The following is a 57555-nucleotide window of genomic DNA, read 5'->3' on the forward strand; positions in this document are numbered from 1 at the left end:
TAGTCAATAAAAAAGAAATCTACTTAGTTTAAAAGATATATATCGCAATGGTTATCATATTGAGATTAATAGAAAGAATAATATAGGGTGTCTTTATATCTTATCTACTGTCTCATATGAAAAACATATGTTGGAAGAGTTGTCTGCTTTATCTTCTGCATTATATTATATTCATATACGAGGAATTGAAACATATGCAACAATGAACCTAAAGTTCATGAATCCAGACATATTTACAATTTAGCTTGACTGACTGGGTCATTTAGGATCTATAATGATGAGAATAATTATTGAGAATTCAAATGGACATCCATTGAAGAGCCAGAGATTCTTCAATCTAATGCATTGTCATGTGATCCTTGCTCTCAAGAAAAATTGATAATTAGACCATCACCAACAAAAGTGGGGATTGAATCACCTACATTTTAAAAATGAATTCATGGTGATATATGGTGGACCTATTAACCCAACAAGTGAACCATTTAGATATTTTATGGTATTAATAGACGCATCCAACAAATGGCCTCACATGTGCTTATTATCAAGTCGAAATCTTGCATTTGCAAGATTACTTGCTCAAATAATTAAGTTAAGAGCACAATTTCCTGATTATATATTTAAGACCGTTCGTCTTGATAATGCTGGTGAGTTTACATTCCAAGCTTTGGATATTTATTGTATGTCCATTAGGATACGTGTTGAACATTCTGTAGCTCATATTCATACACAAAATGGTTTAGCAGAATCATTCATAAAACATTTGCAGTTAATTATTAGATCATTGCTTATAAGAGCCAAGCTTTCCACATCTGTATGGGGACATGTTGTTTTGCATGCGACATCATTTGTATGCATTAGACCAGTAGCTTATATCATAAGTACTCACCATTACAATTAGCTTATGACCAGATATTTCCCATATGAGATTTTTTTGATGTGCAGTATATGTTCCAATTGCTCCACCACTACGTATTAAAATGGGTCCTCAAAGGAGGTTAGGAATATATTTTGGATATGATTCTCCATTACTTATTAAATATCTTGAACCCCTAATAGGTGATGTATTTACTGCACGATTTGTTGATTGTCATTTTAATGAGACAAATTTTCCAACATTAGGGGGAGGAATTAAGATATTTAATTAGTCTAACTGTGTATGAAAATCTGGACAGATATCTTATGGATGTAGTCACAACATACTTATATGAATCTTTTAATAATGATATTTATATGAGAATCTCAAAAGGATTTAAGGTACCTAAAACATATAAATCAAATTCCTGAGAGGTTCAATAAAGTTACAGAGATTGCTATATGGATTGAAACAATCAGGACGAATGTGGTACAATCGTCTGAGTTGATATTTGTTGAAAGAAGGATATCGAAACAATCCAATATGTTCATGTGTTTTTATAAAGAAATCACAATCAGGATTTGCTATTATAACTGTATATGTTGATGACTTAAATATAATTGGGACTCCTGAAAAGCTTTCAAAGGCAATAGAATATCTTAAGAAAGAATTTAAGATGAAAGATCTTGAAAGAACAAAATTTTGCCTTTGCTTGCAAATTGAGTATTTAGCAGATGAGATATTTGTTCATCAGCCATCTTATACATGAAAAGTTTTGAAAATGTTATATATGGACAAAGCACATCCATTGAACATTCCAATGGAAGTTCGTTCACTAGATGTGAAGAAAGATATATTTCGACCTCGAGATGATAATGAAGAACTTCTTGATCCTGAAGCACCATATCTTAGTGCAATTGGTGCACTTATGTATATTGCTAATAATACAAGACTAAATATTGCATTTTCAGTAAATTTATTAGCAAGATATAATTATTCTCTAACAAAAATACATTTGAACAAAATTAAACATATACTTCGTTATCTCCAAGGAACGATTGATTTGAGTTTGTTTTATTCAAATAAATTGAATTTTGATCTAATTGGTTATATAGATTTTGGATATTTATCTGACCTACACAAAGCTAGATCTTAAACAGGTTATCTATTCACATGCGGAGGAACTGTTTTATGATGACGATTAGTGAAATAGACCATAATGGCTACTTCCTCAAATCATGCTAAAATTCTTGCAATTCACGAGGCTAGTAGAGAATGTGTAACATCCCACATTTTTTTATTTTATTTAATAATAAGGTAATTTTCAGTAACTTTATTAGTTGGAAATTATTTCCTTAGTTGGAGGGCATGTTTGGAATTTTGGATTTGAAGTATAAGTGCGAGGATTTAAGTGTTGGCGTGAAAATTATTCAAATTCTTTTCAATTGTCAAACTCAATTTGGAAATTTATGGCAAGAATTTATTTTTCTTGGAAAAGGAAAGAAATTTAAATGGTATAAGGTGGAATAAGGAAAGGATTTAATTATAATTGTACTATTTTCCTTTTATTATTATTATTATTATTTTAAAAATAAAAAGAATAACCCTCTCCCTCACGCCTCACTCTCATGTAAACCCCCCCTTCGTTTTTCTTCCTCCTTCAGCCGTCGCCGCCCAGATCGAACGCTGAACATCCGCCACCAGCCACGAATCCCAGTCGCTCGCCGATCACCTCCACTGCTCGCATCTCTCTCTCTCTCGGAAACCCTTGCCTAACGGTGCCATCGTGAGCATCGGCGACCCAAACCGCGTGATCTCTCCCTTCTCAGTCGCATGTCCATGCCTCTCCTCGCTGCTGACTCTTCGCACTGGGGTTTCGCACGCCTCTGCTCACGCCGTGTCGGTCGTCGTCGACTCTCAACCGTCCGCGGGTGCCAGATCTAAGATTGTGGGTTCGACGTCGTTGCTGATCCGTCTTGTCGTCTAGAGCCACTTTTTCGTCCGACGTCGCTTCTTCGTCCGATGCCGCCCAGCTCCTACCGTCGTCGCGGTTACTGTCACATCTCTTTTGGGTAAGATTCTTAGTTTTAGGTGTTTTCCTGAAAGTTTGGGTGTGGTTTTTTTTGGAATAATTTTGGTTAAAATCCGTTAAGTTTGGACTTTTATAAGCGATATTCAGAGGATTTTAAGGATGTTGCTCATCGAGAAGGAGACTGGTTTTTCGTCAGGAATTGTTAAGTTTGGGTGAGGAATTAGGCTGATTGTCTTTTGGGTTAAGGGTACCTATAAGAAAATTAAGTTACTAATTTGGGACTAAAATCATGTTCAGATTGGCGTTTTGGTATGAGTTCTAAAATCTGCTAAGAGGAAATTTTGGAGTCGAAATCTTGCGAGTTTCGTTTGGGTAAGTTTTGGTGACCGTCTGATTAAATTTTTATGTTGGGTCCTGATTCCAAAGATTGAAATTTAATATTATATCTGTATTAGGGGCTTAATTCAAGGTTTATTTTGTTGAAGAGCATTAGCTTGGATTAATATCTGAACTTGACTTCGAGGTAAGTAATCTTACCACTGGAACTGCCCACGGGCTAGGCTTTAGTTGTATGCTAACATGATAAGTGTATGTTATGGTAAATGGTAGCATGTTGATTGACAGTATGACCTGAATCAAAGTATGTTCTGGCACGAATTCTGATTTGTTTACATACACACCTAAGTGCTTGATCTTTAGTTTGTGATAGTATGTGTTTTCATATGTCGATGTCTGATCTGCTGGTGTTGAGGCATATCTGCATGTTGTGGATTTATGATGTAAGTTATACATGGATGATGTATAATATGTTATTAAGAATTATGTGTATATGATGAAGCCATGGTATCAAGGATTTTTATGTATGTTTTAGAACTATACAATGTTGAATCTTAGCACGTTAAGACTGTGTGAATATCCTCATTGATTAGTTAGATGCTCACCAGTTTGTGTTTCCTTCGGGATTCACCAGTTTGTGTTTCCCTCGGGATTCACCAGTTTGTGTTTCCCTCGGGATTCACCAGTTTTGTGTTTCCTTCGGGATTCACCAGTTTTGTGTTTCCTTCGGGATTCAACAGTTTTGTGTTTCCTCCGGGATTCACCAGTTTTATGTTTCCTTCGGGATCACCAGTTTTGTGGGCATACTTAACTACAATAGGATAGGACTCAGTCTCTTGTCTGTTTATGTGTCATATGCGAGTATCTAGAGGACATAGATGCCTAGCCTGACCCTAGTGGTGGGGCTACTTACTGAGTATTTCCTACTCATTCTTTCTTATGTTGATGTTTCAGGTAAGTATAGATATGCACCGACGATGGGCAGCGGAATTCATGATCGTGTCATCGAGACTAGTTTTTACGCTTCCGCATCACGAGATTTAGAGTTATTTTCATGTTTCTCGTAATATTTAGTTTTGATGTTTGAAACTTAATATTAAGAATTATTTTTCATATGTATTTATTAACCTTTATGATTTATGGGTACCCTATTATTGTTTTTAACAATTGCATTTAATAAATGTCTTTTGAACTTCTCTTGTTTTAATTAGCATTTATTTCAAATAACTGAGCGTCGTTTTAAATTCTTTGCATGCATTTATTTTAGTAACGGCCTTATCTAAGTCCTAGGGGGTCGGGTCGTTACAGAATGTGTATGGTTAAGATCAATGACTCAGTACATTCATGGAACATATAGTTGTTGAGGTTGATGTCCTAAATCTTGTGGGTTCTATAGTTTGTAATTGTAATGTACAACAATTTATTTATTTAATAAAACATGAGATGTTTTATTTGACATTTAGTAGCATTAACCCACAAACTAATAAACTAATATCTAAGGTTATCATCTGTAGCTTAAACATGTATGTAGAGACATACAGGTGAATCATGTTTAAGTGATAACCTAAATGGTTTGTAGTAGATGAATAAGGCTGGATACCTTATCCTGATGACACTACAAATATGACCTGTTTTGTAGATGTTACAATTGTTGTAAAGTGCTACAAATGATTTGATTTTGATCATTCATGTAGAGACATGTGAGTGGGGGTGTTCTATACAAAGGAGTTTGTATAAGACCGAATCACGAAATGACTAATCTCATTATATAACACTGTTAATAATAGATGCTTATATTTCACAGGATGACCATAGGTGACATGACTTGAATCCTGAATGAGTTATGAACTTCTGTCTATGAAGGCGGTTCTTTAATTTGTATGCATGAGAGTGGCCAAATCACCGATTTAATAAGCCTACCATTTTGGGGATTCATCTGATTGGGGAGCTGGGAACACAGTTACACAAAACGAAATTCACACATTCCTTAATGTCGGGCTAAGTAGATAAATTGATCGCTTAAGAGCTGATTTTAGGGCTTGAACAATGTGGCGCCACATCTGTCTTGGACCGAGAGAAGTTTGATCATAGTTGGACTATGACTTATTATTCATTAGAGAGATCGGTGGTATTTAAGGAGTTAGGTATTTAAGAAGTTGATCATAGTTGGACTATGCACTCTTCTCCCATCCCCATCCCCGTAGGGGTATTTCCCCCCATCCCGTCCCCGTCCCTGCTAATTGAGGGAAACGGGTCCCCATGGGACCCATCTCCGTTGTTCTTTTTTTTTTTTAAAAAAAATATATTAAATATATTAAATATATATAATTATATAAATATTTTGTAAATAGTATATTTTTTAGAGTATATATATAATTATATATTATATATATTTATTTTTGCATATATATAATATATATATATATATATATATATATATATATATATATATATATATATATATCGGAGATGGGGAGGGGGATGAGACAGTGATACCCTCCTCGTCCCCGACTGGGGACTTGGTTAGAATTCCAAATTTAACCCCTCATCCCCAGTCAAACCAGGGATTCTCTGCCCCGATCGGGGCAGGGACCCGCATGGGCTCAACCTAGGGGATTTTTGCCAACCCTATCGGCAGTTAATGGATGTTGAATAATTTAATTAAAGGAGTTTAATTAATTATTCAAGTACTATTGGAGCTTCAATCTACGGGTCCATAAGGTCTCCTCTATAGCTCAATAAGGAATATTGGAAATTAATTTTGAATTGTTCAAATTAATTGTGGGAATTAATTATATGTGATATAATTAATTTAACTTAATTATATATGATATAATTAATATAATGTATTTAATACATTATATAAAGTTTATTTGAGAGGAAATAAATATTTGAATATGATTCAAATATTAATTACGTGAATTGGATTTACATAATTAAATTTAGTATAAATGAGATTTATATTAAATACTATGCATTAAAGAGAGAATTAAAACTATAGATTATATTATATTAGGTTATGTGTTATATATGATTTAACATATAGTTATTAGGTAATAAGTATTATATATATATATATATATATATATATATATATATAATACTTATTAAAACTAAAATAATTTAATTTAATTTTAAATTTAAATTTAAGGGAGGAATTTCTCCCCTTAATTCTCTCTTAATCTCACGTATAGAGTGGACAGTTGGAGTGTGTGATTCTTTTTCTTCTTCAGTTTTACAGTGTTTTGGGAGAGATCTTAGAAAAATGCTATAGACTCTCTTTTCTCTTCTCAATCTCTCTTCCAAAATCTCAGAGTCCACACCTCCTGAGAAATTCTTATCCTAAGAGAATACAGAGGTAACTTCTTGTGGTGGTGTCCTCACTGGTGTTACTCTGTTCGTGATTGTTCTTCATCGATGTGGAGGGATTATATGAAGAAAAGTTCTTCAAGGGTAAGCTTTCTTGAAACCCTAACCTTATTTTTTTCCTTTCTTAAGCATGCTGTAAAATTTTATGTTAATGCATAATTATATTTTGGTTCTGTAAAATTCTTGAATCTGTTAAAAATTAAAAAATGGGCTGATCCTTGCTTCCGCAATGGAACTTTACCATTCCTTCAATGGTTTGTCTTCTAGGAAAAATCTTCCAACGATATTATACGAAGACAACACAACATGCATATTCCAAATCAAATGAGGATATATTAAAGGAGTTAGAACAAAACATATTTCACCAAAGTTTTTCTGCACTCATGATCTTGAAGAAAATGATGACATTTTTGTACAACAAATTTGCTTGAAAGATAATCTGACAAACCTATTTACAAAGGCATTATCTACCACAACCTTTGAAAAATTGGTGCACAATATTGGAATGTGGCGGTTAAGAGATCTTAAGTGATGTTTCCATGAGGGGTGTAAATATACTGTATTATTTTTAAGAGTATTAGATTATATGAAATATGTACTCTTTTTCTTTCACTAGGATTTTTTTTTCCAATGGATTTTTTCTTAGTAAGGTCTTATCGAGGTATATTTCATATGTATAATGGACATTTAAGGGGGAGTATTATAAATATTATGATAATAGATGCCCATTAGATGCTCATGCTTAGCGTCTATTGACCATGTGTCATGCCCCTATTTTCCAAAGTGTTGTCGATGTGTCTCAACATTACACATTACTAGTATCCATGTAATCCACCCCCTACTTGCCAAATTTTCTATAAATAGTGGCATTTGGTGGGTTTTGGAAGATACACATTGGACAAAATCCATGAAAATTGGAGAAAGTGAGGATTTTAGAGAAATTTCTTATTTCATATTTTGTTAATTTAATTTAATAATATATATTTTAATATTTATTATTTTTATTTGTTTTAATATTATATTTTATTAGTATTCGTGTTTCCGTTGTACTCTTCAACTTTACAAGAGGCAATTTTCTTAGGTACAACAACTAATTATTGAAAAACAAGCCTTTGACAACGATGGGTCATTTGTATTGTACAACTACCCATTATAATTTTACCAAAAAATATATAAATAAAAATAAGAATAATTTTTTTTTTTTTTGGAAAAAACAAAGAGATCCCAATCTAGTCCTATAAAAACCACCATGTTAGGAAAAAGAGTTCCCTTTTTTTTTTAAAAAAAAAAAAAAAAAAATTGTATAAACAATAAACACAAAACCACTATTGTTAGATCCGTTAGTGATACTGGCTATATATATTTGTTTAAGTTTCATGGCATTTGCCACTTGGACAATTTGTTGGTTGTCTCAGAATGTCTCTATGAGTACTTGTCTTAGATGTTGTGACTCAAGATGCTAACTCTACAAATATTTATTTCCTTATTTAAATTATTAGGCAAAATATTTTCTTTGGGATCTTTTTCTTTTTGGTAAATTGCCAATTTTATGTGGAGATATTATTCATCATTCCATTGTGTTATTTAAGTCCAAAAAGTCTTATTGCAACTGATAGCTGATGTTCAACATCGCAACACTCTGGACTCTTTATTTTGGAGGGGTGAGGGTATGAGGCATTGAGAGAGAGAGGAAAAGGGGTAGTGGAAGGAAATAGAGTAATTAGTGAATGTGTAGGTTTTGCTTTTAAGATTAATTTACGTATTATAAAAATTCACAAGGATAAAATTGTCTAAAAAAGTTTCTTCTTCATTTATCCATTTCTAATAAATTATAGATTATAGATTATAGATATGCAAAATAAATGTTTAATTTAGTAAGTAGGGAAATTCATTGCGATGAATTAAATTTTTTTAAATTCTTGGTGGGAGAAAAGTATGGTGAGGTTTTTGTGAATCAATGGAGCCAGAAAATTAAAGGAGTTACCAATTGGAAGAATATATTTGAGTCTTTTAGTATATTTAATTGGAAAATATTTTAGTATTGCAATAATATGAAATCTCATTTCATTCGTTTGGTGGTCATGTCAATATAGAGATGTACTTTATAAAATTATTTATAGAAGAAAAATATTTTTTTTTAGTTCGAGAATGAAATGAGAGAGATATAAAACTTTAAATTTCTTAATCGAGAATATATACATTAGGCTAGTTATGTTATGTTCATGTTGGTTGCTAATAACATTCTTTCATGTACATGAGTGCAAGATTGAGAAAAAATGTGTACAATAAGGATGAATCTCAAAATTTAAATTAAAAGATATGAGATGAAACTGAAAAATGATTAACTTTATTGAAGATTGGAATGGTATGTTTAGCTATTTTGCGAAGAATAAATTTGTATTGAGATTGATTTTAAACAACATGAGAATAAAAACTAATTTAATTCAATCTAAGAAGAGAAAATTATGGGAAATTCATCGTAGGAAAATTAAGCACTAATGGGGTAAAAAACAACTGTTGAATGGTTTGCGATGTGTAGACTAAATTGTCCTCCTTTCTCCGTGACATCAATCTTCTCCATCCCATTTGGAGGCTTCATTTCAAACTTTGAAACCAACTTGGCAACAATGAGTCCTAAGATCGGCATTGCTAAAATAATTCCAGGACAACTCCTCCTTCCAACTCCAAATGGTAAAAATCGATAATCTACTTTTCCTGCAGCAACGGCCTCTGTTCCACTTTCTTCTTCAAAGAACCTCTCTGGCCTAAACTCCTCTGGATTTTTCCACCACATGGAGTTGTTTGCTAACCACCAAGCATTCACCACCACCTTGGATTCCTTTGGAATGGTGTACCCTCCAAGTTTTGCCTCTTCCAAGTTCATATGTGGTACCAACAATGGTATTGGAGTGTGTAACCTAAGTGTTTCTTTGACTGTTGCTTGCAAGTATGGCAGTTCATTAAGGTTAGATTCAGTCACTTCCTTTCCTTTTAGGACGTTAGCAATTTCCTCCCGAATCTTGTGTTGGATTTCTGGATGATTCACCAACTCAGCTATCGCCCATTCCATCGACCAAAGTGTTGTTTCTATAGCGGCCACATTGATGTTCTCCACAATGTAAATCACATTCTCTTCACTAATTTCACCTTTCAGTTGAGCGTCTATGATATGATCCATGGCACAACTTATCTTGTGCTTATCTCCATTGGCAGCCATTATCTTCCTGTTAGACATTAATAAAATCAATCACATTAGTCAATTACACTTCAGCTTGAAATAACAAAAGTGGTCATAATGTAATAGACAATTCTAATACCTTCGTTTCTCAACGTAGTTTTTGTTGAAGAAATCCAATCTCCTACTCTGTAAATCCCTACACTTGTTCAAGTAACCTCGCAAGAAGGGTCTGAGCAATGGAATGAAATCTCCATAGTTGTACTCAAAGCTTTGTGCCAACCGACTTCTTTCTGAGTTGAATCGAGTTGCTTCAATGAACAAAGGATCGTCTTGGGACTCAAACTTTGCATCAAACATCATTCTATACATGATATTGTACAACATCAATTGCAAACGCTTTCTAATAACTATCCCTTCTGATTGAAACTTCTTGTTATTCTTAAGGTCACGAACCACAGAGTCCATCTCATCCTCCCACATGCCACTGTAATTGTGCACAACTTTGTTCGTAAAAAACGGTAAAGTCATGATTCTTCGCATCTTACGCCAATGGTCTCCATAAACCGTAAACACCATATCTTGACCATTTCCAGTGAAGATATCAAACACGACATTTCGAGGGCGAGAGCCAAACTCAACACTTTGAGCATGCAGAACTTGGCTAGCAAGCTCGGCATCAGAGACGACAACGAGGTTCTTGGAACCGAGCTTCAAGAGGAATATGGAGCCAAATTTGTTGCACAAGGAAGCAAGAAGGCGATGGTTGAGATCATTGCCAACTTGGAGCCAATTGCCAAAGATGGGAATGGAGAGAGGGCCAGGAGGAAGCTTGGAGGAGAAGGCCATGGAAGAGATGATATACGTAAGGAGAGGAACAAGGAAGATGGTTACTCCAAAAGCAAGTGGAGACATGGGGAATATGAACTTAGTAACAAGAGAAACAACAAGCATTGAAAAGAGAGAAACGAAGGCATTGGAAGCCATATCTAAATAGAGAAAGATCCAAAGAGAAGCTATTGAGGGATTGAAAGAGGGGGAAATGGTTTATATAGATATGGTTTTGGGGGTAGGAGGCAAATCTATGTGCTTTTTGTATTATAAGTGAAAAGTAGAAGTGGTTTTGAGTGGGAACTATTATATTGAAAAGTTCAAAACTTGGAGTTGGTGATGGTTGGTGAAGCCGCCTTTGGTAATTACAAGCAATTCCTTTTGTTCCAATTTTGACCATATTAAGCTTTTCCCTTGACTCAAAGTTAACTTTGTCAATGAGAGAGAGAGCTTTTGTTTTGTGTATGATTGGTTAGCTGTATGGCTGCTTTTACTTTTGACATCTTTCCTTAAGTTATTGTTCCAAAATGGAAGGAAAACATGTGTTTAGTTCATACACTCATGAAAAAGAACAATATTTTTGTTCCTAAATTATAGTTTATGTGTAATGATTTAATTTTAGTGGTTTTGAGGTTCAGTAAAGTGAAAATTATTGTTAGGATTGGATAGAATTTCTCAGCTGATAAATTTATTAGGAAGTAAGTGGGAGTTAACAAGCAATCAATACTAAATTTTTCCACAATAAAAATCAGACACACAACTTTTCCTGATTAGGTTAAAATGTTACAAATTTAAAAGTATATATATCAAATTGTTATAAAATTGAAATTACATGAATTAAATTTGTGACAAACTAAAGTTTAAGAACTAAAATAGTTGCTTTCATGATTGTTTAGGAACAAAGTGTTTTTTAACAATAAAAAAAAGGACTATCGTGAGAGGAAGCATATTTGTGACTGAAAATATTTTTTAATTGAGCTAAACATACTTTTGATAGAGTTGAAAGTACATTTGTGTTTTTAAATTCAATAATATTTGGGGTACCGATTTCAAACTTCTGACATTTCGATCGAGAATTTTTATGTTATGCAAATTAAATTATCTTTCATGCTGGTCGAAAATACTTTCATTTATGTTGATCATCTTTTCGTTAAAATTCAATATATACATACATATATATATACAATAATAGTATAAATATCACAATTTAATTACACAAATCATCTAAAACAAAATTTTTTTAGTACAACATATACATTCAACGCTAAGAGCTATTTTTCTTGTATGGTCAAAAGCTAATTTTACAAAAAAAAAAAAAAAAAAAAAAGTTCAAATAATATATCAAGTGTATTAAATGTATATTACTAATGTATCAAGTGAATCAAACAGTATCAAATGTGCATCAAGTGTATCGGATGTACTTGTACATTTTTTACATTTTTTATTATAATTCATGGGTTGGTTTTTTTTTTTTTTTTTTTTTTTTTTTTTTTTGCTATTTTTACACAATTAAAAGATCTAGACTACGAGTCTAATATTAAAAACTTATTTTGTCCATTTTGCAACTAGCTCAAAAAAAAAAAGTTTGATTAATCTATTTAATAGATTCTTGGTAGTTTTAACCCTACGTTACGTCTTATATAACGAAGTAAATATTCTTCAATGTTTTTCAGATCTATTCAAAATTATTAGTTTAATTTAATAAGCAGCGAAATACACGTGATGAACTAAAGTTTTTTTGTTTAAATTATAACATCAGGAACCTTTCAACTTTGTCTTTTGTTTTAAAAATATCTTTATATTTTTAAATATTACAATATTACCTATTAAACTTTCTTAAATATTTCAAAACTACCCTTAGAATGGATTTTTTTCTTTAGAATTTAAACAAAAAAAAACGAGTTATAGAACTATGTGGCGATGACCTAAAATGATATAGTAATCTAAATTTTCTTTTTAGATTTCTACAACACCATTTCATATCTCAATTTTCGTCCAAAATTCTAAAAAAGTAATTAGTCTAAGGGTACTTTTAAAACATTTGTAAAAGTTCAAAGGTAATATTGTTACGTTTGAAAGTATAAGGTTATTTTTTTAAATAAATGACAAAGTTCAAGAACATTTTTTTTTCTAATTTAACCTATTTCTTTTGTTAATGCCAAAATATGGACGAGAGAACAACAATAAATTTGTTTACAAGGAGTGAATGAGAATCCTGCAAAAAAAAAAAAAAAAAAAAAAAAAAAAAGGGTAAAATTACACATTGATGTGGTGATTGCCACGTCCACTCCAATGCTTAGTCACTAGAAAATCAAATGAAGAAATATTAGACTAAAACACTCAGATTTTACTTACTTTTCAAGAAGCCTCTATGGTCTATTTATGTTGGGTTGTATGTCCTAAAACTCGTAGTTTGTAAACTTTGAACATATTCTATTTTGACAATAAAATTGTTATTGAGATTTATTCAATAAAATGGTATTGAATATGAATTGTACCTTTTAACCATAAATCCAATAAACTAAAAAACTTTGGTTAGAGCATGAATACTTGAACTTCATGTGGAGACATAAAAGTGGATCAAGTTTAAGTATATAGCCAAAATGGTCTATAGTATTGGGATAAGGTTGGGTACCTTAACCTGGGGATATTATGGATGCGACTCACTTTGTATTTGATACAAACGATGTGATCCTGAATTGTTCATGTGGAGACATGCGAGTGGAGGCATCCTATACAATGAGTTTGCATAAGATCGGACCACGAAATAGTCACTTTTACTTTATAATATCGTTTACTAATAAGACTGACTATTTAAATTCGATGACCTAAGTAACTTGATCTTAATCATGAGCTAACTATGAACTCCTGTTTATTCGGGATTATCCTTTAATTTGCATGGGTGAGAGTGGTTCAGCATCGCCGACACAATATACCTTCTGTTTTAGGGGTTAGACCGAGTAGATAGTTGGGGACATAGTTTTGCAAGATGGAATTCATTCCTACCCAATTCTAGGGATAGTAGATAGGTTGTTCTCTTAAGTGCTGACTCCGAGTCTTTAACGAGGAGCCCCACCCTCTCATTAGCTCAAGAGTGACTTAGTTTGGTGGTTGGACCACAAACCAATTGTTCATTAGAGAATCGGTGGGATTTAAGAAGCAAGATGTATTTATAGGGGTAAAAATGTAATTTTGACCCAACTGTAATTATGAACAACCTGTGAAGGATCAACTTATTAATCACAATTAAATCAAGTGGACAAAAATAGATCTACAGTGAGGAGTGTAGTTACTGGCCTTTAGTGGAGTTTTCTAGTAGTTAATGAATGTTGGTTAATTAGGTTAAAAAGTTTAGCCATTTAATCTGTGATGGTTGGAGCTCATGATTTGTAACTCCATTAGGTCTCTCTGCTAGCTGATATCGGACTAAACCTTAGAATAGTGTGATGAGAATTTGAAATGTTCAAATTTAGTTAGGGAATTATAAGTTAATTATATGCAATATAATTGATGTATTTATTTAGTTTAATTGTTGAATTAAACAAATTGAAGAATTGGAAATATTTAAATATGATTGAAATATTATATACATGAATAGGGATTCATGTTCGAAATTGGTGTTGGTTATTAATTTAATATTTGATACTAAATTAATTTTATTAATTAAAGTGTTTAATTAATTATTTAAAACTAATTATTAAAATTATTTTTACTTAAAATTATTTTTAAAAAATAAATTTTATTTAAACTTAATTATTTGAATCAATTTTATTTAAAATTAAAATTCTTTTTTAATTTGAATTTGTGAAATTCAAATTTTAAATGAAAATTAACTAAGTGGAAAGTTCTCAACCTTCTCCACTTTGTTTAAACACCTAATTTCCCACTAATTGCATGAAATATTTGGTGTCAACTCTAGATGAAATGTGATTGCATGAGTTCCCTCTTTAAAATGGAAGAAAAATTAATGGTAAAAGGTTCATGCAATTTCATTATTTGAAGAAGAATTGTTCTCTCAAATATTGTACCCCAAAACACTCTCAAGCTCAAACTTCCCTTCTATTCTATCACAATTTGGATCCTACAATCTGTTCTAAAGTGAAGAATAGCATAAAAGACTCTAGCAGTGGTCCACGAACTGTTCATGATCACATTCAAACAAAAGATCGGTTCAATTTGGAGTTTTTACAAAGGTTATATCTCTAACCCTAATATTAAAGTTATGTGCCTGCATGTTTTAATTCTAAAATTAATGTAGTTAGAGTGCCTAGAATCCTGATTGTTTTCGCATATACGTTATATACTCTTACAAATTTATAAGCTCTCATACCTTAATCCTCTTAGGATTAGGTTTCGGAATCTATCTAGGCGGCTCTTTTAGGATTTTTGGATCGAGTGGATCTAATAGGATAATTTTTGGGTTGATTTGCCGCTGAGGCTAAGGAGCTCAAAATGGGGTCCTACCCATTCCTTTCTCTTTCATTGGTCCAAGTGTTGTGTATAGGATAGTTTATTGGTTGTTCACCACGTTCGCCTCGGTCTAGGTCGAGGGTGAGAGCTCGGAATGGGCTCTAGCCCATTCCTTCCTCTTTCATTGATCCAAGCTATACGAAAAGGATAATTCCTTGGCTGATTCACCAGGCTGGACATTGGCCTAGGCCGAGGTCGAGGAGCTCAGAATGGACTCGAGACCATTCCTTCCTCTTTTCCTAGACCTTCTTTTGGACCTTATATGTTGTTTTAGACTTTAGCAATCCTTCTTGAACTGATTTAATGCTCGTCGAGCTTCTTAGGACAATTTTTCCCTTTGGTCCAAAATTTCATAAAATTGTAATTTAAAGTGGACTAGTGCAAGCACACACAAACTTAATGGTATTCCGAGTATTATATCCCATGAGACTAAAGGCAATTCAATTTTTCTTTAAACAATATTAATAATGCAAATTGATGGTAACTTAGTAAAAAATAGAAGAGATTTGGTATTGTGCAAAGTATTAAATAAATAGTAAATGACAGCAGAGATTTACAGTCAAGTTTCAAGCAACAAACTTTATTCCTTGAGCTATACGCTTGCATCATGTCGATAGTGATCCAATATAGACAAAAAACTTCTCCTATTCAACCTTGTTTGCGTAAGTACCTTTAGGATCCTAGGAACTAGTCCTATATTTCTGTAGTTAGCTAAATCTTAGATCATTTCACACAATTTCTAAGTCTTATAGTGTACCTAATGTCTAAAGCTACATGACAAACCTATGTTTAGGCTTTTAGTCCCCATACATATTCCTTCGTGAATTCTATTTTTATTTTAACCTTATCAACATTAAGACTCCACTAACATTGTAAATTAAGTGGCAAATTCAACTTAACAAGATAACAATAAACTCAATAAAGAAAATGTAAGGTCAACACAACATGATGAATTAGTATTGGCTCAAACCATAAAGTCTTAGGGTATCACATGACTCAATCCCCTTAAAAATTTAGCTCATATCTAAAAAAGAATGAAATAATTTATTTGATTTAAAAACCATGAGTTACAATGTCAAATTTTCAATGAGATGAAAATAAAGAAATGAGAAATAACAAAGAAAAAACTAAATAAATGCTAGAAATTTAGCATATTAAGCTGAGGCCAAGGAGTTCAACATAGGTTCCTTGACCTCCTCTTGGATATATGTGTTGTTTTAGGCTCTATCTATCATTCCTGAATTGATTTAATATTCGTCAAATTTTTTGAGATAATTTTGCCTTTGGTCCAAAATTACCTATGACATCTTTAAATTCGTGGTTGGAAAAAAACTATGGTGAGGTTTTGGTGAATAAACAATTGAGGCGGAAAATTAAAGGAAGTATTAATTGGAAGAACTATATGTACATGTATTTAAATCTTAGTCTATTTGACTTAATTAGGAAATTTTCTAGTATTGCAATAATATGGAAAGTACTTTCATTAGTTTGTGGTAATGTCAATATCACCTTAAAAATAATGAGGGATGCACCAACAATAGAAAATTATTTAATAAAAGCAAAAAATATTTTAAAAAAGACAGTTAAATTCTCTTGTATTAATAGAAATTTTTTCAATTGGAAAACGATCGACAATGATATATCAAAATTATTTGGGAAATGTGTGATGACAAAATCTTGATGGTTAATGCTTTGAATCCTCCATATATAGGAGGAAGCTTGTTGCAAAGGATAAGGGATGGGGTTATGCTATAGAAGAGTTGTGCTCTTGTAGGTTAATAACATTCTTCCATATATACTTGAGTGCAAGAGTGGAAAAAAATATATATGAAAGAATGAAACTTAAAATAACTGAAAAATGATTTATTGTATTAAAGATGAGAATTAAATATTTAGCTATTTTCAAAAGTATAAATTTCTGTTGAGATTGATTTTTATCTCAACATGAGATTAAAAAATAATGTAATTCAATCCAAGAAGAGAGAATTATGGGAAATATGTTGTAGGAAAATTAAGCAGTAATGGGGTCAAAAACAACCGTCGAGTGGTTGGCGATATGCAGACTGAATTGTCCTCCTTTCTCTGTGACATCAATCTTCTCTATCCCATTTGGAGGCTTCATTTCAAACTTTGAAACCAACTTGGCAACAATGAGTGCTAAGATTGGCATTGCTAAAACAATTCCAGGACAACTCCTCCTTCCAACTCCAAATGGTAAGAATCGATAATCCACTTTCCCTGCAGCAACGGCCTCTATTCCACTTTCTTCTTCAAAGAACCTTTCTGGCCTAAACTCCTCTGGATTTTTCCACCACTCGGGGTTGTTTGCTAACCACCAAGCATTCACAACCACCTTGGATTCCTTTGGAATGGTGTACCCTCCAAGCTTTGCCTCTTCCAAGTTCATATGTGGCACCAACAATGGTATTGGAGTGTGCAACCTAAGTGTTTCTTTGATTGTTGCTTGTAAGTATGGCAGTTCATGAAGGTTAGATTCCATCACTTCCTTTCCTTTTAGGACGTTAGCAATCTCCTCTCGAATCTTGTGTTGGATTTCCGGATGATTCACCAACTCAGCTATCGCCCATTCCATCGACCAAAGTGTTGTTTCTATAGCGGCCACATTGATGTTCTCCACAATGTAAATCACATTCTCTTCACTAATTTCACCTTTCAGTTGAGCATCTATGATATGATCCATGGCACAACTTATCTTGTGCTTATCTCCATTGGCAGCCATTATCTTCCTGTTAGACATTAATAAAATCAATCACATTAGTCAATTACACTTCAGCTTGAAATAACAAAAGTGGTCATAATGTAATAGACAACTCTAATACCTTCGTTCCTGAACGTAGTTTTTGTTGAAGAAATCCAATCTCCTACTCTGTAAATCCCTACACTTGTTCAAGTAACCTCGCAAGAAGGGTCTGAGCAATGGAATGAAATCTCCATAGTTGTACTCAAAGCTTTGTGCCAACCGACTTCTTTCTGAGTTGAATCGAGTTGCTTCAATGAACAAAGGATCGTCTTGGGACTCAAACTTTGCATCAAACATCATTCTATACATGATATTGTACAACATCAATTGCAAACGCTTTCTAATAACTATCCCTTCTGATTGAAACTTCTTGTTATTCTTAAGGTCACGAACCACAGAGTCCATCTCATCCTCCCACATGCCACTGTAATTGTGCACAACTTTGTTCGTAAAAAACGGTAAAGTCATGATTCTTCGCATCTTACGCCAATGGTCTCCATAAACCGTAAACACCATATCTTGACCATTTCCAGTGAAGATATCAAACACGACATTTCGAGGGCGAGAGCCAAACTCAACACTTTGAGCATGCAGAACTTGGCTAGCAAGCTCGGCATCAGAGACGACAACGAGGTTCTTGGAACCGAGCTTCAAGAGGAATATGGAGCCAAATTTGTTGCACAAGGAAGCAAGAAGGCGATGGTTGAGATCATTGCCAACTTGGAGCCAATTGCCAAAGATGGGAATGGAGAGAGGGCCAGGAGGAAGCTTGGAGGAGAAGGCCATGGAAGAGATGATATACGTAAGGAGAGGAACAAGGAAGATGGTTACTCCAAAAGCAAGTGGAGACATGGGGAATATGAACTTAGTAACAAGAGAAACAACAAGCATTGAAAAGAGAGAAACGAAGGCATTGGAAGCCATATCTAAATAGAGAAAGATCCAAAGAGAAGCTATTGAGGGATTGAAAGAGGGGGAAATGGTTTATATAGATATGGTTTTGGGGGTAGGAGGCAAATCTATGTGCTTTTTGATAAGAGACTTGGTTGATGAATGGAGTTTGATAAGAGACTATATATAGAAGAAGCCGTTTGAGGTTGGTGGGAGATTAGGTAAAAGCACTTACAAGAGAACTTAAATTATATTTCTTTGTCAACTTTGATCATCTCCAACATGCTTTTCATTATAATATTCGAGAGAAGGAGAGAGGGAAGAACTTTCCTTGACCGTTGTGTGTGAGAGAGAGAGAGGGGTCAAAGCGTTCATGCATTGGTTTTCAAAGCAAAAAAGGGTCTGGTCAAAAATCAACTCCCTATATTTCTTTAGGGTTTGGTTACAATTTTATATGTGGGGTGAGATCTATATTATAAACTAGTATCTTGTTTATACTAATACAAAAATAAATTGCAACATATAAAAACCTTATTGTATACTTAGAACATGTATTAATTTTATTAATCTCGTTTTTAATAAATACAATCTGATTTAGTTTATTATAATATTAAATAAATTGAAGTACACCAACAATCGTTTGTACGTGGTAAAAATTATTATATTAATTAAGGTCAAATGGTATGAAAAACTAGGGGCGAATTAACCTTAGACCCAAGGAGTTTAAGTTCTCCTCAACTTCAATAGGATTCTTTTCAAACATCTATGTACGTGATTTTTTTAAAAAATTATTTTTTATTTTTGTTCGACTATTATATTGACCATGGTAAGACATTTAAATGTAACTTTTAATTTATGTGCATTAAGTCTGAAATTTTTAATTTTGTTTCAAGTATATTTATGAATTTTCAACTTTGTATTTGATAAAATACTAGATTATTAACTATTAGATATTTAAATTTCATTACACAAAAATTCAATCTTTTATCTAATAGATAAATTAATTTATTTAAGAAAAAAATTGCATATTTGAACAATGTATATAACATGAAATTGAAATTAAATTTTACGGTTTATTAGACATTTTTAAATTTCAAGGATCTATAAGACACAAAAATCGAAAATTCATGAATCAAGTAAATGTTTGAATTGACTTTCTAAGTGTTTATTAAAAAAAAATTACACTTAGAAAGTAAATCAAAACACACCTTAAATTTGTAATTTAAATTTTTAGACTCATTTTAATATTTTTGCAAAGCTTTAAACTAACTTCTCCAAACAAAAATTATTGATCCGAAAAATGATATTTAATGAAGATGTACAAAAAAGTTTATTTAAGAATCAATTGGGACGTTTATATAATTAAATTGATGTAACGACAAGGACGTTTACTTTAGTTTAGAATTGGATGGGTTGTTGAGCCGACAGATCGAAAAAACTGTGGGCAGCGAAGTGGGGCCCATTTAGAACTGCCAAAACCATTGATGGAGATGTTTTAATGGGCCGGATCCACGTGCAGATCCGGCCCAAACCAATTGACCCGACATTCGAGTTAAACAGTTTGTCGGGTCAATTTCGACATCGGGATGCACAACTCACCATAATTTGAGAATCCTCGTAGCACTAAACAAAGTTATTAATAGCTCAAAAGTTTCTAATAAATATTCGATTAATAATTGATAATTAGACATAAATTAAATTTTATTTATAATAATATCTTATATTTTTAAATTTATGTTTAATAGATCCGTGATTTTTAAAAATATATAAATATGGTTAAACACCTATTTGAGACGACAATGACAATAACAAGAAAAAAAAAGTAATTTAAAAAAAACAAAATTAAAAATGTTCAAACTTAAAATGAGAGATCATTAACAAAAGTCTCCCCACAAAGCCAAGGGTGAATCATTTTTAAAACATAGAATATGATTTTAAATATTATATTCATAAAAAATATTTTTGGAGGGAAGAAAACATTGCATTTGAAAGTTTGGTATTGTTAGGCATGGACTGCTTAAGTTATTAGAGTTATATCATATCATATCATATCTTATCATATTACCCATAATTCATACATTTTATACCACTAATGAAACAATTATCATACAAACCATCTTATTTGTAATACTTCTTTCTCACAGATATTCATTCCTACAAAGTCTTTACTACCACCAGTTTATTTGATACACTTTACTTTATCAATCAGCTATACTTTTATTTTTATTTTCCATGTGATTACCTAAGCTGCAACCACACCTGAAGCCAAGGCAGGGGGACCAGCCACGGAGCAAGGCGATGCCGAGTAATCCTTCATGACCTTCGATCCACATTTGTCCCTGCAATCGTCGCCTCTGATGTGTTTGTCGCGACACTCAACGCTGCAAAATGCCTTTTCCCCTCTGCATGAATGAAAACAGCAAAGTCATTCTCAAAGGAAAAAGAAGATTCCAAGTTCATGAGAATCTTGGATGAATGCCAACCAAATTGCTAAAGTTTCATATCCAATCACATGTCATCTCATTTCAACCACATGAAAGTACAGGACAAGAACCATCATTTAATACCAAGCTGCTGAAAAATATCTCAGTTAAATCATCACCACCGGTCACGACGTTACATTTACACGGTGATGGTTCAATTAACAAAAGTCAACTGCTATGCAGGATTCAGATCTTTCTACTCCAATTACCAGTATCAATATCATCATAATAACAATTACAAAGTATTTCTGAAAGTCCAACGAGTTTCACAACCATAAGATGAGGAAGATTTTCTCTATAATAAGCCTGATAATTGAAAAGCATAGAAGCCCAAATATGAAACAAACCCGTGCAAGTGACAATAAACAAAGAGGTAGCTTCAAAGTATTAGCCAAGAAAGAGCCAACAATATTGTCCCACGATTAAGTCATATACTATTCAAAGATTAGTATAATGTCCAGACAAGGGAATAATAGCTGTCTGCCGTTGTGTTTGTGTAGCTATAACTTAAAATTAACACTTAAGTTCTCATTAAGAAAGGAAAGAAACAGCTCTACTCTTTAGAGTTGAAGCTTAAAAGAGACAAAATATCTGAAGATGAAAACTAAACTCTTGTCTAACCAAGAATTACATCTGAGAGGCGATCAACATGAAGATAAACTAGTTGAGAATATAAATACATATATATTGTATTGAAAAAAAAATAGTTGAAAATGTTGTTAGATCGAGAGATTTCTCGCTTTGGGCTACCAGTTTGTTGGCCAAAGGTCTAAAGGAAGGGTAATTCATTTTGATCTGCATCGTATCGATAACCATGTAATGGCTGCTTAAAGTGATCCAATTAACACAATTATCTTGGAGTATGTGTAAACTGACCTGAAAATTAATCTTACCCCATCAACTGCAAGTTCTTTATTTCTTATGAGAACAGAACACAGCTTTAAAATAACCATTTTAACTTAACAACTTACCAATACCAAGAAGATGAGAAGTTCTTCTTTATCATGTAAGCTATGTCATCTTTTATAAAACATCGTTGGATTGGAGTCCTTTCTTGAAGTTAGTTCCATGGACGTTTTTTGTATGTCCTAGTATATTTTTTCATTTCTCCCAACGATTGATCAATTTATTACCCAAAAAGGAAAAAAAATGAAACATCCAATAAGGTGAAATGCAGACATAAGAGAAGAATGGTCATATTTGTGCAGATAACAAAGTAATAAGGTGAAATTATGCCATGCCAAGCTGAAGAAACTTTTTGCCAATATTTGATGATAGAATAGATGAATAGAATCACTCAAGCGTCCATCAAGGTCATAAGTTCTAAGGGAGACAGTAACCAAACTTAATCATATCAATCTAGGAAAAAATACAATCATGCTGACAAATATCAAAAACAGGGGCCCGCTCCAAGCCCTTATCGAATCTAAAACAGATTGTGCAATTCAAAAAATGTTTCCACTTTGAAAAGAAAATCCTCGAAAAGATGGAAACAGATGATAAACTTCCAAAATCTGCAACGTGGAGTTCCAAAAGAGCGAATGAGCAAATCAATGAATCACTCATCCAAAAAACTTCACTGAGAAAACAAAACCATCCTTTCTACCTAAATCATCAATTAAACAACCAAGACAACATCAACGAAATCAAAGAATATCATGATTCAACAATATAAGATTCCATTCCAAGTTACCATGACTGAACAGTTTATAGGAATCAAACGAACTGGGTTTGAATTTTTCTTTCCCTCTATATAAAAAATACAAAAACTAATAAGAGTTGATCAAATTGCTTTGCAAATCAGGCAACCAACTAAAACTAAAACCAAGACAAAGGAGAAAAGGGAATAGAACTGAAATTTACCTGTACATAAAGATGTCAAGCCCATGAAGATGCTTGCCGCAGAGATAGCAAGAGCTCAAAAATTCAGCAGCACAAAACCCTCTCTCCGCTACACCAAAACTCATGGGGGAAGTGGAAAAAACCCCAGATCTCACAACATTCGAAGAGTGGCCATTGACCAATTCGAGCTCACCATTAAAGTAAATACGCTTATCAAACAAACGATTACCAAAATGCGAAGTTACGCAAGTGTAACTTTCAGAAAGTTCATCAACGACCTCAGGTAGTACTTCCTTTTCTAGGCTAAAACCACCTCTGAAATTAGCCGCTGGTTTAGCAGAAGAAACGATAGGAATCGAGCAAGACCTAGGAGAAACAACTTTCGAAGACACAAAAGCTTCATGAATTTTGTCGGAATCAGTCATGGCAGCCACTATACCCAACCCAACAACACCCTTTTCGAAATCACGAGGGGATTTCGTTTTATCAGAAGAGAATGAACCAGACAAAGCGGTGAAGAGTGAAATCCCGATGGTGGGTTTTCTTTTTCCGATGAAATTCTCCATTTCTGAAACGAAATTTGATTCAATTCCTCTGTTTTCTTCACTCCAACCCTGAAAATCTTCACAAGAATCAGGTGGATTACAGAGGTGATATCGTCAAACAAGAGAACAAGCTATGGAGGAAGAGAATTGACTCTCGTGAAGTGTAAATGACATTCGGAATCGAGTAAATTGGAAGAATTAGAGCACAGATTGTCAGAAAGAGAGAGAGAAATGGAAAAAACTCCTCCGGAAAATCCTCTGATAATAAGATCCCCGAGGAGTGCGAAAGAAGCAGTAGCACAGAAAGTTTCTTCAAACCCACTAAATTGAAACTTGAAAGATGGGTTGCAGAAACCAAAAAAGCTTCAAAGAGAAAGGAGGGAGGGAGAGAGAAAGAGAGAGAGAGGAACTTTGAGCCCTCTCTGGTCTCTTCTGTAGGCTATGGGTTAGGAGCAGAGGAATATAAACAGTTGAACACAATAATTATTCTCTTCAACAGTCTGCAATAATTTCTGGACTGTCACTTTCTGCTCTTTCCTCCTTTTTTTTTTTTTTTCTTTTTCATTTCTGTTTTTCCTTTAACTTTATTTTAGTTCTTCACTCTCAAAAATATATATAAAGATTTGGGTTGTAAACTTTGTATTGCCCGTGTGAGGCATCGACTAGAAGTTAGCAGAGTGGATTATTATAGTTCATCTCATATTTGAAACACCAAATATAATGGCGGTGTGTATTAAATATTATTTCAAAACTTTTTTTACTATTTTTCCTTCTTTCTTTTCTTTTTTGTTATCGAGTCTACTATTTTCTATCCAAACAAAAATAGTTTACACACCAAATACTTAACTAACTGATTATAACAACTACTTATTTACTTATTATAATAATCAATTCAATGCCCAAATGCCCCTGTAATGGTTGTTGGAGTAATGTGTTTAAGTCTAATATATTGTCTAACATTTCTCTAGTCGATTATTTACTTATCTTTAACCGTTTCTATGAGTGAATGACTATTCGAACAAACTAAAAATCTCAAGAGGTCACTAAATTGCTCCAAGTTAAAGCACGATTCATTTAATTTATTATGGACATAAGCATAGCTAACTCGTTAAACCATTATACATTCTATTAAAATGTTAGAGGTTCTAATCTTATTCATATGTGAAATTATGAGGTGTGGAATTAAGTTTTTTACGATAAAAAATCTTCATTTAAATGACTAAATTTAATTTATATCGTGTGTGACATACATTCATAGATACATACATACATATAAGCAAGAAATGGGGAGAGTCTAGGATGAAGAGGAGAACTTGATTGGGGTGAGGATGAAAACTTTATTATTGAGTCTCACGTTGAAAAGATGATAAGACCTAACAAATTTTCAAACAATATGTGAACTACTTCTCTCACTGTCGATTTATGTTTGAGACGACAATGATGTTTATCCAGTGTGATATCAAAACCAATAAATCTCAAATAATCAATTGAGCTAAAAAAATGAAATCCAACTTAAAATGGTGAACTTAAACAGACAAGATCTTAAGAGGATATGTTGAGAACTTCACATTGTTCAATAGATTTTGACATGAAATCTCTTGTTTATATGTTTCTCCATAGGTTTACTCTCGTCTAATATGACTAGAAGACATTTATTATGTCAAAATCAACATAGCTTAACTGACATAAATAATGTACTCTCAACTTCATCAAAAGTCTAATTCCCCCTTTTTCATATTGTAAAAAGAATAATAATTATTTCTTTTAAAAAAAACTAATATTACTTAACTCTCCAAATATTGGAACTTTAAATCCCTCTCATTTATTTATTATGTTAAATAGATATATTGTTTAGACCTTATTTGGTAATCACTTTGTTTTTTGTTTTTTAAAATTAAGCATATTTCTTTCACTTTCGATTTGCATCTTTTTTAAGAACAATGGTTGAGTTCTTAACCAAATTTCAAAAACAAAAACTACTTTTAAAAAGTTACTTCTTTTAGTTTTCAAAATTTAGCTTTTTTTTTAAACTATTGATAAAAAATAGATAATAAAATAAGAAACTTGAAAGTAGAAGTAGTATTCTTATTTTAAAAAACAAAATAATTACCGAATAGATCTTCAGTATTTGTTTATTTAAAGATATTTAATTTATTGTTAAACTTCAAATATCAAGATGGAATAAACTTTAAAAGTTTGAGTTTGAGATCATTGTGAGCTTTTAACCTTGTTCTTTTTCAGACATGACCCCATCTTTCCAATATTTGCTTTCATGCCCAAAAGTTTTAAGTTATTTCAGGTTCTACCCTAACTCAAAGTATAATTCTTTCTATTGGTGGTTCATAAAGTTCTTGTTAATTGTTATTCTTATCATCATAATTACAAGTGGGCCCTCCCATTTTTGTTTTTTTTTTTAATAGCATCATTGCCACTTAAAGAAACATTTTCACTCATTATTAATAGCATATTTGGCCAGATGGGCTTAGAGCAACTTCTTTTGTTAATTAATTTCTTTGCCCTACTTTTTGGTATAGAAAATGAAGGATTTCTAATATAGAGTTCGTTTGGGAATGTAATTATTAATATTTATTATATTTCCCTCTAAATCTTCAAAATTATCCCTTTTTTTTCTCACTAAAGTTTCAAATTTCCAATATTTATCTCTACAAATTTTATTTATTCTATTTTAGTTTCACTAATTAAAAAAAAAATTATATTTTTAAATTTTCGTCCATGGCAATTTGAATATAATTTACCATATTTGAAAATATATTTTAATGCATCAAAATATGGATAATTCAACTAGTATATAAGTTCGATATTAGAGGTTGAATCTCCCCTTCCACATATTTTCACATATATATATGTGGTATTATTTATTTGAACTTCTTTTTAACGGGACAATTTATCTAATCATACGATTGGTTATTTATTTATATATTCAACTATACTTGAATTAGTCTTATACAAATATTTAATTATTAACATGTGTTTGTCATATCTATTTAGAATTGTTAGAAAAAAAAAATCTTTTGTTTTTTGGAAGTGTATGGGAAGAAAAAAATCATGGTAAACAAACTTGATGCTAAAACATGAAAGCAAATAAACATTTTAGAACTTTGTTTCCAGTTCTTGAAATTTAAATAAAATTTTCTATGTAAATGCTGCTCTTTCTTTCTTAATTTTGTTGTTTTCTTTTAATTTCTCAGTTATTTTCTCTTATTGCGGTAGTGATGAAAGGTTTTTCTGAACAATGTTCTTCTAAGGTGAGCGTAATTTAGGGATAATTAATATGTACTCCTTTTCTTGGAATCGAAATTCAAAATCCTCACATCAAAATAAAATAAAATAAAATAGGATCTAAAATATATATTTTAAAAATTTAAACACCAAAATAAATATGTTGACAGTTTGATGGGTAAAATGAAACAAATTTAAAAGTGAGACTAACCAAAAGGAGACTTGGAGTATAAACATGCTTCAAAACATTTATGAAATAATAAATTTTCATTTTTTGTTTTCAAAATTTAAAAAACGTTTCTAAGAAAATGAGCTAAATTTGGGAAACTACAAACTAAGAAGCGCAGACATAGATACGGATACGATACGACGATACGTTAATTTCTGAAAAATTAAGATAAGGATACGTTGAAATATATATATATATATATATATATATATATATATATATATATATATATATATATATATATATAATGTCTAATTAATGGCTATAATACATATTTTAAGTTAGATTATAATAGATTCAAAAAGAGAGTGAAAACTTGTAAAAAATTCAATAACGTTGAGTGATTGTTGAGTGACTAAAGTAGATGGTAGGAAAGAAGTAGAAGATGAAGATTGATAAATGAAGTTGAGGATGAAAGAGGTGTGAATCATGATTTAAATAGTGAGAGAGAATAGAAGAATAAAGATTTAATTACGTTTCGGGGTTTTTTTTAATTTTTTTATGTTTGATCATTTTTAATTTATTTTGTTTTGGATTGCTCAATTTAAGTGGACTTTTATGTTTGGAAGTAATTTTAAAATGGTTGAAATCACTTTTGTCATTTTCAAAATCACCGTGAAACATGTTTAATTCTTCAAAACTAATTTTGATGATATGAAAATTGTATTTAAAAGTGTAAAATTGAAAATTAAATTAATTTTGAGTAATTAAAATTGTGTTTTCGAGTGATTTTAAAAATGAAAAAAATGATTTTTGATGATTTTAAAATCACTCCTATACATGCACTAAAATAAAATGGGTTGTATGTTAGACTTAAATTTGAAACAAAAAATTGACCCACGTATCCCTTTTACGTATCTGGAAGCAGCAGATACGCGTATCTAAAAATCAAAAATAAAAATAAAAAAATCAGATACTTCAAATCACGTATGTATCTGCCACGTATCTGGACGTATCTGTATCTGATACCAATTTTCTGCACAATTAGAAATATCTGTGCTTCTTAGACTATAAAGCTTCTCTTGTTCTGTTTCTAAACAAGACGTTGGGTTGGAATACAAGATTTAACTAGTTTTTTTAATTTCTTTTTTTTTTGTAATAACAAATATGTATGTTTACACGTCATTTTAATTTTTTTAGTTTTACAATATGTATATTTATATGCTATTTTAACTTATTTCTTAATTTATATTATTCTAATTTTAAAATTTCATATTTTCAATATGAATTATAAAATTTAAATCCTATAATATAGGTATACGTTTTACATATGGAAAATTTGAAGATGTGTGGGGTGGGAAAAGAATTGAACCACTTGTCCTAGGTCGTTAGTACAATCTTTATATCAACTGAGTTGTGTTCATTTTGAATTTAAAATTTTAATTATGGAACAATATAATTAAAAATTTCAAATAAATCTAAGTTAACATTATTTAAGGAAATAACAATGCACATTAAATTTGGACAACATTAAAAAAAAATTAATTTTATTGTTAGTTGAAAATTTTACATCAAGACTTATTTGTAATAGACTACTTAAGCTTTTGATAAATTATTAATACATATTGATGTATTATGTATTTTTATATTATATAACTAAATTATATTTAATTATATAAAGAGAGGGAAAAAAAAACAAGAAACATGATATTATTATTTTTTTTAAAGAAACAAAACAATTATCAAGCATATTTTTCTTCTATTTTTTAAAAATCAAGAAACAAGAAACAAGAAATAAAAATGTTATCAAATAGGGCCTACATGTTCAACAAACTTATTTATCTACTAAATTATAGATTAATTCTCTATATCTTTTTAAATTTGAGTCTATTTGATCCATGAACTTTTAAAATTATAAATTTAGTCCTTGAATTTTTATTTTTATTTTTAAATTCACATATCTACTAGATATAAAATTATAAGTTTAGGGTTTTATTAAGCATATAATTCAATTTTATATCTAATAAGCTAATTAATTTTAAAAACTTTAAATTTATCAAGGATCTGTTAGACAAAAAATTGAAATTTCAATGGCATGTTGAACTTAAAAATAAAAGTTTAAAGATTTATTTGATATTTTTAAAAAGTTTAACAACCAAATAGATATCAACTTTAGAGTTGATGGATTAAATTTATAATTTAACTTTAGCGGCACTTGCAAGAATAACTATATATATATATAATATTTTTAAAATTATAAATTTAGCAATGGTTTTTCAACATTTACAAATATAGCAAAAAAACATTGAAGCGGATTTATATTTAGTATATTAGTTGATTAATCTACCAAATATAAAGTATATAAATTATACATGAAATGTTATAGTTTAAATAAAATTTGAATGATCGAGTGTAATTTATACTATCAATACACATCTATACAATACTTAAAATGAATTTAGATCATGAGTGATATACTTTGATACGTTAAAAATGTACATGAAATGAATTTTTAATGATTACCAATATATTATAAATACATCTATATTGTAGTTTAAATAAAATTTGAATTGAGTGTTGGTAAACTACTTATACCCCCAAATACGTGGTATTGCATTTTGAACTGATATACTATTGATACACTAATGATCTACATGCAATTCATTTTCAATTAGTACTAATATAATAATATACAATTGAGTGATATATTTTAAGTATCCTTCTAAATGATATAATTCATATTGGTATATCAACAATGTCATTGATATGTTTTTTCCCTCTTTAAATCAAGTATATCAATCAATTAATATAAAAAAAAATTGAAATATTTGTTATACAATTGATATACCAAATTAAATATAACTTATATATCATTAAAATTATATGGAAGATTTGAAAATAAAATAGATTAACTAATATAATTTATATTTGGAAATCATTTGACAAAATTAATGCATTTAACATATACCATTAACATCAAAATTGAACTATTCGGATGGAAATAACTCTATATCAAAACGAAAAAAATTAAAAATAATATTTACCAGATCGAATAAACAACGTAAACCCTGACACAATTAAAAGTCGTGATATATCAATTATAGAAATGATATTCTTTAAATAAGATATATCGATTGATTGATATATCAAATCAAATTTCATCAAATTTAAAGTATATTAATTGATTCATATAACAAAATATAAAATATATCATATTTACCTATTGATATATAAATGAGGGTAAAATTATAATAATACAAAAATCGCAAAACAGTTTTTTTTTTTTTTTTTTTGCTATATTTGTAATTTTAAAAAAACCATTGTTATGTTTGAAAATACCTTTATATTTTTTTCTACCCATGAAAATTTTCCTAAACACAACAAAAGAATGAAATTGATCAAATGTCTCTATATTTGTGTGTAAAATACTTCCTCTCTCCTCTTTACTAACTTAACATATCTACAATTGCAATAATCAATAAAATGCACATTTCACATGTATCTCATGAATATTTATTTTTCAAGATGATACCAAAAAATATACTAATTTTTGTTGATTTCAACGGTAAATTTATAATAATCTAAACATCACCTTGTAAAACAATAAAATCTAGCATTGATGTCATGTGCTAAGCTACTGATACTCGAACGATCAAGTTAGTAACAATATTGAGAGCCAGGGAGAACTTGTAGTATTTTAATATACCCCAAATATCTCGAACCTTCCTCATTATATAGAAAAATGATTTCATAATGGTCACTTGACTAATCAGTCTCTCAAATAATTGATTTATTTGTTGCTAATTTAGCTTAACCGTTATGAAGCAAAGAATCCGAGCTAAGAAGTTGTGTTTAAACACTTAAACATATCCGAAGAATCCGAGCTAAGAAGTTTTGTTTAAACACTTAAGCATATCTTATTCATTATGGTCGACCCTATGAATTGACCTTCATAGTGCTTATTGATTCTTTGGTCCATCTCGTGAGTTGATCTTTTTAGCTCTTATAGTTAATCTTATGGGTTGGTCTCTATATTCAGTCAATTAACTTAAACTCTTGAAATGATCTATTGAGTCATCCTTGTAAAACCAGATACTTAGTTATATTTTTTACTCTTAACACTTTTCTTATAAAAACATTGGAGTAAGTACATCTCATCAATTATCTCAATAAATAAATATGTATGTAGGTATTAAACATTTTTTTAAATTGATGATAGGAATATATTTGGGTAAAATATAATTTTAGGACTTAATTATATTTGAATTTATTTTCTATTTGATCATTGGAGAATGAAAATTATATACATTTGATCCTTAAAATTTTAAAAATGATATGTTTGGTTCTCAAATTTGAAATTTACATTTTAATTGGTTCCTAAGTTTGTTATTAGTTTTTAGGGTAAATATCAATCTATACCCCTAAACTTTAGGGATTGTATCAATTTAAACTCTACTAAGAATTGTACTAATTTAAACCTTTATCTTTAGGTTATATCAATTTAAACCTTGAAGTTTGGGACCTTGTATCTATTTAAACCTCAAATTAATAAGTATATCAATTTAAACCTTGAACTTTCATAAGTGTTTCAATATAAACCCTGAATTTTCATAAGTTTATCAATTTAAACCCTGAACATTCATAGGTGTATCTAAATAAAACGTAATGGAGGATTTAAGTTGATACAATTATGAAAGTTTAGGGTTTAAATTAATAAATTTGCCCTAGTTTTTAATTAATCGTGGAGTAAAAATAAAACGAATTTTTTTAAAAAAAAAAAATCTTACACACTGTGCACTAAAATCTTACGCAGGAAAATATAAAGATCATCGAAGTTTACTTATCATATATCCTAACTATCACTTAGATTATTTTGCTCAAGTTCAATGATAAATAAATAAATAAATATGTATCTACTCAATATTCATGTAGAAACTAATTTCAAACTTCTATGACCAATTTGAAGTCAATTTGAAATTAAATCCAAACTTCATTGACTAAACACATGTGGTTTTTAAAATTTCAAGTACTAAAATAAAAACTAAAATCAAATCATTTGGATCAAAAGTATTTTTTTTTAGTATAAGATAGACCAAAATATTTGATTAAAATATACTATAATTATTTGAAAACACACACCGATATGCCCCTAACTAACCATTGACATAATTACCCAATATATGTATATATTTAAATACAAAATCTAATTAAAAAAAATAGAACTAACCAAATCATATCTACTAAAAACTAGCCAAATACAGTTTAATAATCTAAAACTAACTAAATAAAAAACGACCCAAAATCATTGGCAAACAATATTCATTTAAATGAAATCGATTTTAATTCTAAAAATAAATATTTAAAATAATATCTCACAAGACAATATCTTAAAAGATACAACTTTTAAAATTTAGAAATATAATTACACATTAGTTCATTGAAACTTGAAAAGTGGGTTAGTTTCCAAATTTTTAATGATAATAACTAAAATTCAGACATTAAAAATAAATATATACCTTATATTTAAGGTCATTATCGGATGAAAATACAATATCAATCAAATTAAATACTTGTTGGACTAGGTCACACAAATACCTTGAAAATAATTGGCAAACCCTCGGAAATAATTTTTCCATCTTTGTTTAATTATAGATATTCATAGAAGAATTTCCTTTGAAAATTCATAAAGATAGAAGATACATTTACATGGATTGAAAGTAAAAAAAATTAATCCCACAACTTAAATGAGCAAATACATTGTAATCAGAAAGAGCGATGAACTTTGAATTAAGTCTATACTTAAATTTCCTGCTCTAATTGCTTCCATAACAAAATCTCGGTGATTAGGATTTTCTACACTCTCTTTATGCCCTAATCGTATTCTTGTTATTTTTCCAATCACATAAACCTTTATAGCTTCATTGAAGAGTTCAATAATAGTACTGGGTCATCAATCTAAAAGTTAGGCATGCAAATTAGACTATTAGATAGTTCGAAGACAGATTTGGAAGAAGCCATCAAACAGATACATAACAATTGAAAATTTTAAAAAATTTTCAAAGAATTTTTTAAAATAGATATTTTCCAAAACTACCTTCTCATTTTAGACCTTTCCTACAATTTCTCTAATTTAAATCTTCCATCCCAAGGTAAAAGCAAGGTATCAATTACCACTAAACTATAAATCACACTTATTTTAGCAAAGTCTAAAAGTGTTAGAAATTAAATTGAAATCTACACAAAAAAAAAAAAAAAAAAAAAAACCTAAGTTATACTAGGGGTTCTCAAATGACCCGAACAACATAGACTACCCAACTTAAATTGTAAGGGTTGGGTTGGGTTGGTTTTAATTTTTGGATTGGGTTTGGTTGGATGTTTCTTTTTTTTTTTCCAGATTGACTTGGATTCGGGTTATACTTTTAAAAATTCGGGTTGACCCAACTCAAACTTTATATATATATTGAAACTCATATATAATTTTATGATATTTGTATGGAGTTTGTAATAGATATCTTGAATTTTGATATTTAACATTTAATTTTTATGAAAGTTTAATTATTAGTATGTGTTGTACACAAATTTAAGTATTTTAAGTCAATAAAAAATAAAAATAAATACTCGACAACCCAACTCAACCCAAATTTTAAAGGTTGGTTTGAGTTGGAGACTCTATTTGGGTTAGCCAATCCGATCAACCCAAATTTTTGGATTGATCAAAAAAATCCCCTCAACCCAATCCATGACACCCTAAGCTATACTTGGTATTAAAAAAAAAAAAAAAAAAGGCAAAAGGTGTATTTTACTCCCAATATTATTGTATAAAGTATTTTTAAAAACCAATTGCTTCATCTAGTAAATGTATAATAAACCCAATTAAAAAAAAATAATTAAAATATGAGACAATTATATTTATTTTAAGAAATAGGGTAGGGATGAGGATTAAAATTTTGAATAGAAAATAAGATGGAAATGCATCTTTTGAACCCTTTCAGCAATCCTCATAGTCATAGAGATATGTCAATATATTGTGTTATAAATACAAAATCCAACTAGGTTTGAAAATGATTTAAAGTCAATGGTTTGTTTTTAATTTAAGAAAAAAAATTAAATTTAGGGTATAAGGTTTTGGCAAACAACTAATTCCCAACATCCCCATAAAGCTAAAAGTAGAGGGAATAAAATAATAAAAGTTTGTGGTCAATAATTCACACATTTCCTTATCATCAATAAATTATTGAACAAAGAAAAATCAGATCATATATATAAAGAGAAAAATCTATGAAACTTTTCATTTTAATATTTAAATCAATGGCAAAAGCTAACCAATATTAAAGGCAGTGAATGGAAAAATAAAATAAAGAGAAAAGACAAAGTTTGTGGTGAATAATTCACATTACTTTGTCATCTATAAATTATTCAACAACAAAAAAATCAGATCATATAAAAGAGAAAAATCTTTTGGATCTGGTATTTTCTTCTCTTTCTATTCTACACTTATTTCTCTCTGTTAGTTTTTTTAGTTACATGCATTGTTTAGAATGAGAATTATATTTATTACCTACCTTTTTTTTTTTATTTTTCAAAATTTAATTTGATTTTTTTAACTATGGATAAAAAGTAGATGATAAAAGAAGAAAATTTGAGATCGACCTAGTATTTGTAGGTTTAATTTTTAAAAACAAAAATTCATAAGCCAAATCGATACCAAATTCAGCCTTTGGCTTTCCAAAATTAGGCTTGTAAACTATATGGGTAGTTATAAGTTTATTTGTTTTATTATCCAATTTTTACAAATACTTTAAAAATCTAAGCCAAATGTTGAAAATTAAAATAAAATAACTCTTAAAATTTTATTTTTGCTATTTTGAATTTAACTGGAAGTTTTCTTTAAGAAAAGTGAAAACTATAATAAAGAAAGGAAAAAAAATCATGGTAAGAGGATAAATTTCAAAAATAAAAAACTAAAAACTAAGGTTGTTTGATAACCATTTCGTTTTTTATTTTTTATTTTTTAAAATTAAGCCTATAAATACATCTTCCACCTCTAAATCTTGATATCTATTTTTAACTCATACTTTCAAAAACCAAGTCAAAATTTGAAAAAAGAAAAGTAGTTTTTATTATTTATTTTTTTTTTTGAATTTGGCTAAAAATATAACTCTTCCATTTAAGATTGATACAAATCATGATAAGAAAATGAAATAAAATAGGTTTCATTTTCAAAAACCAAAAATAAAAAACGAAATGTGTACTAGACGGAACTTAAATAAGTTTTGGAAAAGTGTTTTTAAAACAAACAACCAGAAAAAAAAAATACAATGTGTGTTATTTTTATGAATTTGAAGAAATTGGAGAAGAAGAAGAAAGTGAGTTCGAGGAGTCGTAGAACGTAAAAAAAAACGAATAATTGGTGGGAAGTATAACATTTGATTCAACTAAAGGTATAGTTGTCTTTTTATCTGCTAATTAAAATGAAGTGTAACGTACTTTTTTATTTTTTTTGGTCTCGATATCGATTTTGGTCGAGATATCACTAGGACATCCCAAATTACATGTATATGAAATTTGTTGGGCCAAAAAGATGCTATTTGTACAATATGAAATTTGTTGTGCTACTTTAGACAATTACGCATGGGGATAAATTTCAATTATATCCCTTTATTCAAAAGCTTGAATTGAATCCTCTAACCTTAAATTAAGCTAGATTATATACATGTACATGTATATGTATACCTCTAACTTCAAAAAATTTATTATTACCTTTGAATTTTGTTCCAAAAATATATATGGACTTTCAAAAATTTCATTAATATCCTTAAACTTTAAAAAAGAAATAATAAATATTGTTATTGCTCATCAGTTTGATAGATGAAAAACATTAGTAGGTTAAGAAATACCCAACTTTTAAAATTCTCATTGATATCCTTAAAACTTAAATTAAAAACGCTACCATTAGTATATGATAAAAATTGTCAATATCTTGTTTAAAAAATGTCCCTAATTTTCAAAAGTTGCATTGATACCTCTAAACTGAAAAAACAATTCAAAAATACAACTATCGTTAATACATAGATGGAACTATGTTAATACTTTTTTTCAAAAATATCCCTAAAATTTCAAAAGTTGCATGTATCTTCACTTCATCAAATTCATATCGAAGAAATTTGGATTAATACCATCAACCTTAAAAAACGAAGGTTAAAAAATTCTAACCATAAGTATATGGACAAAAAAATTTATGTACACCCTATCACCTCCTTCTTTCATTTCATCTCTCTATTATGCTATAATTTATGACAAAATACTTCCCTTTTTTTTTCCTTTTTTTTATTCTCTTCTTCAATACCATTTTATTCCCCTTCTTCCATTACTTCTTTAAAACTACCTCATTCAATCAATATATATAGGTTATAGAAAAAAAAGAAGAAAAATAATGGAACCAATTTAAATGTTTTAACAAAGATTATTGATAAATGCCATAATTTGATTGCATTTCACCTTTAAATTATTGTTAATTCATGTGAGAATGGGTATAAAGTGCATCATAAAAGCCAAAAGTGGTCTTAATTTAATTAAAAAAAAGTTATCACATGGTTACATAAATCATTTGGGATGATTTGAGGATGTTTTAAAGTGAATAAGACTATTTTGAGATAATTTGAGCAATGTTGTAAGTTTACAGGAAAACTAGAAAATCGCTTAGATGCGACTACATCATATTTCAATACCATCATATTATGTCCAATCAGAATTCGTATTTAGCATATTTATTTATTTGTAGTTATTTACGATTATGACCCTAGGGTTTAAAGTAATGCCCTATATAAACTCTCTAACCCTAGAACCGTCGTTTGATGTAATTTTTCTGAAAACATTCTCCCTAATAATACTGTTCTGCCCCTGTCTGTGGATGTAGCTAACACACCGTTAGTGAACCACATATATTTGTGTGTCGTAACAGAAATAATCAAAACAAGAGGAAATCCAAGCTTGATCCGAAAATCTCATACAATAGTTGAAGGAAACTTCGTCATCTTCAAGAACGAGAATTCCTCTAAAGATGGGTCGTTATTAGTCTATCTTCACTAAAGAAATTGTGTTGTAAGTGAGATTCACCTTGAAAAATGTTGAACTGAACTCATAGAGAGCCCTAAAAATGTATATAATTTGACTCAACACCTTCTACATTTTCTAAAATTCTCTTTAATTCCTCTACTATTTTTCTTCTATCTTTGTTGTTACTAGACATTTTCTACCACAATATAATTCTCGGATTCATATTCAATGAAGTGTTCTTATTTCTCTTTACTCATGTATTAACTTTCGTAAGGGGTTCGATTTTGTGAATATCTTAATGGCTTAACTAATGCAATCACATTGCACCATTCTCTTGCTTTCTATTTATTTTGATGAAACATATCTTATCTTGTTAATCTAAATTTATCATGTAAGTTAGCATATTTATGGAGTCTTTATATTGAGAAGGTTAAGATAAGATCGATCTCACAAAAGAATACGAGACTAAAAGCCTAGACATATGTTGTCATGTGGCCTTAGACATAAGACACACTGTAAGATCAAGAGATTATATGAAACTATCTAAGATCTAATTAGTTATAGAAATATAATATAGGACTAACTGTTTGCTTCTAAGGGTACTTGAAAACAAGATTAAACAAAAGTTGTTCTCAATTCACAGAAATAAGTCAATGCAATAGCAACGTGGTCGCATAGCCTAAGACAAGTTATCCAAGGGTGGAATCTTGACTTGGACTCTTTGTTTTTTATTATTGTCTATCTTTATTATTTGGAAACAATTCAAAATCACTCATTTTTATTAGTTATCACTTAGTTTATATTGAAAACTCTTTCTTGATGAATTGAATTACATAAATAATCTCGTGGAAAAATGATAGTTAGAGTTATTCCATAATATTACTTGTTGATAGTGTGTACTTGCACTTGACCCTGAGTATTCTAAATCATTTTTCATTCATACACATTTTTATCATCAATTTTACATTAGTAGTTGAGTGTGTATTTAATACGTTTAGGTTAAATGCACAAAAAGAGAGACATGTTAAGAATATTTTGGTCATACGAGGACAACCAATTGGAGAGAAAAGAAAGAAAACATGTACATTACCAAATTTTTAATGAAAAAGATTTTATTAATTCTCTTTTACGTTTAAGTTTGTCTATTTCTCGTGGTCTGTTATAAAGGTTTTTCATGATCGAAGATGATATTCTTTTATTATGTTTTTTTTTTGTATTTGATAGTTAATTGTTTTGCTAAGTTTTGAGGGGAGATAATTTTTATTTAGGAATTTTGTAGAATTTTATACTTTAATTAACTTAAGGTTTTGGAATGATGAGTTGTTATTGGCTCTTCTATATTGAAATTTAGTTACTTAATAAACTTCAAGAGATATATAGAGAGTTCTATCCAAAATAAAACTTTTTCCGTTGAAGAGTCAGTACTGGCCATTGGCTTTCTAGGGAGGGGAGTCAAAAATCACTTTTGCCTCCTCATTTGCAATGTGGCGTTTCTTATTTCGGATGCGGGTTGTTGGAAGGAGGATCTAATCCAATCGAGTTTTATCTAAGATGATGCAAACGCAATCTGACAACATAACGAGGATAAGATTGTACGGAAACTCGACAAGAAGGGAGCTTTTGATGTTGAAAGTGCTTATTTCTTGTGTTTGAAGTTGGATAATTTCAACTTTTCCTCCTTAAAAGGCTTTCGCAATCCTTATGAAAGGCCAAGGCCCCTCCTAAAACTAAGATTTGTTGTTGGAAAATTATTCTAACTAAAACTAATCTAACTAAGAAAAATGTCCTAACTGAGGTTAAGTGAGTTTTCTGCAGGAATCGTGTGGAAATTGTTGCATATATTATATGGCGATGCCGAGTAACCAAAGAGATTTGGTCTCGGTTTTGAAAATTTTCATAAAATAATCCAAAAAATAAAAACTTTTCTATGGATGACCTTTTCCACGTGTGAAATACTAGATATACCCTTACTTTTTAAAACTAAACAATCGCCTATTCCATCTCATTTACAAGCACACCTGTTCGCATTCCCATTCGAGTACTCCTCTCAGTTTTCTCTCAACGTCTCTCTTCGTCTTCAAAGTCATTCGCTGCTCGCCGGTTTTATCTACTCATTTTCACCTTCGTTTCAACTCTGTCTCCACCGTTCCAATAATCTGAAAGGTGTGGTACTTGTTGGCTTGTATGTCTTAAAACTCGCCGTTTGTAATATTAAACATATTCTATTTGCAATAAAGATGTTACTGACCGTTTCTTCAATAAAATTGTTATTGAATATGTAAATTACACTTGTGGTAAAATTTCGGAGTCATTAAAGTGCGGTTGTCGCCTCCATTCTTGCCTATGACCAACTAGGTAAATCAGTTCTGCGTATGCAGCAAGGACACAATCAATAGCATGCAGCAAAGACACAATCAATAGCAAACCATTTTGCACACAGAGTTTGAGCATTTATGTACCGCAGTGCAACCACAACAATTGCATGCAAACAAGGAATCTCTAGACATGTGAATTCCATGTAACTACACGTACGTGCATGAAGATCCACCAACCCTCCCAAATGTTCATCATGTACATTGATTACATGCATGTCAACCAGGAAAACACGGTACGTTCTAGATTTCAATTCTTCGGCCTTCAGAATATCAAATGCATAATCATAAACTATGTTTATGCATGAAATTATGTTTGTTCAATGAATGTAGAACCAACCTTGTAACCACTCGCGTATGTGCTCCAATAGTTATGTGATGGGGAGCTCTTAAGCATCCTTTAGTACTGCATTAAGATATTCTACTATGTTTGTGGTCATCTTCTCATACCTACAGTGGACTTGATAAACTCTTGCCCACCGATGTACCCCAATTTCTTTGAGATATCTCGTCACACCAGAATACCGTTGGAGTTTGGCCCAATAAATTTCAAAATCAGACATCTTATATGTTGGGATTGGTGTCCTAAATCTCCTTGTAACTCATAGTTTGTAAACTTTGTATAAACATATTGTTGTTAATAAAATAAGTATTATTTTATCAACATATACTCAATCCAATAAACTAAGATCCTAAGTTATTTTATCTAATTTAAACAAGTATGTAGAGACATACAAGTGGATCTTGTTTAAATAATAACCTAAACGGTCTGTAGTAGATGGATATTACTGGATATCTTATCCTAGTGACACTACGGATATGGCCCGCTTTGTAGGTGTTACAAGTGTTGTAAAGTACTAGAAATGATCTGATCTTGATCATTCATGTAGAGACATGTAAGCCGGAATATCCTATACAAAGAGTTTGTATAAGACTGGACCAAGAAATTATTAGTCTCTTTATATAACGGCATTAATAATAGAGACTTACATTTCACTAGGATGATCATAGGTGACATGACCTAAATTCTGATTGAGTTGTGGACTCCTGCTCATGAAGGTGGTCCTTTGATTTGTATGAGTGAGTAGGGCCAAATTACCAATTCAATAAGCCTACCATTTTGGGGATTCGTCTGACTGGAGAGCTGGGAACATAGCTACACGAGACGGAATTCACTCTTTCTCCGATGTAAAGACAAATAGATAAATTGCTTCCTTAAAGGCTGATTCCAGGGCTTGAACATAATGGCCACACCCTCTCTTGGCCCGAAAGGGACTTGGTCATAGTTGAACTATGACTTATTGTTCATTAGTGGGATCAGTGGTACTTAAAGAGTTAGATGTAACTACAGGGGAAAAACAGTAATTTTGGGCCAGCTGTACTTACGAACAATTTGTGAAAGGTCATCGAGCTGTTGATTGGTTATATCCAATGGACACAGAAATTTATCTGTAGTGCGAAGAGTGCAGTTGTCGATCTTTAGTGGATGATCGACAGTTAACAGATGTTGGGTAATTTAATTAAATAGTTTAATTAATTATTCGAGTACCGTTGGAGCTTTAATCTACAAGTCCATAAGGCCCGTTTGTAGCTCAACAGGGATTTAATTGAGAATCATTTTTAGATTAATTTTAAGTGTTCAAATTAATAGAGGGAATTAATTATATGAGATATAATTAATTAAATTAATTATATATGAGATATAATTAATATAATGTATTTGATACATTATATATAAGGTAATATGAGAGGAATTTGAATATGATTCAAATACTAATTATATGAATGAAATTCATGTAATTAAATTTAATATAAATATGATTTATATTAAATACCATAAATAAGTTGAGAGGAATTAAATATTTGGATATGATTCAAATATCAATTATATGAATGAGATTCATATTAGTGAGTTTACTATAAATGTGATTTATATTAAATGTCATGTATGGTTGAGAGAAAATATATCTATAAGTTATATTATATTTGATACAATATGTTTATGATTATATGTTATATGGGATATAACATATGTTTTATATACATATAATAAGGTTGTCATTATATATAATTGTTATTAATTTAATTTTATTAAATTATTAATTAATTAAAACTCCCTCCCCTTAATTTCTCTTAGCCAAATACGTGATGAGAGGGGTCAGAGAAAGGGATGGTGTTAATTCATCTTCCTCTATGAAACACTGAGAAAATAGTTCTTTGTGGAAAAACAAAAAGAGAAGAACTTTTCTTCTCTTCCCTCTCCGCCTTATTCCCTCTTCTAAAACCCTAAGGCAGAGCCCACGCCTCCTGCCATTCTCAATCCTGAGGAGAATACAGGGGACTTCGTTTGGTGATGTCTCTTTTGAGGAAGGAGATCTGTTTGTAACTTGTTCGAGGGATTCTTGAAGAATAATCTTCAAAGGTAAGGGTTTCTGAAACCCTAAGTTTTCCTTTATTATTGCATGCTATAATTTATGTAAATGCATATCTTATTCTTGTTTTACTGTAAAACTTACATTCAATGAAAAATGGATTTGGGACGATCTTGCTTCCACTAAAGGTTCTCTTCTCATAGAGTTCCTTCACTATATGCTTTGACCACAACATAAAAATGTGGGATTATATCATCAATTTTTAATTGGATCATCAAGTTATTTTGGATGTGATATATGCATAGCGCATGAAATGCCTTAGGAAATACAGATGCGACTGTTTTTCCAATTGAGATATGATGGTCAGATATAATGACTAATTCTTGAATTTATTCGATTGAAACCTTTAAATAAGTCATGAACCAGGTTCAAGCTATATCGTTCTCATCAGGATACTAAATGCAACTAGGTAGATGTTGTTGTCACCGTCGATGCACGTTGTTATTAACAACATACCTTTGTATTTCTCATGTAAGTAGGTCCCATCAACCACAATGAAAGGACGAATGTAGTTCAAGAATTCCCTAATGCACGGTCTTAATGTCATGAAGACATATTTAAAGTTTTGTTCATCTTCTATTTCAACCTAAAAAAAAGTACTTGGATTTGCAAGTTAAGTGCTTCACTGAATGTCTTAACAAAGGCATATGATCCTTCTGGCGACTCTCGTGCTTATACCAATACATATTCTCTTGCGCAGTAAACCTGTCCATAGCTTATATTCACTCTATAATTTCTTCATACGTCTTCAATTATATCCCTTGGGCGATATGATCGACAGAATTTATCATATTTGGACTTGACTAAGTGTCCAATAACCCAACTTTTAGTCTGTCAATGATTACACTCTTTATTTCAAGTGCGCGTATGTATGCTTGGATACTTTGTCACCTTAAAGGAATCACTTCCTACTAATTTTTTTGCACAGACACGCCACTTACATTCCTCCACTAAGCACTGCATGGTTAACAAGCTCTTCGTCAACTTCTTTACACAGTAGTCAAAATTCTTTCTTATCACAAGCATTGACAATTTAACAGATAAATCATACTTGAAAAAGAAAATCTAACCAACCTTTATATCCTCTTCATTCAGACAATTGTGAGGTACTGAGATAAGTTCATCATAAGATGGGCCATCAGATGCTCTAGGTACATCTACGAATGACTAGGTATGAACACTTTGTTGTATTGGATCTGAGGGCATCACCAGTTGTGAGATTAGAACGGGTGGGGTTGGAACACGAATAAAAGGTGTTTAAATTGATTGTGGGCCTAGAGGTTGTCCATATCAATATCAATATGAGTCTGTGAGGTGCATCTCGTTTGGATGTTGTGACTTATCCAAGTTTCATTTCCATCATCTCCCAGGTTACATGGTTCGATGTTCTCATCTAGTGAAGACAAGTTATGTCTAGATGTGGTTGGAACGCCAAAGTCCTAACTAGTTAGAATGGTTGGAATGGTCGGATTGCCCTGATGGTACATGTTCTCAGTGTAAGATTTAAAAGAGCGTGAGTTTTCTTGTCTTACTTCTCCTTACTCCGAATGGTCTTTAATGCTTATGACTCGTGATGTAGTTTTTTAGCTTGCGTGTTTTGTTGTTTTTGTTCTAAAAAAATAATAAAAACAAAACAAAAGATGTGGTGATATATGGAAAAGATTATCTAAGAATGTAAGACCTAAAATACAACAAAAACAAAATAAGAAAGCTAATAAATTAAATTATATCACTGATTGAAGATAACAGTATATCTGATAGGCTACTATAGCTTATAGACTTCAATCACAATTATCATGGAAAATTTTTATCGAAATCTCAAAATTTTAGTAGGGAAAAATTGGTTTTTCCACCGATTTTGAGAAAATCTCAAGAAAATTTTGATTTTTTTTTTTTTTTTGGGAATTAGGTACGTTAACTCAGTTGAAGTTTTTGGAGAATCTAGGAGGTGTGGGCTCTGTGTGAATTTGGTAGAGGGATGGAGGAAGTAAACGATCAAGCTACACGATCGAGTAAATGGGAGAAAGGTATAGTTCATCATATAGACAGTGGATACTCAATCTTTTAGCAATCTCTCGCTCTCGTGAGCAATCGTCTAGAAATCTCTCACTCTCGTGAGCAATCATCTAGCCGTCTAGCAAATCTTGCTCGATTGTTTAGTCTCTCGTGAGCAATCGATTAGTAATGCAAGAATGAAAACGATCTTTCATAAAATGAAAATTATTTTCATTTTATTCTTTAGTTATTAAAAACTGAAATTAACCTCATACTTTCACGGTTAATGGAGAAAATAAATAACCAACAAACAATTATCTCATAATTGTTTTTATTATAAATAAATATAATAACTAACTTATCATATTATATTTATAACCTATAGTTTAATATCACATTATATGTAATATTTTAACCATAGTTCTTTTCTCCTTTATTTAATATAAATCATATTTATATCAATTCCTCCAATTAATGTATCTAATACATCAAATCAATTATATCACATATAATTGAACCAATTTAATTATATCATATATAATCAAATTCCCTCATGTTAATTTGAACACTTCAAACTAACCCAAAAACTGATTCTCAACTTGAATCCATTGAGCTATCAAGGGGACCTTATAAACTTGTAGCTTGAAGCTCCAACAGTATGTGAATAACTGACTAAACTCTTTAATCACAATATCCATCATCCATTAACTGTCGGGCACTCCACTAAAGACCGACAGCTACACTCTTCACACTATAGAGTACAATAACCCTTCATAGATCGCTCGTAAGTACAGCTGGACCAATTTACTGTTTTGCCCCTATAGTTACATCTAACTCCTTAAGTACCATTGATTCCTCTAATGAACAATATATCATAGTCCTACTATGAGCGAACATTTCTCGAGCCAAAATGTGTGCTCCACATTGTTCAAGCCCCGGAATTAGCCCTTAAGGGAGTAATCTATCTACTTGCCCCTGCTTCGGGGAATGAGTGAATTCCATTTTGTGTAGTTGAGTTCCCAGCTCTCTAATCAGACGAATCCCTAAAGTGGTAGATTTGAGTCGGCAATCTGGCCACTTGCACCCATACAAATCAAAGGATCACCCTCATAGGCAGAAGTTCCCAACTCACTCAGGATTAAGGTCATGTTATCTATGGTCATCCTAGTGAAATAAAAGTCTCTGTCATGAATGGTGTTATATAACGAGACTAAACATTTCGTGGTCCGATCTTATACAAACTCCTTTGTATAGGATACCCTCGCTCGCATGTCTCTACATAAATGATCAGGATCAGACCATCTGTAGCACTTTACAACACTTGTAATATCTACAAAGCAAGTTGTATCCGTAGTGTCACTAGGATAAGGTTTCCCTCTTTTATCCATATACTACAGACCTTTTAGGTTATCACTTAAGGCATGATCCACATGTATGTCTCCATATACATGCTTAAGTTACAACGATAACCAAAGATCTTAGTTTATTGGTTTGTGGTTAATGCAACTAAAATATCCCATATTTCATAGACAACAGTGAAGAAAATATCTCATATTATTACATCACAAATGTTTGTTTATATAGGTGTTTACAAACTATAGGACCCTATGAGATTTAGGGCATCAACCCCGACATTTAAGTCATAGGGGAGAGTTGATTATGCCTAATACCTTTTCATCTGGGACAGACGTTGAAGTTGGTCAACTATTTTTGAGTAAAAAGAACTTGAAAATGTGATTATCTATTTTGTCCATCAACAAAAATTTTGAATTTAGGATCTAAAACTCAACAAATCTTTGTTCACTGTCAAATGTATTGGGGAGACATGTAAGTAGAGCCTTCGTGTAGTGAAAATGAAAGGGTATCATATATTCAAGATCACAAAGTACTCACATTCACACACATGTTCTATCGAAATTCTGAATCATGACCATAGACAACCAACTGCTACGATTTTTAGTCAGTTGATTAAAGATAAGTTTACAGTCATAGGACGTATTTATAAACCTCGTCATATCGTTGAGGATATGAGAAGAGATTATGGCATGAACAAAAGTTATGATAAAGCATGGTGTGTAAGGGAAGCCGCATATGATCTTACTAGAAGTACTCCATAATACTCATATGCCATATACTACATGCTTATGGGGAAACGTGAAAAATAGAGAATTCGGATATAGTGTTTGAGATCAAACTTAAAGAAGTTGTTCATTTCAAGTATATGTTTATGGAATTAGGGTCTTGTATTAGAGGTTTCACAAGTTGTTCGCCTGTGATAATTGTTGATGGGTCACACTTGAAAGGAAAGTACAAAGGGATCATGTTGGTTGCAGTTTCTATGGACGGAAACAATCAATTATATCCACTAGCATATGCAATAGTGGACAATGAAACCAATCGTTCATGGAAATGGTTTATGTCAAATTTGAAATGCACTATCCGATAATCTAGTATTTGTGTTTGATCAGATGGTATACATCAGCAATTGATAACTTGTAGAAATACAAGTTATTGTGACTCAAAAGTTGGAATAATTAGGGTCTTTAATGATAAATCTCATCATTCTTAGTGAAAACGCATGGAATTACTAAAACACTATCAAACTCATGCAAAAGTGTGTTTATTACTAAAATACTGCGGTGCTAAAGCATAATATTGCAGGATTTCAACAAAGATTTCAAGTATCGTAGGCAACGTCAATGCATAGGCATGCATTAGAGGGATTCAACGCAAGGAAGATTCATTGATTCAGGTTGTTTGTATCAAATCACCACTTGCAAGTATGGGCATCTACAGCTGGCGGCGTCTGAAAAGCATCTGAGTGTCAGGTGGTTGACCAGGGTATGGAATTTAATGTTGCCTCATCATCAAGTTGGTGAAGAACGATGCCTATAAATAGAAGAAATCCCACAAGATGAGAGGATCTTAGCTCATTGTATAATTCTGAAATTTTGAGACTTAGAGTTGTGTTGCTGTGACAAGAAGAACACAAGAGGGACCACCCCATCGTCGATCAAGAAGTGGAGAAAGCTGGGCTCGAGAGAGAATTTTCTTCCATTTATTCTACAAGTTGGTTGTACACGAATAAGAATTGAGCCAAAGAGGACAAGAGATTGTACTCTGCGGCTTAACTCCTTTCTTTTCATCTGAATTATAATTTTCTTCATCTCATTTGATTGAGTATTGATCTTGTGAAGATAATCAGTTTCTTTATGAATTCACATATTTGATCTATTTCACTTCGCCACTGTTTATTTCTTGCTTTATGTTAGATGCATCTATAACTTCATGCAAAACCCAGTTTTGGACACTTAAGCCAACTGAATCACTTGATAAAAGCCACTTTAGCTTGAATTATTCGAGAGAATAAGCAAGCTAGCATTAAGTTAGAAACGCTTGGTACATCTAAAGATAGACGCACTAGTATTTTATTGCATTCTGTGACTAATGCATACATCCTAGAGATAGGGTATTGTATGATATTTGCATTGAGAAGTGCTGAATAGAAATCTAACACATAAACGGAGATAAGCAAGTCATTTCATCCGTATTCTTGTACGTGTACATCTCACTTAGATCGCCACATATCCCCTGCATTAAACTCCATTTTCACATGACCCCTTATTTTCTACTTGATCCTTTTGTATTTTCTTGCACACACACAACAATTTAGTGTAAATAACTCATTTCCGCATTCACTTAGGATACTTCTACAACAGCTACAACGCAAGCTCTACGTTAGCTTTAATCATCCCTAAGTTCGACCCTAGACTTACCAGAAACCTGAGTTGGATTTATATTTGGATTTGATTTTGGAAAACTTGAACGCATATAGAGGAGTGTCATGCATCCCATTACACATCACTAACGCATCACCAACGCATCAATGCATCATTCACATTTGCACTTATTTTTCCAATTACTTTATACAATACACTCTTAAGCTCGCATCACGAATTCAACGAACAAGTTTTTGGCACCATTGTCGGGGATTCAACAACAAAACTAACCAGAAATTTTGCTTGTATCTTTTGTAGAAAAACTACAGCTGAGGGAATATTACGAGCTAAGCCAAAGTTTGTAAACATTTATAAGCAGGGAAATCACTCATGAACTCGTATACAACCGCAAAGTTGAAAGGACCTTTCGACGAAGAAATCGATCTAATCATCACCGTAGGTTAAGGCAACAACTACTCAGACAACAAACCAAGCAATAACAAATGGCGAACGAGCAAACAAATCATAACTTAGCTCAACAGCTAGCCCACGTTGCGCAAAATCCTATCATAATGGCAAACAGTAGTACGCGTCCCATTCGCAAATATGTGTCTTCTGTGTTGTATGATTTCTCACCAGGATCATATATCCAACGCCAGATGAGACAAGATTTTAGATGAAATCTGTGATGTTAGAAATGCTTCAAACAGCTGGACAATTTGGGGGTGCTCGGGGAGAAGACCCTCACGCCCACATGAAACGTTTCCTGGAGACATTTAACTCGTTTGTGATTCCTGGGATCACTCCAGAAGCTATCAGGCTATCTTTATTCCCATATTCTCTGCGTGACAACGCAAAGCAATGAGTAAGTTCTTTGGAGCCCGGGGAGATCACGACCTGGGAAAAGTTGGTGGAGAAATTCATGCAGAAATATTTTCTACCTACCACGAATGCAAGGAGGCAGAGATTAATAATGAACTTTGAGAAAGAAGAATTCGAAACCTTGAGTGCCGCATGGGAGCACTTTAAAGGACTAGTCAAGAATTGCCCCAATCACGGATTACCGTTAACCATCCAGATGGCGGATTAAACAGAGCATCTCAAATGGCAGCCGACGCAACTGCAGCTGGCGGTATCATGGAAAAATCTTATAATGAAGCTAAGGAAATACTAGATCGCATAGCCAAGCATAATATGGAATGGGTAGATGACACTTACAACGCAAGAGCAGATAGGAGGAGATGATCTCAGAATGTGAACTCTATTGATTCTAACACAATGGCCACACTCTCTGCATAAGTGGATACCATGACAAACCTTTTGCAGAATATATCACTAGAGAATGCATCACACTCGCAAAAGGTAAATCAGGTGGAAACATTCGTACAGCCCATGGTTAGCTGTGTGGCTTGTGGAGATCCTCATTCTTATACTAATTGCCCACAAAATCCGCAGTCGGTATGCTTTATTAAAAATAACCTATTCTTGAACACCTATAATCCCGGATGAAGGAACCATCCAAATTTCTCTTGGGGAGGTTATCGACAGGAGCAACACCAACCTGGGATAAATCAGCAGCATAGGCAAGGACCGCCGCCTGGATTCCAGCCATCACAGCAGCTGCACCAACAATCCTTTAATAGAAGAAGTCATGCATCGAGTTCAGCTTCTCCGCTTGAAAACCTCTTCAAGAAGTATATCGCCCAGAAGACGCATTGTTAAAAAGCCAAGCGTCATCCATCAGAAATTTGGAGATACAGGTGAGGCAAATTGCCAGTGAGCTGAAGAATCGACAGCCAGGAGTCTTGTCCAGCAATACGAAAACCCCAAGAAATAACAACGGAAAAGAGCAATGTCATGCAGTGACATTGCGAAGTGGCAAACCTCTTGTAGAAGGTACCGTGAACCCAAGAACCAAAAATCCTTCAAAAGAGCACAACACATGCCCGACGTTATAGAAAGATCAAGAACAGATGCCAGAATCCACAAACCATTCGAACTCAAGCACGTCTAACGTAGGAGAACCTACGGTGCAGCTAAAAGCACCATTTCTCGATGCTTGTTGAAGAAGAATGATGAGCAACAATTTAAGCGTTTTCTTGAACTTTTTAGGCAACTGCATATTAATATACCACTCGTAGAAGCCTTAGAACAAATGCCAAAGTATGTCAAATTCTTGAAGGATATTCTGACAAAGAAGAGGAAAATCAGCGAGACAGAAGTAATTGCTCTAACGCATGAGTGTGATGCGTTAGTCAGCAACAAATTACCCAAGAAACAGAAGGATTCGAGAAGCTTCACAATCCCATGCTCAATCGGAGGGCTGGACGTAGGACATGCATTGTGTGATCTGGGAGCAAGCATCAATCTCACACCACTCTCAATTTTCAAGAAATTGGGAATTGATGAAGCACAACTCACTTCTGTAATGCTTCAACTCGCTGATAGGACGATCACATATCCTGAAGAAAAGATTGAGGATGTTCTGGTGAAAGTTGACAAATTCATATTCCCAGCAGATTTCATCATCCTTGATTATGAAGCAAACAGGGATGTACCAATCATTCTTGGACGACCCTTTTCTCGCCACTGGGAAAGTACTAATAGACGTGCACAAGAGGGAATTGACCATGCGCGTAGACAACCAGGAAATGAAATTTAATGTGTTAAATGCATTAAAATTTCCAGATAATGAAGAATGTCAACTTAACAAAATAGAATTGCTTGAAGAAGAAGCGACCCAAGTTTGTGAGGTCCTTACGTTGGAAGAAACCATGAAGAAACTCGAGTCGCCAAGTCTGAGTGAGCGGCAGACGAAACCAGCGCGTCCATCATTGGAAGAACCACCAAAACTAGAATTGAAACCTTTACCTAACCACCTTAAATATGCTTTTCTTGGATCAAACAACATCTTACCTGTAATTATTTCAGTAAATCTTTTTGAGCCTAATGAATATTCTCTTTTGCAAATGTTGCAAAAACACATGCGGGCAATAGGATGGATGCTGGCTAACATTTGTTGCATCAGCCCATCGTACTGCATGCACAAAATCAAACTAGAAGAGGGGAAGACTGGATCAATTGAGCCTCAACATAGGCTAAATCCTATAATGAAGGAAGTAGTCAAGAAAGAGATCATTAAGTGGTTGGATGCAGGAGTAAACTACCATATATCCAATAGTAGCTTGGTAAGCCCAGTTCAATGCATCCCTAAAAAGAGAGGTACAATAGTGATAGTTAATAGTAACAACGAGCTCATCCCTTCAAGGACTGTCACGGTTTGGCGCATCTGCATGGACTATAGAAACTCAATGCGAAAACCAAGAAGGACCACTTCCCTCTTCCCTCATTGACCAGATGCTTGACCGACTAGCTGGAAAATTTTTTTATTGTTTTCTAGATGGATACTCTGGCTACAACCAAATTCTAATCGACCTAGAAGATCAAGAGAAGACGACATTCACTTGCCCCATTTCAACGTTCACATTCAGACGCATGCTTTTGGACTATGCAACGCACCTGAAACGTTCCAAAGATGCATGGTAGCAATTTTCTCTAACTTCCTAGAACAGACCGTTGAAGTTTTTATGGATGATTTTTCAATTTTTGGAGACTCCTTTCAAGCATGCTTAGACAACCTGGAGGCCATCCTCGCTCGATGCGAGGAAAAAAATCTTGTGTTAAATTAGGAAAAATGTCACTTTATGGTGACTGAAGGCATTATTTTGGGCCACAAGGTATCTAAAGCCGGATTGGAAGTTGATGAGGCCAAAGTTGATGTCATAGCCAAACTTCCTTCGCCATCAAATGTAAAAGCATTATGAAGTTTTCTAGGACATGTAGGCTTCTACAGAAGGTTCGTAAAAGGATTCTCTCAAATTACGCGACCTCTAAGCGCATTATTAGAAACGAACAGGCCCTATGAATTCAATAACGACTACCGCGACGCATTTGAAACACTGAAGTATACGTTGACTACAGCTCCGGTACTAATAGCCCCAGACTGGATGCAACGTTTCACTCTAATGTGCGATGCAAGCGACGTTGGAGTGGGAACCATGTTGGGGCAAAAAAAAGGGAATTTGATACACCTCATCTCCTATGCATCAAAGACTCTGAACGACTCTCAGGAACATTACACAACTATAGAGAAAGAAATGTTGGTTGTAGTTTCGGAATCGAAAAATTTAGATCTTATTTAGTTGGTACGTCAGCAACCATCTATACATATCACTCAGTCATTAAGTTCCTGATGAGTAAGAAGGACGCAAAACCAAGATTAATCAGATGGGAACTACTCTTGCAGGAATTCGACATTGACATTAAGGACAGAAAGAGGACTGAAAATCAGGTGGCTGATCACCTGTCCAGATTAGAGAATCAAGAGATACAAGACCAAGAAGATGAAATCAAAGATGCATTTCCTGATGAAGGCTTATTCAAATTTGAAGGTTGGGAACCATGGTAAGCAGACATTGTTAACTACTTAACTACTAAACAATTCCCTAAACACTTCAACTCTCAACAAAAGAAACGGTTGGTTCACGATAGTAAATTCTATTTTTGGAATGAATTGTTTCTTTAAAAACAAGGTCCCAACTCCATCATGCATCGATGCGTTCCAGAAGGAGAGACACAACGAATCCTTGCTAAGTGTCATGACTTTCCTTACGGAGGGCATTTTGGAGGGCAAAGAACCGCTGCAAAGATTCTTCAAAGTGGATATTTCTGGCTCACCCTCTTAAAGGATGCAAGGGAGTATGCTCTCAAGTGCGACCCTTGTCAACGCACAGGAAATATATCATCAAGAGACACAATACCTCTGAACAATATACTTGAAGTCGAATTATTTGATCTATGTGGCATCGATTTTATGGGACCTTTCCCCCTGTCCTACGGTCAACAATACATCCTGTCGGCAGTAGATTATGTATCAAAATGGGTGGAAGCTGTGGCTTATGTCAAAAATGATGCGGCAACTATATCAAAGTTTCTCACCAAAAATATTTTCACACGCTTTGGAACACCAAGAGCACTGGTGGGTGACGAAGGTACCCATTTCATTAACCGTATCATTTCAAAATTGCTTGCTAAATACAATGTCAGGCACAAGATTGCTACCACATACCACCTCAAACCAATGGTCAAGTTGAAGTATCTAATTGGGAAATAAAGTCAATATTGGAAAAAGTCGTCAAAGCATCAAGGAAAGATTGGGCACAGAGGCAGGACGAAGCACTTTAGGCGTACAGAACTGCCTACAAAACTCCAATAAGTGTGTCTCCATACTCTTTGGTATTCGGAAAAGCCTGTCACTTACCCGTGGAGTTGGAGTATAAAGCTTTTTGGGCCGTGAAGATGCTGAATTTAAACTTGGAAGCCGTGGGCGAACAACGCAAGCTTCAGCTCAATGAGCTTGAGGAACGGCAGTTGGACGCATACAAAAACAGCAAACTCTATAAGGAAAAGACTAAACATTGACACGACCAACACATAAGTAAGAAACAGTTTGTTGTTGGGCAAAAAGTTTTATTATTCAATTCACGATTGCGTTTGTTCCCAGGAAAATTAAAGTCAAGATGATCAGGACCATTTATCATCAAAATAATATTTCCTCATGGAGCCGTATAATTGACGCGAGAAGATGGCACAAATACATTCAAGGTAAATGGGCAAAGGGTGAAGCCCTACTTTAAAGATAGTTTAGAATGACAGAAGTCATCCCTCGCATTGCGCAAAGCCAACTGAGGCTCGCGTCGAAGATTCCCTACATTCAATCAAACACATATTCCAGGGACGCTTCTTCTACCTTTTTTTTTTTTTTTGCATTATGTATTTTATGTCTGCGTTTGTGTTTATTCTGTGATTATTTACTTGTTTTTGCTTTAAGTTTTAGTTGATTGTTGATTTTTATTGTTTTTCTTAATTAAAAAAAAGGTGTACAACTTGAAGTTTAGGATGAGGGTAGGATTCTAATGCATTGGACTTAAGCCAACACATGGTCCAAACCGAAAGGATGTTCCTCAAAGACACAAAGCACTCGATTGCCTAGAAACCTTAGGCACGTTCTTTCGTCTGCATAATTAATAACAATGTCAGGTGTCGCCTGATGTCACCTCATCTTCCCCTAACAAGTTTATAAAAGGCCCCCACTCAGCCTTCTCTCTTCTTTCATCACTTTCAATCTTTCCTCTCGAAGTCCTTTGCTCTCGAACCCTCACCGTCCATTCAAACCAAGCCGACATTCTGGTTATTCCTTCAACAGCGATGTTTTCCACTTTCGATAGCTAGAACCAATCGCAAAGCTATGGAGGAGGCTCATCAACAAGCTCCTTTTCCTCTTCTCTCGCTTCAATGTCGCCCCCCTCATCCCCTTGCCAAACCTCAAAAAGACCTTTTCTGGCCAAGCCCTCGCACGGTGGATCTTCTTCTATCTCCTAGACTATCTCGGTCGAAACCTTCCAAAACCACCACAAAACCTTAACCTTCTATAACCCCCCAAACACCCAAAACCTCCACCAAACCTAAGCCCAAAACCCCTCACCAAACCAAGGCAGCAAGTTGCAGTGAGGCGCCCTTCTACCTCTACAGCTACCGAAAAACCCTACAAATTGCCCGCTCCACCACCGTTTATTCCGAACATTAGTCCGGTGGGTGCGACACATGACCTCATTCTAGCCCATCTATACACCGCACCATCGCCCGTCATGCGTCCCCTTGCCCCTCTATCTATCAAACACTTGGTCACAATCTTCCCCAGTGAAGTAGAAGCAGCCAGCCAACCTATTCAACCACCTCACCCATCATCATATCCTCTCCAAGGTCACCGCATACCCTATCTAGCACCCCACCAATCACCCCTCCCTCCCTCCCCCCAAACCAAGCTCTGATAGTCCTGCGTAAGAACGAGATAGTGCGAAGCTTACGGAGTTAGCTCGAAAGGACGAGTAAGAAGTCTTTGGAGCAATTTTAGCAAGCTTAAACCAAGGATAAATCGAAGTGGAACAAGTGATGCATCCCGACCCAACAGACGCATCATTCGAAATTGATGAAGCAGAGTGTTATGCAATGATGCTTGAAGCTGAATTGGAAGAAGAAGAAAAAAAAAAAAAAGAAAGTTAGCCCGGATGCATCGCAACCTCACCAATTTGATGTGGACTTGTCATGGTAAGGAAGATGAGGGGAACAAGCACACTTGGAGAGCACAGTACAACAGGTCGTCAAAAGGACAGAGAGCGTTAGAAAAAGAAAATTGATTTTGGAGGATGAAGAAGAAGAGCAGTCTGCACTTGGTCCAGAAGGTTCGACGCATGAAAGCTACTCTGACTCAAAAGTGTTGGAAAGGGAATTGGAGATTTATAAGCCTGCACGATAGGGGCAAAGGAAGTCTGCCGTCCAAAAGGAATTAGAAAATGAATTAAGGGAACTTGCACGAGAGGCCAAATCACATAAGGCGAGCAAACGCAAGGTGACTGCCGCGTTACCTAAGAACAAGGGGAGGAAGTGCCAATTTAATGACATCCTTACTTAGAAGGCTTCTTCCCCGAACGTAACCCATTGCCTCTGTATATAACCGACACTGTGGATGTAATTGGCTGGAGTCAGCTATGCGTTGGGCCCATGAGGATTTGGCTCAATCTTGCCCGTCAATTTTATAGCAGTGAGTTTGATGAGGAGATAAATACGACGCTTGTTTATGACGTCTTGGTGCACTTCTCTACCAACAAAATCAATGATGTGTTCAATATTGAAAGTAACCTGGACGCAGAAGGAAATCGCATCTTGGAGCATCCAACTCCAGACCATTTAGAGGATGCATTAAGAGTGGTGGCCAAACCTGGAAGCACATGGAAAATATCAAGAAATGGAGTAATGATTTTATCTTCCAGGAACCTGAAACCGCACGCAAACTTGTGGTTATATTTCATTAAAAACCGTATCATGCCTACAACGCATGATGAAACGGTCTCGAGAGAACGCGTCCTGGCCACCTATTGCATCATGCAGTGCATTCCTCTGGACATAGAGAGGATAATCATGAATCAGATCAAAGCCATCAAAGCAAAACCACGAGGACAACTTTACTTTCCTTGATTGATCTGTGCGCTGTGTGAACGCGGGGGCATCCCTCTGATGGATGATTATGAGAAGATCAATAGTCTAATGGACATTAAATTAATCAAGCATCTGCTTCGCGGGTCGCCATACCAGCTTGCCCTACCTCGTAAGACTGCAGCAGTAAGATCTCGATCCTCCCAACGCACCCCTAAAAGAAGACACGTCTGGATAATTGAACACAGCGACAATGCTACGAAAAATGAACAAGAATATGAAACGGAGCATGCGTTTACCAAAGAAGAAGCACGGCCAAATTTGAACCTCTCTCTCCCAAACTCACCCTTGGCCCCGCAAGAAGAGATTCTTGATCTAACGCAGCACGATAATACCAACCTAGATCAAGAAATCCCTAGTCCTCTTCCTTCCCTCTTACCATCTTCAATTCCAACCTTTATCCCCCCTTCAATTATTTTTTAACCAACCGATTAGGGACAAGCAAAACAAGAAATTCAAAAGACCCAGTTGAAAGAGATGAGGAACCAGCACCGCCACAACCAAGCAGTAATATTGATGAGTTGAAAGCTTTAATTAGCGATCAGCTCAGACCACTGACTGCGTCCATCGAAACACTTCAGCAATAGAATAGGGTTCTAAGGGACAACATGCGGCAACAAACAAGAAGAATGCAAGACCAGTTTGTCTATACAATGGAATATATCAACCAAGTCCTGATTGGGATGTTTGCCTTGCCACCTCTACCTGCCCACCTAAGGAACCCTTTGCGCTTCATGGATGAAGTCCCCGCAGAGGAACACAGGGAAGACGCGCCAGCACAATAAATTTGGGGTGTTGGATATTTTGTTTTGTTTATTGACCTTTTTTATTTGTTTGTTGTGTTTGTTTTATTCCATTACTAGCTTATCAATGAAATGAATGAAATTGCTATAATTTTTCATTCTTGCGTTTGTCTTTAGCATACCTATTTTGTTCTTTGGCTATTTTTCTTGTTTTGTGCTTTGTTTTACCTCAATGATATTAGTAATATGAAACTTATAAGTATAGCGTAGGCGTTAAGAAAATCAACAAAGTCTGAACTTTTCTAAAAAGTCAAGTACATGTTTTCTTTCTGACGCATGCAAACCCTAAATCAAAACTCCTTTCGAAATTCTCAAAGTCTTTTCGACATTTTGTTTCTCTTTTAGTAATGAGGATTTAGCTAATCCCCAAAATTTAGGGGTGAGGAAAATCTGAGTTAAGATGCATTTATCATATAAGTTCATTAGAAAGAAGGGAAACAAAATAGAAAGATGCTATATGCAAATTCCTCTGGCAATACTCTATAAAAGAAAACCTAAAATTGGCACGAGTTAAAATTGGAACAGGCACTTAGCCGTAGTTGGATGCTCGCATGACACCCGTGGGGGCAAGCCAAAATGAAGTTAAGTCTTCTAGACCAATGCATCCCAAAACTTTGCTATCTAGTTTAAAGTCGTATCTTGAAACGCATATATGCTTAGATATGAGTTTAGCTGTGAAGGGCTCTCATCCATAGTTGGATGCTCGCATGACACCCGTCGGGGCAAGCCAAAACGAAAGTGGGATACCTAGAACAACGCATGGGAAATCCAGAATTCATATTTTCTTACCTGCATCCTGTTTTAAAAAGAAAAGCATTTAACGCATTGCTGGTTTAGAAAAAAACGAAAATGTTTTAGGAAACGAAAGGAGTTGTTGACAAAAGGCTTACTGTACCTGAAATAAAACATTCTTCCTTTTAGAAAAGAATCAACCTGCGTTACATTTTCCAAACACCAGTCTCAAGCTTATAAATGAATATAATGAGAGGTGAAACCTGCACACTTAAGACAATAGAGATAACAAAGAATTATTTGTGGAATGCACGAGGACAAGCATTGTTCAAATTTG

General features: G+C 32.9%; 4 protein-coding genes across 4 annotated transcripts; 1 reads left to right on the forward strand and 3 right to left on the reverse strand.

Moving 5' to 3' along the window:
- Positions 1-8915: 8915 nt before the first annotated feature.
- On the reverse strand, positions 8916-10855 carry LOC120079603 (cytochrome P450 CYP73A100-like). The gene is made up of 2 exons (XM_090314496.1): positions 9908-10855; positions 8916-9814 (listed from the first exon to the last, which is right to left on the reverse strand). Exons 1-2 carry the CDS (start codon positions 10750-10752, stop codon positions 9079-9081), a joined length of 1581 nt encoding a protein of 526 aa, XP_090170622.1. The 5' UTR covers positions 10753-10855; the 3' UTR covers positions 8916-9078.
- Positions 10856-16914: 6059 nt separating this feature from the next.
- Positions 16915-18882, reverse strand: LOC120079601 (cytochrome P450 CYP73A100-like). The gene is made up of 2 exons (XM_039033830.2): positions 17907-18882; positions 16915-17813 (listed from the first exon to the last, which is right to left on the reverse strand). Exons 1-2 carry the CDS (start codon positions 18749-18751, stop codon positions 17078-17080), a joined length of 1581 nt encoding a protein of 526 aa, XP_038889758.1. The 5' UTR covers positions 18752-18882; the 3' UTR covers positions 16915-17077.
- Positions 18883-20779: 1897 nt separating this feature from the next.
- LOC120079602 (FCS-Like Zinc finger 14-like) lies at positions 20780-24245 on the reverse strand. Its single transcript, XM_039033831.2, has 2 exons — positions 23065-24245; positions 20780-21120 (listed from the first exon to the last, which is right to left on the reverse strand). The coding sequence occupies exons 1-2, from the start codon at positions 23607-23609 to the stop codon at positions 20961-20963; spliced, it is 705 nt and encodes a 234-aa protein (XP_038889759.1). The 5' UTR covers positions 23610-24245; the 3' UTR covers positions 20780-20960.
- Positions 24246-49726: 25481 nt separating this feature from the next.
- LOC150035607 (uncharacterized) lies at positions 49727-52815 on the forward strand. The gene is made up of 6 exons (XM_090314371.1): positions 49727-50168; positions 50260-50759; positions 51309-51380; positions 51878-52022; positions 52164-52609; positions 52678-52815. The coding sequence occupies exons 1-6, from the start codon at positions 49727-49729 to the stop codon at positions 52813-52815; spliced, it is 1743 nt and encodes a 580-aa protein (XP_090170497.1).
- The last annotated feature ends 4740 nt before the right edge of the window (positions 52816-57555 follow it).

Source organism: Benincasa hispida, chromosome 6 (genome assembly GCF_027475165.1).
Source record: "Benincasa hispida cultivar pf3 chromosome 6, pf3_genome.v1.1, whole genome shotgun sequence".
Classification (NCBI taxonomy): domain Eukaryota; kingdom Viridiplantae; phylum Streptophyta; class Magnoliopsida; order Cucurbitales; family Cucurbitaceae; genus Benincasa; species Benincasa hispida.

Coding starts and splice junctions, on each gene's coding strand:
- LOC150035607 (XM_090314371.1), top strand. CDS start 49,727: ATGCCAAAGTATGTCAAATTCTTGAAGGATATTCTGACAAAGAAGAGG. Junction 50,760..51,308: donor ATATATCCAATAGTAGCTTG/GTAAGCCCAGTT, acceptor TTGGGCCACAAG/GTATCTAAAGCCGGATTGGA. Junction 52,610..52,677: donor TTGGAACACCAAGAGCACTG/GTGGGTGACGAA, acceptor ATACAATGTCAG/GCACAAGATTGCTACCACAT.
- LOC120079601 (XM_039033830.2), bottom strand. CDS start 18,751: ATGGCTTCCAATGCCTTCGTTTCTCTCTTTTCAATGCTTGTTGTTTCT. Junction 17,814..17,906: donor AACTACGTTCAGGAACGAAG/GTATTAGAGTTG, acceptor AATGTCTAACAG/GAAGATAATGGCTGCCAATG.
- LOC120079603 (XM_090314496.1), bottom strand. CDS start 10,752: ATGGCTTCCAATGCCTTCGTTTCTCTCTTTTCAATGCTTGTTGTTTCT. Junction 9,815..9,907: donor AACTACGTTGAGAAACGAAG/GTATTAGAATTG, acceptor AATGTCTAACAG/GAAGATAATGGCTGCCAATG.
- LOC120079602 (XM_039033831.2), bottom strand. CDS start 23,609: ATGGAGAATTTCATCGGAAAAAGAAAACCCACCATCGGGATTTCACTC. Junction 21,121..23,064: donor CTTGACATCTTTATGTACAG/GTAAATTTCAGT, acceptor TCATTCATGCAG/AGGGGAAAAGGCATTTTGCA.